The 72,089-nt window shown below is 38.7% G+C and overlaps 1 protein-coding gene and 1 long non-coding RNA gene across 4 annotated transcripts; one reads left to right on the forward strand and one right to left on the reverse strand.

Annotated features, from left to right (window-relative positions):
- Nucleotides 1-22,352: 22,352 nt before the first annotated feature.
- Nucleotides 22,353-23,681, reverse strand: LOC107793444 (zinc-finger homeodomain protein 9-like). The gene has a single exon (XM_016615796.2). It carries the CDS (start codon nucleotides 23,302-23,304, stop codon nucleotides 22,633-22,635), a length of 672 nt encoding a protein of 223 aa, XP_016471282.1. The 5' UTR covers nucleotides 23,305-23,681; the 3' UTR covers nucleotides 22,353-22,632.
- A 3,456-nt stretch (nucleotides 23,682-27,137) lies between these two features.
- LOC142167436 (uncharacterized) lies at nucleotides 27,138-29,435 on the forward strand. Of its 3 annotated transcripts, XR_012697576.1 has the most exons (4): nucleotides 27,138-27,350; nucleotides 28,188-28,450; nucleotides 28,529-28,677; nucleotides 28,743-29,435. It is a non-coding gene; the product is annotated as an uncharacterized LOC142167436 (long non-coding RNA). The 3 variants fall into 3 exon arrangements; XR_012697574.1 differs by having other exon boundaries at nucleotides 27,140-28,450; XR_012697575.1 differs by having other exon boundaries at nucleotides 27,140-28,450; nucleotides 28,752-29,435.
- The last annotated feature ends 42,654 nt before the right edge of the window (nucleotides 29,436-72,089 follow it).

Genomic DNA, 72,089 nt, shown 5'->3' on the forward strand with positions numbered 1-72,089 from the left:
TTTCATTTTTAAACGAATATAAGAGGTGCACAAACTGGAAATACTTCTCTTATGAAAACAGTCATGGACTAATTTTAACGTTTTCATAAAAATTTGTGAAGAAAATAGACTGACACTCCTTTGCATAATGTATCCAGTTAGAGATGGCATTTAGTGCCTATTCAATTTGGAAAAGGTGGTTGCTAAAAATTTTAAAGAGATCAAATAGATTGTTTGGTCAAATCTCTTTAAAATGGAAGTATTTTCCTTTTTTGTAGAATTAAAATTTTTGGCCAAAAAGTAAAAGTACTTACCAGCATTAACAGTTTTTCTGCCGTGGGGAAGAATATACAAGATTTTTCTTCTTCCAAAATATAGAAATAAAAGTAGAAACATTAAATTAAATTTTTAAGGCAAAAATATTTTTACCAAAAATCTTTATTTACCAAACTATTCATCATTCATTTAGCTCATATATCTGCCCTCAAACGTAGAACGACCATCTTCTATTTATTTATTTTTTAATTTGTTTTAGTTTCTGTTGCCTATTCTCCTTCTCTTGGAGTGATTTAAATTTATATTAAATTATATATTCGAATATATTTAAATCATCATGTAGTAAAAACTATTTATACCAAATATATATCCAATATTACTGCTACGGTAATTAACTATATTTATATTGATTAAAATCTTTAGTAGAACTTATAACATTTGTCTCAAGTGTCATTTTACCAACAAGCTTTCAAAATAAAATTTTGTAAAACAACATGAGTACAATTCATATGCAACGCAAGTTTTATCATATGATGATATTTTTATCCATTTGTCCCTACAAGCACGGACACACATTTATAAATAAACGTATTAATTCAAAGCACACATATATTAGAGAAAATCTCTCAAAAAGAGTAAGCCTTAACTTACCTTTTTTTCACTTCAATTCCCTTCTCGACGCTCCAATGACCTCAATACATTCAACGGATGCTCCAGTTGAAACTACATAGTGTATATATACATTCTCATCAATGAAGACTCATGAATACGTCAATCGAATCATCCAAGTGCTTTCTACTTAGGCCCAACCAAAATTTTTAATTCTTGTTAACATGACGGTTTGACTTTATCTTCCTAATTCTTGGTGTTTATCACATCATTGAGACTACTAAGATTATTAGATCGCTCAATTTCTATTTCCTAGTCACTGTTCATTATCCCTATCAACTTTTCAGTTTCATTCACAAGATCCATTTCTAGGGTTCATCCAACAACTCAACAAAACTATGATTTAATTTCTACTCCAAATATCATATTTTGTGATTTTTGAGTTCTTAAAATATTTGGCGAAAAATATAATGATTTGTAAGGCTAGACAATGTTAAAATCCATGTATATTGAATATAATTAACTCAAATGAACATCAATAACTTACCTTGGCGTGGAGTAGAATACTGAAGCTTCAAATTGCCATTTTTGAGCTCTCTAGCCCAACCTTTTTTTTCGAAAGATGAAGTCTATCCAAAATGCGCTCAACCTCGTGAAAGTGCAACCGCTATGGGGCGCTTCACGGTGCCATTGCCCAAATTAGGCTTCAAGTTTTAGTGCTTTGGGGGGCACATTGCAGCCACCTGGGAGACCAAACAGCGTGTGGTAAAAGTGTATTAGGTAAAATATATTATGGCACATGGCCACCTAAGAAGGGGACACGTGGAACCTAAGCCGGGAGGACAAAAAACCGGACGCAGCTATCCCGTGTGTCATCGAAAAAAATAATGTTCATGAAGGTATTGAATACTCTGCGCCTGGTAGCTATAAATAATAAGCTCAATGATCATTGTAAGGGAGACGAATTTTCTGGCTAACTTAAACTATATTCTATACAGAATTTTAATACAATTTTGCGTTCTCGTTCTTTGATCTCATTATTATTGTGTCCGGAAATCCTGTTCCCGGACTCGTCAGCTCTGTCATTTCATCTACATTTTAAGGCTGAGTATTTTATATTTCGTCAGTTATTTCGTTATTTTTTGGATCAAATCAATTCACTTGTCTAGAAATCACGAACAAATTCAATTGTACCGTTTTACGGGTAAACAGTTTGGTGCCCACCGTAGAGCCTAGACGACCGTGCAATTAAATTGATCCTTACCTTTTTTACTAACATGTTTTGATTAATTTGTCTTAGCAAAAAATGGCAGATAACACTGTTAACGGCACACGCAACCCTAAAATTCAAGGGGAACAACCTCATTTCGAGGATTCAATCAGTGACACTCGCAATGAGGGGAACGACGCCACACCGGTACATGACAGGCGGTACCCTCGACAGGTTCGGGAGGCAACTCCTGATGATGCTGATGAGGAGCATGTAGTGGATGCAGTAAGGGGTCCTACAAGAGCAACATGCAGTCATTCTAGGTTATCTCATGCGACATGACCAGGTTATGACGCAACTGAAGCATGCACTATCAGGTGCCTCAAATAATGCAAACAGGCGAGATCCAGTTCCTCCTGATGTTCTCGCAAGCCAGACGACGCAAAGAGTTGATAATAACACTCCTAGGGGCGAAACTGGCTCCGACGGGGCTGGGGGGAGTAGATCCGGCCTCAACAATGAGAACGATCCGTTCAAGGATGAACTTTTGCGGCTCATGAAGGAAGTAAACGATCCCATGGATCAAATCTCGGGCGCACCACTAGTATTTAAAGGTCCAAACTCGAAGAAGTATATTCAATTACCGTATAAACCGAGTGCAACCCCGAAATTAATCCCAAAGCAGTTCAAAATACCCGAAGAACCAAAGTATGACGGAACTTCAGATCCACAAGAGCACATTACCACCTACACAACAGCGGTGAAAGAAAATGATTTGGCTCCTCACGAAATTGAATCTGTGTTGCTAAAGAAATTTGGTGAGACTCTCACGAGGGGAGCTTTAACGTGGTATTCATTATTGCCTGAGCATTCCATAGATTCCTTTAAGATGCTCGCAGATTCTTTCATCAAGGCTCATGCCGGTACCATAAAGGTACAAGCCCGAAAGGTCGACATATGAAGGATCGCTCAGGGAGAATCCGAGTTATTATGAGAGTTCGTTACCCAGTTCCAGAAGGAAAGGATGTTATTACCGGCAGTCCCGGATGAATGGGCAGCTGAAGCGTTCACCAAAGGTTTAAATCAGAGAAGTTCTGACGTTTCCTGTAAGTTGAAGGAAAGTCTGCTCGAGTTTCAAGCGATGACTTGGGAGGATTTCCACAACCGGTACGAATCAAAAATAAGGATCGAAGACGATCAGGTTGGTTTTTCATCGTCGACCAAAGGACGGGAGAAGAATAAAGAAAAAATAAAAGATGATATTGACACGGATAGACAGACTTCAAAGGGACTGTTTTTGCCCTACGAGCGGAAAGAAGGTCGTGGCAGGAGCTTCCGGACAACAGACAAGTTCATCGTTGATAGAAGGACCGATTGTGGCCGGAACAACAGATCGTTGCAGGATAAAGAAATCCCGGGGTCACGAGATTCTTCTTACTCAAAGTTATCTGAGTGTAACTTCAACGTCAGTGTAGTGTAGTTGGTGTCAGTCATGAGAAATATCAAAGAGGCACGATTCCCGAGACCTATGAGATCTGATCCCAGCCAGAGGGATCCCAATTTATGGTGTGAATACCATGGCACTAACGGCCACCAGACTGGGGATTGTCGACACCTCCGGGAAGAAGTGGCAACACTATTAAAGAATGGTCGCCTCTGATAATTCTTCAGTGACCGAGCTAAAAACAATTATGGTCGGAACAGGGGCGACGCGGAACCCTCGAAAGTAGGAGAAGAACCCTCACGCCAAACGATCAACATGATCTTCGGAGGGAATGAGATTAATGGGGTCACCTTTTCGGCAGCAAAGAAGACAAAAGTATCGATAACTCATAGTAAAAGGCTCTGGGAAGACGATATCACATTTACGGATGAAGATGCAGACGGATTGCTGCTACCGCACAATGACGCACTGGAAAATTTCTTTAAATGTGTTAGATTTTAAAATTAAACGTGTTTTAGTGGATCCAGGAAGTTCAGCTAAGATCATACAACGGAGAGTACTGGAGCAAGCTAAACTCACCGGAAGCATTATCCCGGCAACGAAACTCCTCGTTGGATTCAACCTCGCAAGCGTGACAAGCTGGGGAGAAATTTTGCTGCTCACGAACGTTGAGGGAGTAATGAAGACATCTCTTCGAAGTGGTAGATGGAGACATGGGGTATAATATCATCTTGTGAAGACCATGGCTGCACGAGATGAAAGTTGTGCCTTCAAATATCACCAATTGTTAAAGTTTTCGACATCCGAGGTAGAAGAGGTAACCCGTTTACTTAATATTGGTTCAATTCGAGAAGTAAGATATCCGGACTGGCTAGCCAATGTAGTAATAGTTCCTAAGAAAAATAATAAATTTCGCATGTGCATAGCTTATAATGATCTTAATAAGGCGTGCCCAAAAGACTCATTCTCATTGCCAAATATCGATCGAATGATTAATGCCACGGCCGGGCACGAGTACAATCAAATCAAGATGAACCCAGAAGACCATGAAAAGACTTGATTTATAACGAATTTTGGTACATATTGTTACAATATGATGCCTTTCGGGTTAAAAAACGTCGGAGCCACTTATCAACGGCTCATGAATAAGATGTTCGAAAAACAAATTTGAAGGACTATGGAAGTATATATAGACGATATGCTCGTTAAGTCTTTGAATGCAGATGACCACCTGAAGCATTTGCAAGAAACATTCGACATCCTGAGGGAGAATAATATGAAGCTTAACTCCAAGAAGTGTGCTTTCGGGGTCAGCTCGGGTAAGTTCCTAGGATTCCTAGTCTAACAAAGGGGAATTAAGGTAAGTCCTGACAAAATCAAGTCCATAGAGGACATCCCGGACCAATTGTCTAACATAAAAGAAGTCCAGAGGCTCACAGGGAGATTGACAGCTTTGAGCAGGTTTATTTACCAATCATCGAAAAAATATCATCGCTTCTTCGCACTACTAAAAAAGAAAAACAATTTCGAATGGACACCGGAGTGTCAGCAAGCCTTGAAGGAGTTGAAGAAATACTTGTCAAGCCCTCCGTTGCTCTCAAAACCAAAAGAAGGTGAAACATTGCTAGTCTACCTCGCGGTATCAGAAGTTGCGGTAAGTGCAGTTTTAGTCCGAGAGGATAAAGGTACGAAATCTCCCATTTATTACGTTAGTAAAATTTTAACGGGAGCAGAAACTCGCTACCCACATCTGGAAAAGCTGGCCTTAGCTCTCATAGTCGCCGCTCGGAAGTTGAGGCCCTACTTCTAATACCACCCGATAGCTATGGTGACTACTTTCCCTTTGAGGAATATCCTCCATAAACCCGATCTCTCAGGTAGATTGTCCAAATGGACTGTCGAAATAAGCGAGTTCGATATAGAGTATAAACCGAGGATTGCAATTAAGTCGCAAGTCTTGGCTAACTTCGTGACCAATTTCAGTCCGGGACTATTTCCTCTGGTAGCCAAGGAGGCAATAATGGTGTCAGAATCGACATCGGGGGTTTGGATCTTATTTACGGACGGAGCTTCAAATATAAAAAGGTCCGAGATCGGAATAGTCTTGGTCACGCCTTTGGGGAAAACCTTAAGGCAAGCCATCAGAATGATTTCTTTAACTAACAATGAAGCGAAGTACGAAGCTTTGATTGCAGGGCTCTACTTGGCCCTGGGGCTTGACTCCGAAGTCATCGAAATCAAATGTGATTCGCAGTTGGTGGTAAATCAGGTCTACAGAATTTTTGACACCAAAGAGGAACGTATGCAACAATACGTGGTAAAGGTTCAAGCTTTATTGGCGCAATTCCGGGAGTGGTCAATTACTCATATCTCGAGGGAAGATAACGTGGAAGCATATGCATTGGCAAATTTGGGCTCATCGATAGAAATACAGGGAACGGAACTAGGGATGGTAGTACAACTGATGAACTCAGTCTTGGACACTGATGGTTACTATGGGGTGAATTCGACTAGTTTGGTCTGGGACAGGAGAAACGAAATAATCGATTATCTCGATCATGGAAAGTTACCTGAAGACCCCAAAGCATCAAGAGCGTTACGTGCCAAAGCTGCATAATATAGGTTCAAGAAAGGCCAATTGTACAAAAAATCCTTTTGAGGCTCGTTGGCCCGATGCTTAAGAGCATCAGAAGCTAACTATGTCATAAAAGAAGTCTATGAAGGGATAGGTGGCAACCACTCAGGTGCAGATTCTTTGGTGCTAAAATTAATTCGAGCAGGATATTACTGGCCCCGTATGGAAAACAATGCCAAAGATTTCGTACGAAAATGTGATAAGTGCCAACGCTACGCACCACTAGTACATAAACTGACAGAACCCCTACATTCGGTTCTGTCCTCATGGTCTTTTATGAAGTGGGGGATGGACATCGTCGGACCACTACCACCGGCTCCTGGAAAGGTAAGGTTTCTTTTAATTTTGACTGACTATTTTTCTAAATGGGTGGAATCAGGTCCTTATCAGAAGATTGGAGGACGCAAAGTAGTCAACTTCCTATGGGAAAATATAATTTGCAGGTTTAGAATACCAAAGGATATTACATGCGATAATGGGCCGCAGTTTATCGACGCAAAGTTACAAAGTTCCTTGAAGATTTGAAGATAAAGAGGATCGCCTCCTCACCTTATCATCCGAGCGCAAATGGTCAAGCGAAATCAACAAACAAAGTGATTATTCAAAATCTCAAGAAAAGATTTGAAGCAGCGACAGGCAAACTTTCCAGGAATTACCTTGGGTTCTATGGGCCTACCGAACAACGGCCAAGTCAAGCACAGGAGAAACCCCTTTTTTCCCTTGTGTACGACGCATAAGCTTTGATACCGGTGGAAGTAGGAAAAAAACCTTAAGGTATTTCCAGGCGAACGAAGAATCGAATAACAAAGCAATGTTAATCAACTGGGAGCTACTTGAGGAGTGCAGGGATGGCAGCTCAGAAGCAGAGAATGTAGCGATATTATAATCGAAGAGCCAACCTCCGATATGTCAGAGTAGGATACTTGGTCTTGAGGAAGGTAACTCAAAACACCTGGGAACTCAATGCGGCAAAGTTAGGCTCAACATGGGAAGGCCCTTACCGGGTTTCAGCTATCACTGGGAAAGGATCATACGAGTTGGAGAACCAGAACGGAGACAAGTTGCCCAACAACTGGAACGTGGCTCACCTCAAAAGATATTACTGCTGACGAACAACAGTCAAACGGAAAGTATGTGTTGCACTCTTTTTCCCTTCGTTCAGTTTTGGTCCCAATTGGGTTTTTCTGGCAAGGTTTTTATTGAGGCAGCGACGTAAAGCATACTACAAAGACAACAGTGATAAGACCTTTGATAAGCAAACAAACAAGTTTCCACTCGGGGACGATTAGATAATCTTTGCTTCGATAGCGAATTACCACCGGGAAGTTAAGTTTGCTGCCGAATAGAGGTTACCCGACCGTTCAGGAGCATAAACTACTAGATGACTGTTAGGTATTCTTTCACTCGATAGCATGGATTCCTAAAGGGAGGCAAAGTATGTTGCCGAGTGGAGGATTACCTAGAAATTTATTGGTGAAGTCTTCGAGGGTGCAAGACTTCCAGTGTTCCAATTCGCACTCTCCGCCTTCGAACAATGGGGGGAATAATATGAGGATACAGCAACAATGTCTTCCACGTCAATCGGGAACGAAAATCTAGAAACAAAATGCTTCATCGGGACCGGGGACTGCACAGCCAGCCCCGCAGAAATAAGTTGTACAAGATAGCCACATGTAATGGCAATTTCTTTTTGCATAGCAAGATGCTTATGTATTTTTTGAAATAAAAGGAATAAAATGAATTCTTTTTTCTTTTTTCTTGTCTGAACGATGAACTAACTTTATCATTTCAAAGTTGAACAAGTACTTCAAATGTTAGTGTCGTAATGAACAGGAGACGTCCTCTTCAAGAGCACCGTAAACACAAGAGGGCCCTCTCTTATAAAAACCCTCACGTTAAAGGGTTGGTTCCGGAAGAATTTATGCCCGGAGTAAAAAATGCTATCGGGAAAAAATACACCCGAAGCCGCATATGAAAAGGACGCAAAAAGCAAACTTGCGCAGATACTTATTGAAACCCTCACGTAAAAGGGATAATTCTCGGAAACAAAGTGCATCGAAGAAAATGTATCTGAGACCACATACAGAAAAATGTGAACAGAAAAACATGCGCAGAATCCTTAAAAGAATACAAGGGTTAAAAAACTTGCACGGATATTCAAGGAAAAGTAAGACTCAAACAAATATTTGAGCAAAAATATGTCTTAATTTACAAGAACGTGCCAAAAAAATACAAAATGGGAAAAGACAAGTAAACCTAAACTGCAGTACTTTCGGGCCCAGGAGAAAGAGAAGTGTCCGCGCCCCCGGGAGTGGTAGACGGTTCCACCGATGGCTCGAGATTTTCCCCAGTCTGATCTTCAACATCGTCGCCCTCCGATTCTTCTTCAATTATCAAAAATTCGGAATCGGAACCAGATGGGCCAGATACATCGGACTCGATGGAAGGCTAGCCTTAGCGGCTAACTCAAGCTCGCGTGCCTTAGCAATTTCGGCATCAATATCAATGATACCAACTTTGGCTTCTTCCAAGGTTTTTCTCCTCATGATGTACATGGCATAAGTTGTTTCAACAATGAGGAAAGCCTCTCGGTGCTTGAGTTCTTCTTTGAGTTGGGTTATCTCGGCAGAAAGATTTTCCCGAGCGGACCTAATAGATTTAAGGCTGACGTCAAGCTCGTGAACAATTGAACTAAAGAACCTATTATGCTCGATAGTTTTCCTGTACTTCTCTTCTAGCTGGGCGTGTTTCGCCCCCGTGGCAGCAAGCTCTTTGACTTTGGAGTTCAAGGCTGCTTCCAAGTTAGTTACCCTTTCAGCAGAAGCAGCAGCAGCCTCGCGCTCGATTGCAGCAAGAATGGTGTCCTGGACTTCAACCCATTTAGCATTGGCTTCATAAAATCTAGCCCTCAACGGGCCAACTTCTTGGCTGAGGGTTATCACTTCATGCTCGCTTTGCTACAAATGAGCTTCCAAAACGTCGGCCTTGGTGGCTCTGGTTTCTAGTTCTAAGAGACGGAGAATGGTTTGGTCTCATTCCACCAAAGGTTGATCTTGTTCAGAAGTAAGTCCTTCCTTCTCACGAATCAACCTTTGAAGGCCCTCAGAAGCAAAAAAGTTGTCCTGCAAAACAAGAAGAGGCAAAACTTAAAATACATTCATTCAAAAGTATGAGAAATAACATAGGAAGAAAGAAACGTACCGCTGCGATGTTATGCATAGCATTGTTCAACAAACACTCTCCCGAGATTGTCTAAATTATTTCCCAATCCTTCTCTGAAGCCAAAGGCTTCAGGTAGTTAGCAAGCTCCACCGGCCGGGAAAGAAGATTGCACCCGGTAGAGATCGAAAGAGTAATATTCCTCCTCATCTGAGGATCTTCAGAAGGGGCAGCATAATTTTACCCTAAATTCCCATGAACTCGGGATTGTGGAAGAGGAACACCTTCTTCATGGTCAGCTGCGGCCGCTGGAGATGATGTTGCTGGTGGAAGAATGGATGAAGATGGAAGTGATGTAGCAGTTGCTGGCGTTGGAGAAGGTGGTGATGAAGTTGATGGGGTAGAAGAATGAGAAACAGTTGTGTCAAAAGCAGCACTGGATGTTGGGTACTCACCAACCGAAGATGGCAAGGACCCGGTACTCTGCCTCGCAGTACCTGGCACAACAATTAGGGCCTGAGAACGGGAGTTGGCATTATCTTCCAAATCAAATTCTCCCCAAAGGGCTGAGACATCATCCTCGGTTGGTATGTGTGTCTTAACAGGTTGAGCATCCTGTTGAGATGATACAGATCATCGCCTTCTATGAAGTGAAGCTCCCTCATCACTAGCTTCTTCATCGTCATCAATCATGATAGTGTCTATGACTGTACCGGAAGGAGGACCAGGAGTCATCACCACCGGAGATAGCTCGGGGACAATAGTCTTCGCCCGCTTATTCTTCTCCCCGGCCACGTAGGAACATCTTCTCTTCGGTTGCTTATCTTCTGGCCGAGGACTCCATGAAGATTTGGTTGCACCCGAAACAGGCCTAGAGATACCTGTTCGAGTGAGAGCTTCCTGAAGTAGCCTCGCTTCATCAGCCAAAACATCCTCCTCGGGGATAGTAACAGAGCCCGAAGGTAGACCTAATTTTATAAACAAGTCAGAGGGGTTTAATCGATATGCAAAGCAGAGAAAGATGGAAGCGAGGTAAGTTCAAATTACCATGATTTTGGCCTTCCACCCATATTTCGGGGCCAGTTCTTTCCACAAGCAAGTTTCAGGCGTTGTGACGTCCAAAATTTTCTGAACCCACCGGTCTAAGTATTTCACCACTAGTGGGACCCATCGAGTTGTTGAAACATACGAAAAATGAAAACACGGCCATAGAAGAGTATTTAATGAAAGAAGGAATAGAGATCTTACGAGCGCAGTTCCAAGCGGCCGGAAAGGATGAAGCTGTTGTTGGAATAATACTGCTAGTGGCAACCGTGGTAAACTGTTCCGTCCACCCGCAGTCACTATCATCATCCATACTAGTCAACAAAGCATGGTGACCTCGTTTGCAGAGATTTATCATACCCCCCGGAAAATCTTGGGGGAGTAGAGATTTATCATGTGCGCTAATGTTAGCTCTTCTCCAGTTTCTTGGCACAAGCGTCGAAGGCAGGCAACCGTCCTCTACACAGAAGGAGTTACCGGTGCCAAGTACACCTGATAGCGGAGTCAAAATTCCACAATCATGGAATCAAGCTCTCCACTCAAAGAAAACACACCCAAAGTAAAGGGATACATGTAAAAGTATGTAAAACCTTCCTTGTGAAAGGTCACTCGCTCTGATAGATCGGGATCGATGATATCCAATTCATGGCAACAACAAGCTTCCTTCATAGCGGGAATACTGGAAGGATGAATGGAAGAAGAGTACCTGCTAACAGCCCATGTACGAGGGTTAGCAGAAGGGAATTTCTCTTCAAAATCCTTTATGGTATTGAGTCTTTTTGGTATGATGGAGTCTACGGTTGGAGCAACAAAGTAGTCGGTTTTATTTTTGCCTTTTGAAGAACCAATACATTTTGAGGAGGAAGCCATCGATAAAGAGAAAGGATTTTTTCTGTTTGAAGAAAATGAAGACTCAGTAGGCGAAATAAGATGAAGGAAGTTGAATACAAGGAGAAAGTTGATACGTATAAGTAATGTTTTGGCGGCTAAATCCTTGCCTAAGATTACCTCGATAACCGGCAAAAGGCATGCTAAATCATGGGAAGACACGTGTTCGGGGCATTAAATGTGGAGAGACAGGTGTCTAATCAACTGTCAGTGGCTTTCAAAAGGAATTATAGTAATTCCCACCAAAAGAGTGTTTCTACCAACTTCCCGGTAACACAAATTTATGTCACCGGAAAGCAGGGGGACTATCTGTATTAGGTAAAATATGTTATGGTACGTGGCCACCCAAGAAGGGGACACGTGGAACCTAAGCCGGGAGGATGAAAAATCGGACGCAGTTATCCCGTGTGTCACCGGAAAAGATAACATTCATGAAGACATTGAATACTCTACGCCCGGTAGCATTCAATGAGGAATATTCCACAGCATTAAGAGTGACGTCTTCATCAATGCTCCTCATAATTGACATTAAAGAAGGGCACGATCCTAGTACCTTCTTCATAGCTATAAATAATAAGCTCAATGATCACTGTAAGGGAGACGAATTTTCTATCTAACTCACACTACATTCTATATAGAATTTTAATACAATTTTGCTTTCTCGCTCTTTGATCTCATTATTATTGTGCCCGAAAATCCTATTCCTAGACTCGTCAACTCTATCATTTCATCTACATTTTAAGGCTGAGTATTTTATATTTCGTCAATTATCACTACTAGAAATTCGCTAAAACCGACAAAAAAACCGACCAACGTTGGTCGGTTATGGCAAATTATCGACCAAAACGCGACCATTACGATATGGACGGTGTTTTGATGGTCGGAATGGCTTACCGACCAAAGTTAGTCGGAAATTACCGACCAACTTTGGTCGGTATATTAAAACGACCATCTGACAAGTTTAATTACTTGCCGACCAACTTTGGTCGGAAACATATTTTATTAATTTAATTTTACCAACCAAAGTTGGTCGGTTTAACTAAATTATGTTTTTTTATTAATTATTAAAATTAAAAAAAACTGACCAACTTTGGTCGGTAATTGAAAATATATATTTTTTTAAAAATAATTAAAATTAAACATTACCGACCAACTATGGTCGGTAATCTCAACAATGAAAGCAAAATACCGACCAAAGTTGGTCGGTAATGTTGAATTCTGGGAATTCAATGTTCATTAACCGACCAACTTTGGTCGGTATTTTGGAATAATTTATTTTTTTATTAAAAACCGACCAACTTTGGTCGGTTTTTCTGGGTTTAATTTTGGCATAAAATGCCTGTTTTGGCAGCTACACCACCTGCCAGCATACCAATACAACAACAACACAACAACAACAACAACAACAACAACAACAACAACAACAACAACAACACAACAACAACAACACAACAACAACAACAACAACAACAACAACCAAAACATTCAATAAATACTTTAAAACTAACAAATTAAAGTTCAATTGAACATAAAAATCCAAAACCAAGTTAAAACTAATTACAACTAGTTCAAAATTGGTTCTATTTGTCTAGTTCAAAGTATATAAAAGTCAAGGGGTGTTTTCTACAACATCATCATCACCGTCTGATGAACTTTCATTTACAAGACGATATAGAGAACGGTCTTGTGGAGGACGGGAAGTACGATCACGGGGAGGACGGGAGGAACGATCACGAGCAGGACGGGAGGAACGATCACGTGGAGGTCGACCCTCTGGTGATGACTCACGAGATCGGGGCAACGGAAAAGCTCCACTAGATAGGAGAGTTCTGATCTGAGCTTGCATGCCAAGGAATTGAGCATCTCTAAGCCTTTCTCTTTCCTTGGCCGCTTCTAGCTCTGATGTGAGCTTTGTCACTGTCTCCCGCATAGCGGAGAGGCTCTCCCTATTAAGTTGCTCGCCTTGCGAGGAAGTCCCTATTCCTCGCATTCCACACTTATAGCGATGGAAGTTTTTAGTAGGAAGCCCGTATACCTTCCCCCATTTTGGACCGCCAACAGACTCCAACCATATTCTTTCAGCATCCTCGTCCGAAGGTTGGGTTGGCTCACCCGATTCACCAGCTGGATGACTACAGATGAATTCCTCCACGTTACTTTGGTAGCGACCCTATATTATTTTAAATTAAATCAGTATTTCAAAATTTTTATAAAAGTAAATTATAATACTTAAAGAAAATTGAAAGCTTACATATGCAGTCGAGGCCCGGTCCTCGACCCACCTATCTTGATCCCCCTCTTTCTTCTTCTTCACAATATGTGTCTCCTTGAATAGCTCATCATGACTCATTGGACGCCCATACTTCTTTTCCTGAAAATAAATTAATTTAGTTAATAAACAGAATAGATATACTTAGAAAAGTAAAATAATTTAAGCAATTACGTACCAATCTTCTTTTTATTGTCCCTAGGCTGATCGCACCTCCAGTGTGCAAGGAGCCTCCCTTCTCGGATGCGCGAGCTTTCTTTCCTTTTTCGCTCCTCTCTAAGAACTCTGTGGTAAGCCATTGTCTTTGAAAATCATTCCACAAATTCTCAAGTAACCAGCCAGGCCTCTTGTTCTTCTTTCTAGCATCCGAGAAAGCATCCGCCAATCTCTTGCGAGCTTTATGATGAAAATTTATAACCACTTCCGCGCTATAGCGGTCTTCCCATACACACTTGCTCTGTATTTCAAAAGTTAAATATTAGATGAAAAAATCATAAATATAAATTATTAAACTGTTTAAAAGAACATTTATACCTTAAATTGATTGAAAATTTGCTCCTTCAGTGAGAATGGGCAATCAGTCCAAGTCGCATAAGGGCCATCATAAAGCTTTCTGATGGCATTGGTGATTATCCTCGTAGTCTTATTACCCGGCCTGAACCTGCAATTTAACAATAAAAACACATTAATATCTTAGTAAAAATGTTACAAATCAATAGACGCAAAAATAATGAATAACACTTACCCATCACCCTCAGGGACTATGATGATCCTGCCATATCGATCATAATGCACTACCTCGTCATCACCATCCAAAGCATGTGTATCAGAGGCATGTGAAGACAGTGTAGGCGGGTCAGAGCTAATGCCTCGCAGGCGAAGGCCTGCAATAGATGGAGTCGATGATGAAGATGGTTGCGATCCCTATGACTGCGACATAGCTGGATGCGACCCAAGTGGATGTGATACCGATGGCTATGACCCGAGTGGCTGTGACATGGGTGGGTGTGATCCATGTGGCTGTGATATGTAGGGATGTGATCCATGTGGATGTGATGCAGATGGCTGTGAGGCAGCTGGACTGTATGTCGGACGTATAGTCCTATGGCCCTGTGATGGAAGACTGGGTGTCTGAATGAAGGTGTACGGCTCGTGATGCTGTGGCAGCTCAGTATAGCCGTGTGGTGGAGGATAAGACATAGGCATCTCTGAAAAGGGTGGACAAGAGGGAGTATTATTTTCTACCCTCCTCTTTCCCTTCCTACCCTTTTCTCGACCCCGAGAACTAGTAGGGTCATTGTTACCTTGACCCTTGCCTGCCATCTGCATAATATAATACACATTTATATTGAAACATATAAGAAACTAGCTATAAAATGAGAGTGCTTTAAAAAACCAACTTTTTAATCCTCATTGACGTATTGTTCCTCGTCCGAGAATTCTTCGTCCTCACTTGTTTGAGCTTCATCAGTTGATTCTTTGTCCTCATTTTCTATAATTGTTACTTTATTTATATCAACTTCTTCCAATATGCGTTCAGGATGTTCCAAATCATTTTCTAACTGATCGTCCACTATTTGGTGAACATTGGAGATATCGTTTTGATATGCAACATCTAACACATTCTCGACTTCCGCCCTACCTACAGGCTTAGTTTTTATTATAATCCACCAATCGGACTTATTCCGCCGCAATGGATAAGAAGCATAATACACTTGCCTAACATTATGTACAATTATGAAAGGATCATAGCGATCATACTCCCTCGTATGATTAACCTCAATTATGTTGTATTGGTTGTGTACTCTTGTACCTCTTGTTGGATTTGGGTCAAACCACTTGCATCTAAAGAGTATCAATTTCTTATATGGCCAACCTGTATATTCTAGTTGTAATATTTCTTTGACCACACCATAATAATCAATATCTCCAACTTGGTTGCCATCACCACCTTGAACCCACACCCCGCTGTTGTTGCTATTTTTATTTTTAGAGCAATCCTTTGTATGAAACTTATAACCATTCACTACGTACTTAGACATTGTTGTGACCTGAAGCCCAGGTCCCCAAGATATATCTTTCAAAAATTGATTTACACCATTATTTGGATTATTTACCTACATAGAGTTAAAAAAATTCATAAGTTAGCACAACTTATGAATCAATTTTTATACATTCACTATATATATATATATATATATATATATATATATATATACACACACACACACTTACAAACTATTTGAACCACGTATCAAATCTCGTATATACAGCATTAGCCAAATTGACCCACGAAGTGACTGTGACATATCAAATATTTTTAGTAGTTGCATCAATATGTAGTCACAGTAAATTTTACATTTTGATAACTAATAAATCAATACTTACTTGAGAAATGGTACAACTTCGGGATAATTTAGCAATACATGAAGTGTAGCTGACTTGTACTCCATATCACTCAAACTTCTCTTTCTAACATCCTTAGAACATCGGCCCGGTTGATTGAATATGGACATTGGTGGATATAATAGATCATTCACACATTCGACCGTGTGCCTATTGGGCCTATTCCTAGAACATGGCACGTTACTCTCAAAATAATAAGAACAAAAATATGCAGTTTCCTTTGCAAGATAGGCTTCGCATATAGATCCTTCAATCTTATTCCTCTGCTTAACAAATTATTTGCATTTGCCAATTGTCCTACATAATCTCATGTTAGCCAAGAACATTCAAATAAAATAGAATATTACATCAAACTTATACTATTACCTCTCAGAGGGATACATCCATCTGCATTGAACAGGCCCTCCAAGTCGTGCCTCGTGTACAAGGTGTATTGGAAGATGTTCCATCACATCAAAGAAACCACATGGGAATATTTTTTCCATCTTACTAGAAATTACACGGATGTTCTGGTCCATCCGAAGTAGGTTTTCTTCCCTTAATGTGGTAGAACACAAGTATTTGAAAAACAAACTAATCTCTGTGATGGGTTTTCAGATTCTTTCAGGCAAACCACAAAATGCAATAGGCACTAAGGTCTCCATGAAAACATGGCTGTCATGACTTTTAAAATGGCTCAACTTCCCTACCTCCATATCTACTTTTTTTTCCAAGATTCGACGCATAACCCTCAGGCATCTTCAATTTCGTAACCCAATCACAAATTTATCGTCTTTCCTCCAAAGTGAATGTGTAACTTGCTTTGGGCTTGAACACCTTACCATTGTTTGCTGTCTGCAAGTATAATTCAGGCCGCCTGCAATATTCTTGTAAGTCCATTCTAGCCTTCGGGTTATCTTTTGTCTTACCTTTAACATCCATCACTGTGTTGAACAAATTATCAAAATAATTCTTCTCAATATGCATGACATCAAGGTTGTGTCGGAGAAGATTATCCTTCCAATAAGGCAACTCCCAAAATATACTCTGTTTCGTCCAATTATGATTAACATCATATCCGGGGAATCTATAAGGTGGAGCCTCAGTAACTTTACTGAAGTTCTGGACCCTCTCCCAAATTTCCTCACCTGAAAGTATCGGAGGTGGAGAATAATATTCCACTTTATTCTTTTTGAATGCATTTTTCATCCTTCTAAACTTATGATCATCAGGCAAGAATTGACGGTGACAATCAAACCATGATTGCTTTCGGCCATGTATCAAAGTGAACGCTTTACTATTTTCCATGCAGTAAGGACAAGCTAGCTTCCCAGAAGTCATCCACCTAGACAACATTCCATACGCAGGAAAATCATTAATAGTCCACATTAAATTAGCACGCAAATTAAAATTCTGCTTGGTTGATATGTCATATGTTTCAACACCATCATACCACAATTGTTTTAGCTCATCAATCAAAGGTTGCAAATATACATCAATCAAACTTTTCGAATTACGTGGACCGGGGATAATACAATTTAAGAATATATATGGACTAGTCATACACAACTCAGGTGGTAGATTATAAGGTGTAAAAAAGACAGGCCAACATGAATATGGTGTCGCAGATATAGAAAAAGGCATGAAGCCATCCGCACACAGACCTAACCGAATGTTCCTTGGTTCACTAGCAAAATCTGGATATGTCCTATCAAAGTGCTTCCAAGCTTCTTCATCTGAAGGATGACACATAACACCAGGTGGTCTTCTATTTTCAAAGTGCCATCTTATATGAGGAGCAGAACTCATCGACGCATATAACCTCTTTAACCTAGGTATAAGAGGTAAATAATGCATCGCCTTGACAGCGACCATATTCCCGCTGGAAAGCCTCTTGAAACGAGGCTTTTCGCAAAATTTACAACTGTCTAAAGTTGCATCATCTTTATAATATAACATGCAACCATCTTCACAACAATCAATTCTCATTGACGAAAGTCCTAACTTAGAAACCAATCTCTTCGCCTTATAGAAATCACCAGGTAAGTTGATATTAGGGTCAGCTAGTTCGCTCATAAGGTCAATGAAAGAGTCCATGGCTGCTTGAGAAATATTCCAATTAGATTTGATACTTAGTAATCTAACTGCAACAGACAGCTCAGAGTGCGGACTTCCTTCACGTAATGGACGACTAGCTTCCTCTAACTGTTCATAAAAACATTTTGCGTCATCATTAGGAGTTTGTTCAACATTTTCATTGGGCTCACCCCCAAAAGCATCCGCAACCATATCCTGAATTCTAGAATCAAGATTTGTATTCTCCACCGACCTACTACTTTCACCAACAACCATGTTATGAAATATCCCACGGCTACCATCGATCTCTCCATGATTAGTCCACACAAAGTAATTCTCTATAAACCCCTTCCTATAAAGATGAAGCTTAACTTCCTCCGATTTTTTAAACTTCATACAATCGCACCTCACACAAGGGCACCTAATTACTCCTTCACTTTGGTATGGTGGAAGTGACATTGCATGTCTAATAAAGTCATCAACCCCTTCTACAAAATCCTCCCGCAATCCCCGTCGATTAGGATAATTTCTATTGTACATCCAAGTACGATGTTCCATCTATAGAAATAAAACAAGAACAAATTAATTTATTCTATAATTATAAATTAATTATATCTTTTTTAGTTAATTCAAGATAATTATTTTTTCCTAATTACACCAATTTATATCCTAAAATTTCAATTCATATCCAAAAGGTCTAATTCATATCTTAAAAGTTCAATTCATATCCTAAAAGTTCAATTCACAAGAACAAATCCTAAAAACTAAAATTTCAATTCATATCCTATGAGTTTAAACATAAACTAACTAAACTAAATAAATTCAACCCATACCCTAAAAGTTTGATTCACAAGAACAAATTAATTTATTCTATAATTATTAATTAATTATATCTTTTTTAGTTAATTCAAGATAATTATTTTTTTCTAATTACACCAATTTATATCCTAAGAGTTCAATTCATATCCAAAAGGTCCAATTCATATATTAAAAGTTCAATTCATATCCTAAAAGTTCAATTCACAAGAACAAATCCTAAAAAATAAAATTTCAATTCATATCCTACGAGTTTAAACATAAACTAACTAAACTAAGGAAATTCAACCCATACCCTAAAAGTTCGATTCACAAGAATAAATTAATTTATTCTACAATTATAAATTAATTATATCTTTTTTAGTTAATTCAAGATAATTATTTTTTCCTAATTACACCAATTTATATCCTAAAATTTTAATTCATATCCAAAAGGTCCAATTCATATCTTAAAAGTTCAATTCATATCCTAAAAGTTCAATTCACAAGAACAAATCCTAAAAACTAAAATTTCAATTCATATCCTACGAGTTTAAACATAAACTAACTAAACTAAAGAAATTCAACCCATACCCTAAAAGTTCGATTCACAAGAATAAATTAATTTATTCTATAATTATAAATTAATTATATCTTTTTTAGTTAATTCAAGATAATTATTTTTTCCTAATTACACCAATTTATATCCTAAGAGTTCAATTCATATCCAAAAGGTCCAATTCATATCTTAAAAGTTCAATTCATATCCTAAAAGTTCAATTCACAAGAACAAATCCTAAAAAATAAAATTTCAATTCATATCCTACGAGTTTAAACATAAACTAACTAAACTAAAGAAATTCAACCCATACCCTAAAAGTTCGATTCACAAGAACAAATTAATTTATTCTACAATTATAAATTAATTATATCTTTTTTAGTTAATTCAAGATAATTATTTTTTCCTAATTACACCAATTTATATCCTAAAAGTTCAATTCATATCCAAAAGGTCCAATTCATATCTTAAAAGTTCAATTCATATCCTAAAAGTTCAATTCACAAGAACAAATCCTAAAAACTAAAATTTCAATTCATATCCTACGAGTTTAAACATAAACTAACTAAACTAAAGAAATTCAACCCATACCCTAAACTAAACTAATTCATAACTAATTGACTAATTAACAAAACTAATTAGTTAATAAAACTAATTAATAAAACTAATTAAAAAAGGACCTAAACCCTAATCCTCAATAAAATGCAATGTTCAAATAATTGAAACACTAATCAATTGAAACTAATTCATAACTAATTAACAAAACCTAGAAATAATAAATAAATGGGTTGTAATTCAAACCTAGAATTTTTAGGAGATGGAGAAGGAGAGGGGCGGCAGTGGCAGCGGCGACGGCGACGGCGAGGGCTGGGCGGTGGTGACGCGGGGTGGGGAATGGAATTTATATGAGGGAAATAGAGAAGGAGAGGGAAGAGAGGGGAAAAAATTTCAGAGAAATGGGGGTTTTCCCCTTTTTTCAATTCTCTGATTTGAGAATTACCGACCAAAGTTGGTCGGTAATTTTGGTCGGTACATTAAGTGTTGACCGTTTGACCAAAAACCGACCAACTTTGGTCGGTTTTTTTTTAAAAAAAAAATTAAATTCTTTTTTTTTTTGTATTTTTTTTCTTAAAATATTATAAACTATAAAAAATATATTATAAACTACAAGCATTTATTTTATTTAACTATGCAATTATTATAAATAATTATAAACTATAAGCATAATCTTTATAAATAATTATATTAACTATTTAATATTAATAAATTATAATAGCATCTATCTAAGTAAATTTTTTAAGTTATAATTAAGTATGTGAGTAATTTCTCACACACACACATACACTATATTGTAATTGATGCTAATAACTTCTTTTTTCATTCGTTCATCACTAATAATGCATGACATGGATTAATCGATATATAGGTCGAGACATTTTGATGAATCATCGATTAATATTCATCGATACATCTAAGTAAGTTATAAGTCGATGAATCAATTTACAAATAGATATATTTGATGATAAAGTATATATACTAATTAGTATCTTCCCAAGTCTATCACTAAAAGAACCCGACCCTTTGGTCCTAGCGCTTCGTGTTCTTATATATATATATACACACACACAAACACACTTCACTGTAATACTTTAACTATATATATAGCTTCTTATAGTATATGTTAGTGTGTATATATATAGCTTGTTAAAGTTTGACCATGTTTGACCTATTAATTTAACTCGTTTACTTAATACTAATAGCTTCTTTCGTTTATTTAATTTGTGATGTTTACTTAATACTAATATATATATATATATATATGTCAAAGATGTTTAGTATTAATTCTTTTATTTTTCATTCATTCATCACTAATAATGCATGGCATAGCTAGATTAATCGATATAAGTCGAGACGTTTTGTTTTTACTATTAGTCGATATAGGTCAAACGTTTTATTTTTAATATTCATCGATGCATCTAAGTAAGTTATAAGTCAATGAATCAATTTACAAATAGCATGTTATATATAGTATATGTTAGTGTATTCATTATTTGTATTACAAAAGTGTTAACGAATTACATTTATATTATTTAGATAGTAAATATAAAAGTAATTCGAAAGTTTGATCAATATTGACGTAATAACCGACCAACTTTGGTCGGTTATTTTGCAGAAAATAACAATTACCGACCAAAGTTGGTCGGTAAATGCTTCCCCTACATTAACCGACCAACGTTGGTCGGTAATTTTAAATATAAATTCTTAAATATTATAAAATATTTTAAATAATAAAATAATTATTAAAATTTAAAAAATTGGATCCAGATTACCGACCAACATTGGTCGGTAATCCAAAATTTTCTTGTCTGACCAGCTGGGTCAATTCGTTGATCAATTTATCGACCAACGTTGGTCGGTATTTAGTTTAAGAAAAATATAAATTTTTTTTTCCCAGTTTCCGTCCAACTCGGACGGTTTTTGGTCGCTTTTTTTGACCGACCAACGTTGGTCGGAAATAGTTGGTCGGTTTTTAGCAGATTTTTAGTAGTGTATTTCGTTATTTTTTGGATCAAATTAATTCATTTGTCTAGAAATTACGAACAAATTCAATTGTACTGTTTTACGGGTAAACAAAAAGATTATAACTTATCGTAGGAAAGTCCAAATGACGAACGATATAAAGTGTCAGAAATTAGACTCGAAGAGCTTTGATTTGAACCTTATCCAAAATGTAACTCATTATATATTACGAGTTATGCTCGTTTGAAGTTATGCCTTGTGTTGTGTTAGTCCGTTTACATCTTTAGGCCATTGCATAGTTTCTAAATTACCTAGCCCTAACACTCTCATTAAACTCTAAATTACTTTCAATGCACCTTATATACCTATTATCACATCCAAGTAATATTGTTCATATAATTAACCTGGTCCTTCACACATAAATTAATATAGTTAGCATGCGTCAAACTTCTTAATGGCCTTTAAACATTTAAAAGGTGTTAGTCAACAATGACAAACTTGAACTTAATACAAAATTTTGATATTTATTACTTGGCTTCATGGGCACGGACATTTAAAAGTTGCAAGCGTTGAAAACACAAAAACGAATTAAGAAACTAACTTTTTCTTACAAAATAAATCAAGCTGAAGAAGAAGACCCATTAGTGGAAATATGAAGGAAACTAATCTTCTCATTGAAATGACGACTGCCATTCTTATTGCCTTCATGATTGCTGCTGGCGCCATTACTTGATGTTGAAGCCATTATTTTCAATGCTATCTGGTCCAGTACTATCGTCAAGGTTTACTGTTTGTTGTTGTAGGGTACGGTCTGGTACTGTTGTTGGCATTTTGGAAATCCTTTTTTTCCCAAAGTGCTCTTGTTATTGTGCATCCAAACTCTGAAAACTCCTTTACCAACCCCTATTTCATTGCAAAACTCCTCGACCATAGCTTCATCACACTTCTGCAATTTCCAACCCAACTTTTCAGAGAAAGAATACATCCTATTTTTCTGTTCCTGGCTGAATTTTGTCCTAAACCGTCTTCTTCTTCTTGGCTTCTCTGGCTTTAGTGCTGTGGGCGTGGCAGGCGTCGCCACTTGCGCATGATGGTGACGGAAGTCCATAAAATCATCATCACGTTCTCGGCGGTGGAAGTTGCGGTGGCAGCCACAGACATCGCATTTTAGCGAAGTGGGATCAGCGGCAATGGCATCTGGCGTTGGGATGAATTCACCACAACCGTCCACGGTGTATCCACCTATGCTGGCTGCGTGGTTCTTCAAGCATTCCTTGTAAGTCACCGCCGCAGACGGTGGTTGGTGATTGTGCACTTGGTGGTGCTTCTTGGATGTCACGTTGGTGAAGGACAAAGGCTTAAGGGGTACTTGAGGATAGGGTGGGAAATCCTTTTCAGAATCAGGAGTTTTTGTGGGGATATGGTTACGGGTAGGGATGCTGTAGGTTGAGTCCATATTGATGCCTTATGGTTGAAAATAAAGATATCTAGGGGCAGAACTAAGTTTAAGTTGAGATAATTTCTTGATTTCTTGAAGCATATGATAATGTATAAAGCAAAGCGGTGTAGAGTTAGTGTTTTGGTTATTTTTGCTGATCTAGCTCTAGAGTCAAATTGAGCTAGTTGTACATGCTGCTTACTTGGTTGAATAAAAAAATTCTTTTCGACCCAAAAAAAAAAGGCAAAGCGGTCAATATTGCATTATATGTCTATGCTGCTTATATTGGAATCTATGAAGGTAATGCAAATAGATTTGCTTGACCGGGGCTTGGGTACTTCCTCTATTTTGGTTGGTTTTTTGTAAGGTATGGTCACTGAATAATAGGACTTCGACAGAAAGACCTAGGCAAAAAGATCAACTGCTATGTTTATAAGAAATTCAGGAGGCCAAGTTTGGGATAGGAGGGGTTAAAAATTTTGAATGGGATTTAAAGTTATATTTACTAAAAAGTGAAAATCTAAACTTTTTGAGTTAATATTCTAAAATCACCCTAAATTATTACATTTTTATCGGTTTCCTATTTAAACTATTTGGTGTTCTCAATATCCCTTTGAACTATATCTCCCTAGTCATTAAAAAAACTCAAATATGCCAAGTTTATGATACGTGGCTAAATAATTAAGCCTAATCTAATTGTTAGCTCAATTAAAGATTTGAACTAATTAATAATAATTAAAAAAAAGGTAAAAACCTTTGTTCTTCCATATCTCAAATCAAACAATTGATAAGAAATAATCTAAGCATAACTATTATTAAAATTATTAATACATCTTATTTAGTATTATTCTTAAACACCCTATCAAACTAGGACTTAATTAACTGTGGGGAACATCAATTAATAGAGGTAGAAATGAGTTGTTCATCAAGACTGCTAATTAATTCAAAGCAGGACATGGTCAAAGTTCAAACTTATCAGCATTGATGACTATTATATGAATTGGTTAGACGCACGTGTCTTAAGCTGAGGAAGAGGTATTAGTTGACCCCCACTACCAAAGCAGTAAAAGTTGTCACTCTTGCTTGAGTATTGGTCTATTAAGACAAGGGGAAGGGAATTAATTGGTGCCCGAGAAGATACTCATGTGTAGGCGTAAACTCACAGGAGGAATTTAACAACAGGGCCAAAAGCTATCAAAGTTGTTTACTCTAAAAAAAAAATAAAAAAAATAAAAATAAATAACAATTGAATTTATAAGTGATTTTAAGAATATGTGGACTAATTCAATACAAGTGATTAATAACGTCATATGAACAGACTAAAGATAGAATGAATAGCCAAACTAGTAGTAGTATCGAATCTGGGCTCGGTTGTGAGCCCAACAATTAGCCTGCCTTCGGTTCGGAACCAAACACTTATGAAGAACTATGAACAAAATTAAGAACTTTGAATAACCTTTAGAAGCAGAGAAAACAAATGTATATTATCTTGATATGTGTGTTACAATGTGTCTATTGAATAATCAACTTTTCCTTTATATAGTAAGGAAGTTTTACCCTAAGTACAATTCTAAAAAAGGTAAAAATCTTCATTTTCGCTAATCACTGATCTGTTATCGATACAAGCCTAGATTTACGTCGTGATATCCGGTTGAACGCGGATATCACGGCCCTTTGTTAATCGTGCGCGGTCGTTTGGTAATGCTTTCCAAGGTCTTGGAACTCGAACCGGATCCGGGGGGCGTGGTCTCGATGGCTCCGAGGGTAGGTGTTTTGTTCGGGCCTTGATACGAGAGGCTCCTGGCTTCGATTCTGATTCCTTGTAGTTACGTCCTTGCTTCATTTGCCTCACCGAAAAATCGGGGTGCTCTTTAGCCTCGGTTTTACCCGTATACAGATAGTCCCCTCGTTTATCAGAGAATAGGTTTGCCGAAACAATGAGAAACGATAGATGTTCTTCGGTTCCTTCCTCCGTACGTTACGACGAAGAGGTCGAAACATCCCATCAGTCGCGTCGTTCTGACTTCAAACACGTGTCAATCATCAGATGGTTGCCTCCAAATGCGAAGCGTCGCCTACTTCCCCTATAAAAGCTTCTATCGCTTGTTCTTTCTCCACTTTCCGATTAACCTTCTACCTTCGAATTCTCTAGCTATCACCAACTTCCTTCAAACCTTCGTATCTTTATCTTTGATCTTCAAATCCTCATAGTTGTTCTTAGGTTTTTACCCATATTTTCTTCGAATTTTCTTACTCTGTTCTTCAGCCTTCCAACTTGTTCCTTTAAACCTCTATACTTTTTCTTTAAATCTTCAAACCTTCTCAGATAGTAATGGCAAAAACTTTCAAGTCAGTCCCTCAGCAGGCTGCCTCTTCATCATCCCAACCGGCCGTCGGTACTGAGTATTGATTTGATTTTGGTTTGAGCTTTTGTTAGCATTATTTGAGTTACTTTACATTTATGTACTATAAAACTTATTGGAGCATTCAAAAGTTCTAACTCCTATCTTGAAATAACACCTTAAAAGACAAAATTATGGAAAAGTTTAAGAAATATTTATAAATTACATTACAATTAGTATTTATATGTATTAAATATATCAAAATTTTGTATACATATAATGTTGGGTTGGTTTAGTTTCGGTTTGACTTTTTTTAGTTAAAACCAAACCAAACCAAACCAATTATGGTCGGGTATTTTTTCCCAATACCAAACCAAATCAAACCGAATCATAGTCGGACTTTTTTCTCGACTTGACTCGAATTATCAGTTTGATGCGGTTTGTTGATTTTCTTTGTACACTCCTAGTAGCGATATACTCCTCTGTTTCAATTTATGTGAACCTATTTCCTTTTTAGTGGGAGCCAAAAAGAATGACCTCTTTTCCTATTTGGAAATAATTTACCTTTATGCAATAATTTATAGCCACACAAAATATATGTGCCTCATTTTATACCACAAGTTCAAAAGTCTTCTCTCTTTTCTTAAACTCCATGCCCAGTCAAATGAGTTCACATAAATTGAAACGGATGTAGTATATAATATGGGTCAAACAATAATCTCTAGATAATTAATCGAAGATGGCACTCTACATTCAAAGACGAACATAAATAGTGGTCGCAATAAAGGGCACTTGTGCAAATGCCGCACATATTGTTATCTCTCCATTATTAAGCAAATGTTTCAGGTTTGACTTTGGAAATATTTTTCCTTACCAAACATCTCTATCTTCAAATACCAAATTGTTAGGTAGAATAACACAAATAGGATATTTTTGTGCTACTATTTAATTTTTTAAAAATCGGTAACAAAAAAAATTATAAAAAAGTTATATCCCAGTATTTTAAATCATGCCGGACAAAATTTTCCTTAAGAGCCAGAATTTTAAAGGACGAAGCAATTATGGTGCTCGTCAGGATTTTGCCACAGAATTCTGATAGATTATCAGAATGTTTTGAGCATTGTGGATGGAATTCTGGTGACACTCATAATTTTGTGGCTGAATCCTGACGATAACCCATAATTGTGACGTGTTTTAAAATTCAGCCCAGCGTATTTCAAAATTCTAGAAATCAAGACAAATCTGTTTAGCGTGCTTTAAAAATCTGATTCGAGATTATTTTTCCAAAATATATTTTAATGTGATCAAAATATAAACAATGGGTTTAAAAATATCCATCCAAAGTTAATTTCATAGATGATTAAATAAACAATGCTGATCCAGAAACTTTTAGCGCGAATTAGGACTGTAACTTGCAATTAATCGTTAGCCCAATATCAGCAAAATCCATTAATTCCAGCCCAAAGCCTCACAAGCTAAAACTGAAAACACCAGCCCACATTCAGCTGGAAATGTAAAACTGAAGCCCATGTTATGCCAAGTCAGACCTTTAACCTAGTACCCCTCGATAAATACTCGTTTTCCCTTGCCCCTTTAGAGAAGTAGGGTTTTCTCAATAGCCTGTTCTGCGCCTCCGCGGACTTCAAAGAGACAAAACAATTGTTGGTTGTTGAAGGATAGTTGTACCCACATGTTATCTTAATTGTTAGTGTGCCATATTAGGTAAGATATTTCGGTCCAAAATATATATTCTGAGTATGATATAGAATTATAGAGTATATGTTTTGGTTTTCTTTTACCTGAACCTGGCATACCAACAATTGAGATAACAATTAGGTTTGACGAACTTTTAACTAATTACTGTACATCAAACCCATTGTATCTTCCTGCGCACTTGGATTGCTAGTTCATTCTTACACAAAAGTATTGTTGTACGTTGATGTTTTCTGAGTGTTGGCATGCATAAATTGGGTTAAGTCATATCTGATGAAAATGTATTTTCTGAGATGAGATACAATGATGGAATATATTATAGGTGTTTTAACTAGTCCGGACATGTCAACTATTGAGATGACATCTAGGTTTAGTGATACATTAATTAGTTGAAGTATGAGCACTGTGGCAGTATGGGCGCTACATGGCCTAACATGCATGCGCTATACATGAAATAATTGTACCCGGGACTGGTTTTGTTTTTTATTTAAAAGTTTCAGAATTTGGTAAAAATCAATTCAGGATCCTTCTTCTGAAATATCTGTTCGTTAAGTTATTTTACATTTTGTCATAATGTTCGAATAGCGAAAAATTAGGGTTTCATTATATTAGGGGGTGAGGTTGTGGTGAAGAATAACTCAGTACGCTATAGTTCTCCATAATGTCATGTTAAATTGACACTTATAATGGAGTACGATAAATTGGTATCGTTGTTATGTAAAAAAATGAGTGTGAGCAAACGTTCGGTTAATATTAAAGTAACCGGAAAATATCCCTATTTTGTTACTCCGCAAGGGGTTGCTTGTTGTGCTGAGTTTAACATCGAGAACGATGAAACTCTGGCAGATTTTTTGAGGACTCCAGATGAACACCATGAACTTCTTATGATAAAAATATTGAAAATGTACATCAAGGCTGAAGACGTTCGCAATAATGAGGTTTCGCAAAATAGGGATATCCCTCAATCATTGGGTGATTTTTTTTGGAGCAATTTTATCCGAACAAGTTCCGGGTGAAAGAGTTTGACTAAATCTAAACTTATCTCCACGGGCGAATGAGGAGGGATGACATAATTTATCCCCAAGTTTACATAATCCACAAGCTGAGTGGTAAACTTCAATTTTCCTTTGTGTTACAGAGTTTATTTTTTTGTATTGAATTTGTATTAAAACTCATATATTCCACAGGGGGTACCAGCCAGATATGAATTTTATAAGATATGAACCAACAGACAGTTGGAATATGCCTAGTTTTGGTGTGTTGGATCATGGTGGTCCATTCGGGAGTCATCAGCAACAAGATAATGTGCATCGTGGGATATCAACACATTTTATTTGTAAGTTAAGTGATAAAGTTTTTATGTAAAGTTTGGATGAATTTGAGAAACTCATTATTTTATAGGTTATGCAGTGAAAACGAGCAACTTGAAGGTCCTGTCCGTACTCAATTGCCCGAAGACGACATATTTAATCGGGATTTGGCAGATGCGCAGAGTCAGGAAGATGATAGTGATTATGACAAAAATGTTGATGAGTCTGGAGATGGCACACCCTTCACTGATGAGGACGAGAATGATGAACCCGATTTGATGAGGGAGCATGCTTCACCTCCCGTTAGACCAAGAGTGTACAAGTCCCATGTGCCGTTTCATTCAAGGGTGATTCCCTGCCTTGATCAGTTTCTAAGTATGTCGGATGTGGGTGCCCTCACAATGGATCTTGACGAAATTCGGACGGCAATGTGGGATGAATCTAGAGCAACGATGCTGTCAAAGGGTATGCTTTTTGCTGATAAAGCATGCCTAAGCAGGGCGGTGCAAATGTACAACATAAAAGAGTGTCGTGAGATCGTGGTTCATGAGTCATCTTCGGAAGTATACAAGGTTATTTGTCGTAGATGGTTTCAAGGTTGTAATTAGATGTTGTGTGCGAAAAAGTTGAAAACAAATATGTGGATTGTGGGGAAATACATTGGCACCCACAATTGTGAAATGGAAACATTCAGTGGGAATCATTTGAACTTGAATGTTGACTTGATTTCTCTTGTCTTGATTCCATACATTGAAGTGTCTATAAGGTACAAGATCAAAGAGTGTATAACATTTGTCCACGAGGTATATGGATTTACCATTACAAAAAAAAGGCATTTCTCGAGCGTAAACGTGGGTTTGAAATTGTTTATGGTAACTGAGATAAGTCATTTTGCCGATTTACCCAGGTACATGGCTGTATTGCAACACTTTAACCCCGGGACTGTTGTTGAATGGAAGCTTGAGCGGAGTCCAGGAATACTAGAATACATATTCAGATATGTGTTCTGGGCATTTAAACCAGCCATTGATGGTTTTGTCCATTGTCGACCGGTAATATCCATAGACGACACTCATGTCTATAGAGAGTATGATATTAAGTTGTTGATCGCCGTTGCAGTAGATGCTAATGAAAGTATATTTCCCTTAGCATTTGCTATTTGTGCCAATGAAAGCCAAGAGATGTGGACATTGCTTTTGAACCACTTGAAGGACCACGTTGTCAAACATCGTTCAAGTATTTGTCTAACATTTGATCGGCATAGCGGTATTTTAAATTCTGTACAAAATTTGCGTGAATGGCAGGAACCGTATGCCTACCACCATTACTGTGTTAGGCACTTGAAGGCCAACTTCCAGAGGGCTTATCTGAATATGTCACGACCCAAAATCCATGATAGGTCGTGATGGCGCCTAACGCCGTGGTCAGGCAAGCCAACAGTGATTGATCAAATTAATTACTCATTTTATAACATTGAAATCATAATTTTTATTAATTGAATAGTGTGAAATAGAATTTACAGGGTAAATGATAATATTTGCATGAACTACAATAATGAACAACCCGTAGGAACCCCCAAAATCTGGTGTCACAAGTGCATAAGCATCAACTAGGAAATATAATAAAATACAACATCTATCTGGAATACAATTTAGATAGAAGAATATAAATAACTCTGATGGAGACTCTGCAGGCTGCGGATCGTAATATGAAATACAGCTCACAGTAAAGTCCCCGCAATAGCCGCGGCTCTACGCCTAAAAGACCACTAAACATATATGTACCTGCACAAAAAGTGCAGCAAGTGTAGCATGAGTACATTAATCAACGCGTACCCAGTAAGTATCTAGCCTAACCCTAAAGAAGTAGTGACAAGGGGTCGACATCAACACTTACTAGTGGTCCAATAAGACAGATGCAGTAGAAGTAAACAGGTGTGGGTCAGAGTAAATAAGCGAAATAACAAGTATAATACGTGGTACAATCCTCCTCTCAGCAATAACTCAAACTCTCAGCTAGTAGTTACCTCCTAAATCGGAGTATATATATAATGGACCTTACCAGATAGGTCGTCACAATTCAATTAGGAAAAAAAAGCTCATAGATATGCTAGCTTCTTGCCAATTATTACGCACGATTTCATAAGAGTATTTTATAGAAATGCCAAGGCGTACGGCCCTATCCATCATAACATTGCCGAACCATAGATACATCTATTTTTATTGTCGAGGTGAACGGCCCGCTCCTATGAAAGTGTGGTACATAATCCTGCCGAGGCGTACGACCCGATCCATCATAATGTGCGCACTGCCGAGGGTCAAACGACACGAACCATAGATATATCTATCCTGCCGAGGTGAACGGCTCGATCCCATTAGAATAAGAAGCTTTGACGGGTCCTCGACCGCACTCACGAACAGACGTGTGAGTTACAAATTTTTGGGAAACCTTTCGATGAGAACGCATAGCGTGGGAGAAATTCGTAAGAGGAGTATAATTATTTTGCGGCAAATCGTGAAGCTTGTCGAATCTCTACAATAGCAAGTCTATCACTCTATACAAGTCTAGTCTCAAGTCGCAACGTAAAATAAAGGAATTTAATAGGCAGGAGACAACTCAAATAGTACAACTATATCATGGTGTGAGTCTAAGTCTACCCGGACAATAACATGGATTTAGCAACGTACGGACTCTCGTCACCTTGTGCGTACGTAGCCCCCGTAACAGGTAGCATATATCAAATACATCACCTAGGGATAGTTTCCCCTCACAGAGTTAGACAGAAGATTTACCTCGCTCCGAAGCTCCATAACCGACTCCAAATCCTCTCTAATACCTCAAACCAATGCCCGTCGATCCAAAATTAATCAAACAATGTGCAAACTAATCAAAATATACTCTTATACCCATAATTAATCAATTTAAACAATTCCCAACTCCGGCTCGAAAAGTCGATAAAGTCAACCCTTGGGCCCACGTGCCTGGACTATGAAAATTTTCGAAACTAAACATTACCCATAACACCACGAACTAAAATATATAACCTATTCCAAATTCCATGTCGAATTTCCTGGTCAAAATTCAAAAATACCAAATTCTAGGTTTTTCTACCAAAATCCCAAATTTCTACAAATTTCCATGTTTAGATCCATATACAAACCGTATATTTAACGTGTAATAGGTGAGAGTCACTTACCTTGTGTTTCTTGATGAAAATCTCCCCTTGAAACTCTCCAAAAATCGCCACAACCAAGTGAAAAATGAAAGAAAATGGGCCATATCCCAATTTTTTAAAAAGCTCACTGCCCAACGACATTTCGCATATGCGGAACATAAGCCGCTTCTGCGGCTCAGAGTCCGATTTTGCGGCTCCCTTCAGGCCCCTCAACCTCCGCATATGTGGCCCCTCCAGCGCTTCTGCGATGCTTCATCCGCAGGTGCAGTTCCGCTTCTGCAAAATTCGACTGCATCTGCGGTCCCAGCCTCCCCCAGCAAGGTTCGCACCTGCGCTCCAGTGGTCGTATCTGCGATCACGCAGGTGCGGGAATTTCTTCGCACCTGCGACCTCAGCTAGTTCAACTCCCAGCTGCTTCTGCAGCGCGACCCTCGCTTCTGCGACCCAGCTTCCGCAGAAGCGATCGCACCGGCAACTAGAAAATTCCAACATTCCCTTAGTCCAAAAATTGATCCATTAACCATACGGTATCCACCCGAGGCCCTAGGGACCTTTACCAATTATACAACGCGTCCCAAAATACATTACGAACTTAGTCGAGGCCTCAAATCACGACAAACAACATCAAAACTACGGATCGACGATCAAAACCTTTCTTAAAACTTCCAAACCTTTAAACTTCGATGAACGCGTCCGATTCATATCAAAACATTCCGGAATGATGCCAAACTTTGTGCACAAATCACAAATCACGATACGAACCTATTCCAAGGCTCGGAGTCCCAAACGGATATCGATAACACAAATCCCACTCCAAACCAAACTTAGGAAATTCTTAAACTTTTAAAAAGTTAACTTTCCATAATAAACGCCGAAATGCTCCCGGGTGATCTGATACTCAACCTGAACATATGCCCAAGTCTGAAATCATCATACGAACCTATTGGAACCTTCAAATCCGATTCCGAGGTCATTTACTCAAAAGTCAAGTCTTAGCCAATTCTTCCAACTTAAAGCTTCCAAAATTAGAATTTACTTTCAAAAATCGATCCCGAACTTCTCGAAATTCAATTCTGACCACACGTAAAAGTCATAATACCTGAAGTGAAGCTACTCAAGGCCTCAAATCGCCGAACGACGCGCTAGAGCTCAAAACGACCGGTCGGGTCGTTACATTCTTCCCCACTTAAACATACGTTCACCCTCGAACGTACTAAGGACTGCTCTTGAGTTGTCCAAAATCACTGTTTAGCACCTCGTGCACCTACCCGTGCCACCACAATCCAGTTGGACACATTAGCTCGAGTCAGACTAAAGATCCTCCCGTTCATTTAGTCAATGAGCCTTAGAACCAAATTCCAACCTCCGAATTTCTCCACAAGACCTGATTCTAACATACGAACACTGTACCAATCACCACATACTGTACCAAAACATGATCATGCACCTATGCCGAAATCACACCATGCACCACATAAGTCGGTTGCCCATAATAATATCCCCCGACCACAATAGCTCGCAATACATCTCATGACGCATATAAATCATGTTCCAACTCTCGCAATACTGCCACGATGAAAGAGACATGTAGAAACTCATAACCACCTGCCGAATCAATAATTCATGAAGTCTCCCTCCTAACAAGAACCATTACTTCATTCTGAACTGAATAACGATACTTCATTCTGAACTGAATAACGATATGTTCTCTTTAATGTACCTTATATAAATCTGATTGCACTAATTTCAGGTCCAATAATCTCGTCTCACCCAGCACAAGCTGCTCAGGCAATAAGCCATCTCAGACACTGCCAAAAATCTTATATGACGCATACAACGCGCCAACAAGCTACAACTCGAATGTGATACATAAGGAAGAACGAACTCTAGAGAAGGACTACCCAGCCCGCATAACGAATTAAACGGCCGAATAATGCTGTGAACCTACCTCAAGGATGAAAATAAGGGACACAAAATAAGTGTAAGGAACTATGCTCAACATCTCGTTGTTGTGGCGTGCAACCCAATCTGACATGACACTGTTGCGGCGTTCAACCCGATCCACATAACATGCCCGTGGCGGCGTGCCACCCGATCCAGACAATATACCCGTGGCGGCGTGCCACCCGATCCGCACCTAACATAAAGAAGAAAAACACACATATTAAGCCATAGCGCTTACTCTTACGAAATGCCCGAATATCGACCACAAGCACGCCAAGTGCATAATGCGAATCCTGGGGAGACGGATAGCGCCATACACTATGAAACCCAAGCACAACTAAGGTGCAATGATGACTTGCATCTCGAGAGCCACTTGCTCACATAACACTAGAAGCTACACGGGACCTCAACACGTGTGCGAATAATCAAGACGCCTCACAACCCATATGGCACAATAGAGATTTACATGGAATAGCTGATGATGTAATAACATCCGATGCCCGACGACTCCTCCGTAAGCAATGCTATGATGAACGAACACATCCGACCTAACGTAGAGCACACACTCACACTAGACCCACCAACGGACCTCACACTGATTCTGGTCATACCATATTGGTCCAATAACCTTCCAAAGATACACAATGGCCCTATTCACGACACCTAAGAACAATCGTCAAATCCGAAACAACTCACGCGGTCCACAACCCAAGGTACAGGACGCCTCTCAGGCATAAACTCTCGCATTTGCGATATTACCATAACCTCTGTACTTGGTCTTAATCTTTAACAATCAAGTGACTAATATGCCACACTTATACAAATCTCCCCATGGGGTACTCTCCCACAACCTTCCTCTCAGGTAGCAAAGTCTGCACATCCATACCATCAACCGTACTAATTTCGTAAGGCAAATCACAATCCGCAAATCAATACATAAGGCCTCTTCCACAGAACACCATTCTCAAGCGACACTAAGATAACGCCAGCTTACTCTAAACATCTGAATTCTTCCCTGCTCATCCGAACTCGTGACATTCTTATCAACACTGAACCATAACCTTGATCCTCAACTTCCAATTCCCATGCCGCTCACTGCACTTATCATGCCACTATGCGAGAATACACGAATTCATCATAACTCCTGAACTACCAGTAGAATAAACACTTCTTTGGATAGAAACCTTTCACTTTGCTCATTTTAGAAGAGCCAATGCAACACACAACTGAACTCCCAAACTGCAGAAAATACAAACCTCAAGTCGTGATCTAAACCGCTATGACTCTTTCGGAATCCATTTACACAACAAGGCCATTCGAATCCAATACTTCCCAAATCAATCAAGTTATGATGGCTTCCAAGCCCGTATGTACAACTACCAACCACTTGTATGACTTCACACGCCGAAGGAACTAATCATTGCCACAATCATCCTGATTCAACCATTACAAACCAACCCAACTTCTTTCAATTTACTCTGTACTTGCCGAAAAAATAATAATAACTCCAACGCTCTACTAGTGCACTAACACCCTCTCAAAGAAGCAACCAGCCGAATTCTTTTCCTTGTACATCACATCCATAAAGCCTAAACTCTGAGTCTTCCCAGACCTGCACGTGAATCGATAAAGAGGAGTATAGCACATATTCATCAAGTTCCTTGCTTGAATTACCCCTGATGTTTTCTTTTCTTAGTCATAAATAATCCACCAATGCATCGATAACTAGAAACCACACAAGCAGACAACCACGAGATCCAATCATAGACGGTAGGCCCTCCCACTTAGCTTTAAGCTACCATCACATAATGTAGATCCCACAACGACTCCTCCTTCTCAATTACCATGATCTCGCACCGTTAACCCACCAAATTCTTGAAGTCTTTTGTTAAGCTTTTCATGAAACATTCCGAATTATCGTCCACGATCGCCTACTCGACCGTTTACCTGTTCACAGGAGATAACCCATATGTGGTATCCCTTACCGACATCTTTCAATGACGCTGCACTGGGTACAACTACCATGTAATCAATAAATTCTCCTGAGCCTATGCTCACCCCCCGGCTATATAAGTTTGTTCCTTCCCCATTGACATCATCTGAAAGTTCAAAAATACCTTCCAAACTCAAAGCCATGTTGCATTCGAAACGATAATCAAATCTTCACACCTCTATTTATTTCAAGCAAACTCCTTTCTCCCATATTCAATCTTTCTCCGTACAGTAACCACCATTCCAATTATAATCCGTAGACCTAGTCACTTTCCACTACGATTCCCAAATCGCTCTAAACTTTCTCAAAGCACGTGGCTATCCTACCACAGAATCTATACGCTACTCTGCCACTCCCACTTCAGTCAAACCATCTTCTTTAAGCAACTTCTCGACCTCCGCTTTCTTCTAGTAATTCAACCACCGCGAGGCACTTCCCTCCATGTCCTTCCTCATACTTTGCAGTCCAAATGTTGCATCAAATCAAAATCCATCTCTGTAGCACCTGAACCAATAAATTGTTACCGACTCTAAGCCTCTTCAAAGATCATCTTTCTCGAGCCATCAACATTAGAAATACCACTTCGATTATGAACTGTTGCACACCGCTATCTCTGACAACCGCCCCTCAGGCACCATTTCACAACACCCTGCCCCGAAGGCAAAACCAAAGGAGACCATAACACCGGCGAACCGTAATGCGTTCAAACAAGGATGACGACACCGCATCACAATGAAAATTCCAACACGCTCAAAAATACCAAGTCTCGTTACTCCATCGACCAAAACCTGAACATCCATAGTCCGATTGCCTTTCCTTTGCTGGAATTAAATGCTGAACCTCTAAATCATACACTGAGAAATCTTCCTTTCGAGTCATTCACTGCCTCGACACATAACCAAGTATCTTACCATTACATCAACATTGTGCGATAACAACACATAAACATCGTAGCAATCCGTGCACAGTCTCGAAACCATAGAAAATACAGATACTGAGCTAGAACAAAAGAACACCCTTCCGTAAGGCGACGATAATAGCTTGCTCAAACATGCAGGAATAAACATCATGCACCACATCTGTAGTACCACTACAACTCCTCGACGCCCAATTAATAACAAGTGCTTCGCGTCGCATAAGATTGAGTAGGAAGGAAATAAAGGCATAAGCCTCAATGGAATCAAACCGCACGATGAGGAAATCAAGAAGGGAAGTGCTCCTAACAGCCCCGTAGCCTCTCGAAAATAAGTACAGACGTCTCCGTACTGATCCTCAAGACTCTACTAGATTTGCTCATGACTCGTGAGACCTAAGTGAACCTAACGCTCTAATACCAAGCTGTCACGACCCAAAATCCATGATAGGTCATGATGGCGCCTAACACCACCGTCAGGCAAGCCAACATTGATTGATCAAATTAATTACTCATTTTATTACATTGAAATCATAATTTTTATTAATTGAAAAGTGTGAAATAGAATTTACAGGGTAAATGATAATATTTACGCGAACTACAATAATGAACAACCCCTAGGAACCCCCAAAACCCGGTGTCACAAGTGCATGAGCATTAACTAGAAAATATAATAAAATACAGCATCTGTCTGGAATACAATTTAGATAGGAGAATATAAATAACTTTGATGGAGACTCTGCAGGCTGCGGATCGTAATATAAAATGCAGCTCACGGTAAAGTCCCTGCAATAGTTGTGCCTGTGCGCCCAAAAGACCACTAGATATATATGTACCTACACAAAAAGTGCAGAAAATGTAGCATGAGTACGTAAATCAATGCATACCCAGTTAATATCTAGCCTAACCCTAGAGAAGTAATGACGAGGGGTCGACATCAACACTTACTAGTGGTCCAATAAGACAGATGCAGTAGAAGTAAACAAGTGTGAGTCAGAGTAAATAAGCGAAATAACAAGTTTGTGGTACAAACCTTCTCTCAGCAATAACTCAAACTATCAGCTAGTAGTTACTCCCCAATCGAAGTAAATATATAATGGACCTTACCAGATAGGTCATCACAGTTCAATTAAGAAAAAAAGCTCACAGATATGCCGGCTTATATAAATACCGAGGCATACAACCCGATCCATCATAACATTCCCGAACCATAGATACATCTATTTTTATTGCCCAGGCGAATGGCCCGCTTCTATAAGAGTGTGGTACATAATCCTGCCGAGGCGTACGACCAGATCCATCATAATATGCACACTGCCGAGGGTCGAATGACATGAACCATAGATGTATCTATCCTGTCGAGGCGAACGGTCCGATCCCATTAGAATAAGAAGCATTGACGGGTCCTCGACCCCACTCACGAACAGACGTGTGAGTTACAAAATTTTGGGAAACCTTTCGATGAGAACGCACAACGAGAGAGAAATTCGTAAGAGGAGTACAATTATTTCTTGGAAAATTGTGAAGCTCGTCGAATCTCTATAATAGCAATACTATCACTCTACAGAAGTATAGTCTCAAGTCGCAACGTAAAATAAAGGAATTTAATAGGCAGGAGACAACACAAATAGTACATCTATAGCATGATGTGAACCTAAGTCTACTCGGACAATAACATGGATGTAGCTACGTACGGACTCTCGTCACCTTGTGCGTATGTAGCCCCGCTACAAGTAGCAGATATCAAATACATCACCTAAGGGTATTTTTCCTCTCACAGAGTTAGACAGGAGATTTACCTCGCTCCGACGTTCCATAACTGGCTCCAAAGCCTCTCTAACACCTCAAACCGATGTCGTCGATCCAAAACTAGTCAAAAAATGTGCAAACCAATCAAAATATACTCTAATACCCATAATTAATCAATTTAAACAATTCTCAACTCCGCTCGAAAAGTCGATAACGTCATCCCTCGGGCCCGCATGCCCGGATTCCGAAAATTTCCGAAGCTAAACTTTACCCATAATACCACGAACTAAAATATATAACTTATTCCAAATTCCATGTCCAATTTCGTGGTCAAAATCCAAAAATTCAAATTCTAGGTTTTTCTACCAAAATCCCAAGTTTCTACAAATTTTCATGTTTAAATCCATATACAAACCATGTATTTACCTTGTGTTGTTTGATGAAAATATCCCCTTGAAGCTCTCCAAAATCGCCCCAACCAAGTGAAAAATGAAAGAAAATGGGCCAAATCCCGTTTTTATAAAAACTTCACTGCCCAACGATATTTCGCATATGCGAAACATAAGCCGCTTCTGCGGCTCCCTTCAGGCCCCTCAAGCTCCGCATCTGTGGCCCCTCTAGCACTTCTGTGCCTTCGCGTCTGCGATGCTTCATTTGCAGGTGCGGTTTTGCTTCTGCGGAATTCGACCGCATCGGTAGTCCCAGCCTCCCCTAACAAGGTCCGCACCTGCGCTCCAGTGGTCGCATCTGCGATCACGCAGGTGCAGGAATTTCTTCACACCTGCGACCTCATCCAGTTTAACTCCTAGCCGCTTTTGCGGTGCGACCCTCGCTTCTGCGACCCAGCTTCCGCAGAAGCGATCGCACCAGCAACCAGAAAATCTCAGCATTCCCTTAGTCCAAAAATTAATCCGTTAACCATCCGGTACAACGCGTCCAAAAATACATTATGAACTTAGTCGAGGCCTCAAATCATGCCAAACGACATCAAAACTACGGATTGACGATCAAAACCCTTCTTAAAACTTCCAAACCTTTAAACTTCGACAACGCGTCTGATTTATATCAAAACATTCCGGAATGACGCCAAACTTTGCGCACATGACACAAATCATGATACGAACCTATTCCAAGGCTCGGAATCCTAAACGGACATCAATAACACCAAATCCCACTCCAAACCAAACATAGGAAATTCTTAAACTTTAAAAATGTTAACTTTCCATAATAAACGCTGAAATTCTCCCGGGTGATCCGATACTTAACCCGAACATACGCCTAAGTCTGAAATAATCATAAAAACCTATTGGAACCTTCAAATCCCGATTCCAAGGTCATTTACTCAAAAGTCAATTCTTAGCCAATTCTTCCAACTTAAAGCTTCCGAAATTAGAATTTTCTTTCCAAATCAATCATGAACTCTCGAAATTTAATTTTGGCCACACATTCAATTTATAATACCTGAAGTGAAGCCACTCAAGGCCTCAAACTGTCGAACGACGCGCTAGATGTCAAAACGCTCGGTTCGGGTCGTTATAGAACAAGGACATAAATGATTTAATGTGGATGGCTGCAACATATCACCAAGAGTGTAAATTTTGGAGGCAAATGGAATTAATTGGGCAGCAATACCCAGAAGCCTATCATTGGTTGATGCGACATGAGCTTGACAAGTGGACTTTGCATAAGGATGGTGGTAGAAGATGGGGAATTTTGACTACAAATGTATCAGAGTCTTTCAACGGGTTATTGAAGTCTGCACATGGATTGCATGTCACTGGCATGGTGCGGATGTCTTTCAAGCAGATGGCGGAGAGTTTTGTTGAAAGATCTAGAGGTGTATCGTCGTTGATAGTAGGTGTTGAATTTATGCCCCAACCAATGAAACGATTTGAGAAATATATGAAGCGAGCACAGTGGCATTCATTTTTTTAGTATTGCAATGAGCAAAATATTTTTGAATTTTGCACTGGTCTGCATCACAACCGCGGGAATAATACGCACACAGTCAATGAAGCCAGAAGATTATGCTCATGTGAAAAATGGTCAATCTATCACTTGCCATGCTCACATGCCATGCAGTACTTTCAACATACAGGTTTCGTGATAACGAGGTACGTTGATAAAGAATATATTATTGCTGCATACTTAAACACATATAGTGGACAGTTGCAGCCAGTGGGTGCTGAGCATTATTGGCCGCCAGAACTTTTTAAAATGGTGTGTAATAAGGATTATGTGCGTCAATGAAAAGTGCAAAAACGAACATGGATACGGAACCAAATGGATGTTGGTGATACTGTTTATGCGCGTAAATATGGCATATATTCCTAAACAGGACACGACCATCGTAAATGTCCTTCAACTGATTTGGGAAGCAGTGGTAATTTAGATCCACGTGGCAGTTCATCCAATGTGCCCCATTATCAAGGATAAACGTATTGTTTTTTGTAGTATTTTTGTTGTACTAAATGTCTGTATATTTTCAGTTTGTAAAATTTATGAAATAAAATTATGTTTCCAATAGGGTTAAATCTAATTGATATTTAGCATTAAAGATTCAATACAACAATTTAACATACACCCCAATAAATAAATAACAATTTTCATTCACTATTATCGTCACTGTTTGGCACTATTTCATTGTCAATGTCTTCATCTTCTTCGTCAACATCTTGTACGCACCCTTCCGGACTGAGGGCATCGTAATCTAGGCCCCAGTTGACACACATTTCTCGTATTTCATCGCTATCATCAATAATACCACTTGCTTTATTTCTACAATAATATGGGACTCCTACGTCCAACGTCTGTGGTAGAAACTTAGGCAGTCCCTCCCACTCGACAACTATTGTGAAAACAGGATAATCATTGTCTCTATGCAATATTTTTTTCTAATAAATTCCAATATTGATCCACCGTTCCTTCCAGGTAGTTAAGTTCATCCATTGCATGATGAACCGCTAGTGACTTTTCCATCTCTACAATCTCCTTCATCAAATGTTGAATCACTTCTGGTTTATCTTTGTGTGTGTTTGTTTGGAAGGTTGCAGACAGTGCTTGTGGTACAACAAGCCCATGCCAGTGACATTGTACTTCATAATCACATCGTTTTGAGTAAATGGGAACCCATTGTAGTTTTTTGCCCCAAATTCACATACCTTCAGGCTTTGTAGAATGCGCTTTGCCCTCAATAATGTGCCCTATAACTTTGAGATCAATGTGTATATTGATAGGCTTAGTTTCCAAGGGACGGAGAACACTTACCACTTGTCATCAACCAAATCTGTATAGCAACCTAGCATATTATTTTCAAGGTAGGAATCGATTGTGTTATGACGTGTTCCATGTGGATGTTTTGAACTACCTTAACCTTTTTGCCTCTTCTTAAACCACTTATTAAATGTTAGTGGCATCTCTGAAATGGATGCTGTAATAGTTCTTCAAATGGTCTTTGAATACTGATCTCTTTGTTCAACTTAAGAAGAACTAAACTACACGAACTTGTATATTAAATATAGCGCCTCACCAATATGCGCTATATGTATTGTCATGTCGATCTGAAAAACCTGTCGACTTAAAAAAGTCGTTGGCTTGAAAAAGCTATACCCACTTGTGCCATAAAGAATCATTATCATGTGAAACATAGTGCTTCACCAATATGTGCTATGTGTATTGTCATGTCGACCTGAAAAAGTTGTCGGCTTGAAAAAACTGGACCCACTTGTACCCTAATGAGTCATAATCACATGCAACATAGTGCCTCACCAATATGCGCTATATGTATTGTCATGTCGATCTGAAAAAGCTATCGACCTAAGAAGGCTATCGACCCGAAAAAACTGGACCCACGTGTACCCTAAAGAATCATTATCACGTGAAACATAGCGCCTCACCAGTATGCGTTATGTAACCTAAAATCACTCTTAGCTACCTATAAAAACCTCGCGCATTTTAGTTATTAGTTGCGTTGTAACGAAATGAATAGAAAAATTGTCCATTAATTTTTCATTTTCGAGCATTAAGTGGTTGAAGCATAGAATAATGGGTGATAGTGACTAAACAAACACATGGATACATTTAGTGTAGTATTTTATTTTTATGTTGTACGTGTCATGTATTATCTTTAATTGGTAACGAATTTAAATTTATGTTAAGATGTCGCTTTTTTTTTTGTGTTCTAGTGTTAAAGTAATAAACACAGGTGCTTCTCTGTTGAAAAATGCAGCACTAATTAGGCCTGGACAGCAGCAGAGTATTACAATCACACCAACTGCTACCTTTGTGGAGGATCAATATGCAGCAATACCATCAGTTATTGAACAACAGCAGCAAATTGCAAACTTGTCAGATGCTGTAATATCAACTTCAAACGCTGAACAACAGCAACAGGAATTAGCAGTAGCACTGTCTAGTGCTGGACAGCAGCAACAAAATGCAACCATGTCAGCTGCTTTAATATTGCCTTCAAAGTCTGGAAAACAGCATCAGGAGTTAAATGCACCACTGATCACTTTGGAGGACAAAAAATTACTAGATGCGATAGTAAGTTCCAAACCTGTAAACTCGCTAAACCTTTCTACTTTTAGCACTGGTCGTGTGGGTAAGAACAGGAACAAGATACAAGTCATAGAACTACAACAAAATAAGTCAACTTTGGCAAATACGCATGATGGGAATGTCTTGATAAAACAAGGTCTTGATTAAAGCTTGCCACTTCCAGTGAACGTGGGAAGGGATGTTTATGAGGATGGAGAGGAAGATGCAATATTGCAAAAATTCCGGGCAGAGGCAGCCAAAAAGGTGATTTATCACCTATGCACAGTGGATGAAGTAAGAAGACCCATACAAGGAAGAAGAGTTGGGACGACAAGTTAAATGAGAAAGTAAACGTTAGGTGACTTCCAATGAGAGTTGCAAAACAAAAACAAGCTGCCCCAACTACATCTACGAGATCCAATCGTTCAAAAAAGAAGGGATGAATTTAAAAGACATTTTTAAGAGGTGTGGAGAAGATGAAAAGGATTTACAACTTGAAGAAGTTACAAGTTTGGGCAAGAAAGGACAAGACTTTAATTCATACTACATTTTATTCTATCACTTTATTAGTATAGTCATTTGTAATATCATCACAGAGTATGTTATAAACTCTGTGATGATCATAGAATATTTGGTGCTTTCTAGTTCTTACTTTTTACATGCACGCTAGTAGGTGAGGCTATTTTATGCCTCGATAGGATTAGTAAGGTAAGGTTTAGCCCAGTTTGTGTTGCTTTAGTCCTATGCCTTTGGAAAGATATCCAAACGGCTATGAGATTATATGCCCTTATGAGACTTTGTCGGCAGCTACACCACGATCCTCTACATGAGGCTGCCATCATAAGGCAATGAGAGGCGCAGAGGAGTGACTATGTAGCCAAGGCATATAGGCAACACTACTGGTGCTATTGTCCCCCTTATTTTGTACTCTTCCTATGTGGTTTCTTTCTTTCTTTTGTTTTATTATTATTAATAAAATAGCTACTAGGCATGCCTAGTAGTATAATTTGCCAAAACAAAAAACCGAGAAATAAAAACACATGTGCAAATTATGTAAAACATAAATAATGTTGCTATTATATATTTAATGTCAATGATACAACTAATAATACATACCAATGAGTCCCACATCATGTATGCTTTAAAGCATTGACTGGCCTGAGGCGCATCCCATCCCGCCCGGCTATGCTATCGGGATCATCCTCATCACGTTGCCTCTTTATCGGAGGATGCGCTGCAACATGATCGTCAGTAAGGCTGGAAGACTCAGTAGAAGCGGTCGTTGGGCCAGCAGTAACCTACAGAATAATAAGATATTTTAGTATATGAAATAGAAAATACTAACTTACGTGTTAGCAAAAGGTTTTTAATGGTCATACCATGGTCTCATTAGTCTCTGGCGAGTCAGTATCGCACTGAGCGGAGTCCGTGACGGGCGATGACAAAATCTTTAAAAAAATAAAAACACTTTAGATATTACTGACTAATCAATGGCATAAAAACAAATTAAAATAATAGTAATACAAACAAACCTGCGCCTGAGTAGCGCCACAATGCTCTGTTGGAACATTGAGGTGTACTGGAGTAGATAAAGTATGTGAAAGATCCTCAACATCTCTCGATGATGAGACATAACTCAGTCGTCGCCCACTATGCACCTCTCGTAATGGCCGATCAGCAGCAACCATCGATGGCTCTAGGGGATCAGGAAAATACTGATCCCATTCCTGCCGCATAATGGTTGTGCCCGCAATCAACAATGGAGAAGACGGGGTCACCTGCGAAGTCCCTGTCGATAGATGAAGGCTGAATGACGGCATATCATGAGGAGAATCGTGTGGCTTAAGGTGTTCACCTGGCTGATCATCTCTAATATCCTCCACAGGTGCCTCAACTCTCCCTTGCTGGGGACCCCGTCCTTGCTGACCACCACGACTTCGTGGGCCAGCTTTTCCTCTCTGGCCATGTCTGCCATGTTGATGACGTCCAAATCCGCTACTAAAAAGTAAATGGACACGGTCGCATGCAATATAATTTATCCAACTATGAGTCGAGGTCGAATCCCACAGAGAACAATATGTAGGCGATTAGGCGTGTAAGAGAATTATCACTTATTATGCTAAGCCAAACACTAAAAAGGGTTTTGAGAAAATATTTATGTCTAAATGCAAAAAATATAAACTAATCTAGAAAGCAAGCAAATTGATCAATGGCTACAAGCATGGATGCATTGGGAATTACACTCAAGTAACGATCCAATGTATTTCATGATTTAAGCGAGTTTACGTTAATTAGCCTCGGGTAATAATTCTATATTAGCTTCTTCCGAAGACTAATAAGACTTCCTAATTGAATTATCCCTAAAACAATTAAGAGATTAAGCACACCCAATGCGACTACAAGTAGTTCAATCATATCCCTAGGTAGAATCAATAAAATAAGGGTTAACGCCTCAAGTTCTTATTAATTAATCTTTCTCAATCCCCAATTATCTTTTCCAAAATTAATTCAAAGTAAATTGGCGCATCCTAGGGTTAGCTAATCCCTTTGGAAAGATTAAAGAACAAGAATAATTAAAGAAACAATAACTCACTTCATAATAAATAAAAATCGTTCAATACATAAGCACAACAAGATATTTAATCCACACTTTAAATATGAATATTCCGATAAACATGATTCAAGTGTTGGAAAAAATACTACACACTTAGATATACAATATAAAGCAAAGAAATGAAGAAATGAATATAAATGGGTAAGAAATTCTTAACCAAAAGTTTCAAATATTCAAGTCCCAAGTGTGCGTGCAAGAACCCTAGCTCCAAAACTTATGTTCTCTAGTAAAGAGATTGAAAATAAGCCAAAGATGTATTTCCAATGAGCTAGGTCGTGTATTTGTGGGTTTGGAATAAAGAAAAATATGAAATGCCAAAGTTGTCCATAGTTGAAGCCCGTTGACCGCACCTGCGGAAGAATCTTCGCAGGTGCAGTTCCGCAGATGAGGATAACCGTTCGCAAAAGCGATTGTTTGGTGGAAAATACTACTTTGCAGAAGAGAAAATGTCGCTGCAGAAGTGGCTTCATGAATGCGGACCATAACCGCAGAAGCGGTTTCGCAGAAGCGGATTCATGGTCTCAGGTGCGCTTCAAGTGCAATTTCTTCTATTCCGCAGATGCAGCCCTCTATTCGCAGATGCGGGCCCGCAAAAGCGGGCACCTTTCCGCAAATGTGATTTCACTGAAGGCATTTTGCACTTATGTCCCTCTTTTTTGCACGATTCCACTTCATTTAATTTCAATTCTCTTCGAGACTTCATTTACCTGAAAATCTAGCAATGCACAACATAAATCACCTCATTTTATAATTAAAGGACACAAAAACTAAAGAAAATAGACTTGAATAATTGGTAAAATTACCACTCATCAATACCCCTAACTTAAAGCTTTTGCTTGTCCTCAAGCAAATCAAAATCAAATACTCAATGAGGCTCTAACATTTAAAGCTCAATTAGCATCGCTATCATCTTCAAATCACATTCTCTAATTAAGCACAACACTTATGGTTTTGGTTGGTACTAATAATTAGGCTCAAGCATGTAAACTTCAACCAAACAACTCCCTCATTTAAAACAATCTCAAGAATGCAATGGAGTTTCAAAATATTCAAGTGATAACAACCAAGCCTCAATAAGTGACTCAAAATCATTAGTCTACTACAAATGCTCAATTTACTCAATTCGGAATATATCAATGTCACCAGCCCATCATAATCCATGTGCCCTCACAAGAAAGAAAGTCCCAAAATTACCATATTTACAATAACAACACAAGGGAAAAATGCACAAAGACACTCACTCTCAACAAAGAATTTCAAGTGGTACAAAATATTATGCTATAAGCTTGCCCTTATTTTAATTCACCACTTATTCAAGAACATTCGGTTAGAGATCCCATAAGGACTTTCTAAGCTTATAATGTAGGCTTAGGGAAGGGTAGGATAAGTATTTGGGATACAAGTGATTACACCCTCCTTGAACACTACTCACATTTGTCTTTATTTTTGCACTTTGCTTCTTTTTAAACCACATAGCCCTTATTGACATCTGGTTACCAATATAGAACCACCTTAAAGTACCTCTCTAATTTTTTCAAGACTCTATTTTTTTATACAACTATTTTATTTTGGAGCGTGAGTATCTTCATATAAATAACTTTGAGGTATATGTTTCTACACACAATGTACATCTTCATCATTTCCAAATTAACACCAACACCCCCAACTTAGGCTTTTAGCCTCATTCTTAACATTCAAGGAGAGACGAGTTCAAAAGAGAGAATTATTTCACAAAAAAGTAAAGGTTTGTAATGAGGTAGCCAAAGAAAAGGTTAAAGGCTCAAATGGAGTTAACTAGTGATAGTATTTATGCAATGGTAGGCTAGAAAGGCTAAAGAGGCTTTTTCAAAGATCACCAAAAATGCCTATGGCCATCCCTCCAACCAAACATAATTAACATTAGCATTGAAAGACCAACCGGGCAAGTTCTAGATGATAAAAGTAAACACAAAAATTATTTTCAATAAAAACTAACACATATGGCACATGAACTAATCAAGACGGATCAATTTCACTTCTTAATAAGAATAATTAGAGCAATATCATGCCAACTATTGGGCAACGATTCACAAAATGAGCCAAAAAGTTATCAAAATAATTATTCTTCCTCATGCAACTTAGTATTCCTTTACAACCAAAATTCGGAGGGGTAATCTTAATTCACACTTCACATACAAGAGACTAATTTTATTAGCACCAAACAATCCAAAAGTATTCACATAACAAAACAAGATTAATTCCCTTAAGAAAGTTGTCACGACATCCATCATAGGGAAACGTCACCCGGTTCAACACAAAAATATTTCTCGGGAAAGAACTGTAGCATAAAGAAAATCCAAGGAAATTTATTGAAGAGTATATTACTACTAAAGAGATAAAAATAATATAAACTAAAAACTACTAAAGAAAATAAATAAGTAAAAATAAAAACAAAATAGAATAATAAAAGTGACTAATACTAAAGGAACAAAAATAACATAAATTAAAAACTACTAAAGAAAATAAATAAATAAATAAAATAGAATAACAAATGCGACTATTACTAAAGGAACAAAAATAACATAAATTAAAAACTACTAAAAAAAATAAAAAAATAAAATAGAATAACAAAAGCGACTAATCTACTATTATATCATCAATCACAAACTACGCCCGGTAGAAGCACATGATAAACAATACTAGAAAAATCCTGGCAAGGGCACACAATATCCATACAAAAGCATAAGCTCGGCAAGGGCACAAGTTAAGCATCAATGTACAAATAAATTATATTCCCTAAAGCCACCCCTACTAAAAACACTACAGTGTCCTCACTGCACAATATCAAGATAAAATAAGAGTAGTTTGAGGGTCTCCCCGAGGTCTGCATCAGACTAGCAGACTGCGGGAAAAATCTAATCACTGCCGTGTGGAGATCTCGACCTCATCATCATCGGTAGCATCAGTAATAACATCAGCAACACTCGACAGGAAGGAATACCCTTAACTATCATCTTTGTCTTCGACCGGTATCTTCCTGTTCGGCTGCCCCCATTTGAAGACATCCTTGATGCCTCTCCATATCTTTATCATGAACTTGCTCTTCTTCTTATTTTTCTCTTTCTCCTTGTGGAAATCTGCCTGAAGATCTACATGTGCCTTGGCCATGTTTCCATAGGCTGCCTCGAGCCTGCTAACAGAAGCTGCCAACTTATCCTGCAACTCTGCTTGCTTCTTCTGGTTCTCCAAGTAGGTCTTCATTTCTTCCCTAGTAAAATACTCGAGCGTAGGCTGGGAGTGTGAGGGCCCACTAGGGAGTTGTTAAACTAAGTCACGGATGAAGACAAGCTGTGAGTTCAACATCCCAAATGGTCCCTCAGGCAGGGCTGCCTGTGAGGAGGACTCTGGTCCGGCAACAGTGGTGACTTTCCTATTCTTACTCTTTACTGCACTACCCTCGCCCGTTACTCTCAACGGATGAAAGGGTTTATCGGCTGGTAACCAACGATCGGTGCTACGCACCTCAACATCTGCCTGCCGGCACAACTCTGTAATCAGTGAAGGGAACATCAAGCCTGAGCTGTCGTCTTGCAAATACTCTTTCAGCTCCTGAAGGATATAATGGTCGACATTCACATGAATGCCATCAATTATGCATGCAATCATTAGGGCCCTGCCATATGAAACATCCGAAACATTTTCACACGTTGATACTCTATTGTAGATGATGTAGAGCCACATTTTGGCCTCACCTGTGAAGTCGATGGACTTTAAACCCTTTCTCTTATTTGCCCACTTTTCTCTTATGCCTGCGGGATAAAGTTTAGAAATTAGTCAATCTCCATTTGAGCAATGATCTTTTTCTCGTACCGGCTCAAGTGGATGGTCAGGAAGCCCTAGAATACCATTGATCTGTTCAGTTCCAAACCTCACTGCTTTGCCTCTTATGGTGAGTTGTGGGTCATCAAAGTTTGTACGCTTAAGGTTTGCATAAAACTCACGAACCCACTCCTCATTGGCTTTACACGGGGTAGGCATGAAACAAGACCAATTGGTGGTTTGTAGATGGCCATAAAAATCTGGAAGTAACTCGGCCAATTTATCCTCGGAGATTCCCTTTTCAAGCACGACCATCTTTGTAAGAAGGTTGTCATAATATCGGCGTGACAATCACCAGACATGAATCGTTCAGTGTCGAATTATTCTGCCTCAGCTTCTTCCTCAATTTCATGATGAAACGCCGCATTTTCATTTGTGTTTTGTTCCAGTTTTGAAGCCTAAAGTACCTAAAAAATCAAAACCTGTAACGACCCGGACGATAATTTTGAGTATTACAATCCCGTTCCCTCATTTACTATTCTATTTTTGCTTTATAGCTGTATTATGACCTATCAGATTAGTTAGTTCGGGTCCAGAAGGATTTCGAAATGAATTGTGATACTTAGTCTCATAATGGAAAAACATAAGTTGGAAAAGTCGACCGGATGTTGACTTATGTGTAAATCACCTCGAAATTTGAATTTTGATGATTCCAATAGCTCCGTATGGTGATTTTGGGCTTAGGAGCGTGTCCGAAAAATTATTTGGAGGTCTATAGTGGAATTATACTTGAAATGGCGAAAGTTGAATTTTTGGAAATTTTGACTGGGGGGTTGACTTTTTGATATCTGGGTTGAAATCCGATTCTGAAAATTGGAATAGGTCTGTAATGAGAAATGTGACTTGTGTGCATAATTTGAAGTCATTCCGGATTGATTTGATGTATTTCGTCACAAGATATAGAATTTGAAAGTTCAAAGTTCATAGATTTTTGATTTGAGGTGTGATTCATCGTTTTGATGTTGTTTGATGTGATTTGAGGCTTCGAGTAGGTCCGTGGTATGTTTTAGGACTTGTTGGTGTATTTAGTTGAGGTCCCAGGGGCCTCGGGTGAATTTCAGATGGTTAACGAATCAAATTCGGACTTAAGGAAAATGCTGGAACTGCTGCCTCTGATGTGATCGCACCTGCGAGGGTCTTGACCTCAGGTGCGGTGGGGTTGGCGCACATGCAAGATTGGGGCTGGCCTGGGGTCTTCATAGGTGCGGCAATTTTTGCGCAAAAATGCGAGCGCAGATGCGGTCCTAAGCATCGTAGAAGCGGAGGCTCGCTGGTTAAGTGAGGTCCGCAGAAGCGCAATTCCTTCCACAAAAGCGGATGCGCAGGTGCGAGCCCAGGCACCGCAGGTGCGGAAATGCCTGGGCAATGTTAATAACGAGGTTTTCCGTGATTTTTCTCATTTTGGAGCTCGGTTAGGGCAATTTTAGAGAGGAAGTTTTCCACATAACTTGGGGTATGTATTCTTGACTCCCTTGTGATTATATTCCATGAATCTATCTTCATTTTTAGCAATTGGTCGATGAATTTAAAGAGGAAATTGGGGGTGTTGGCCTAAAATTTATAATACGAATTATTGGAGTTTTGGACATCGATTTGGAGTCGGATTTGAGTGAAATTTATATGGATGAACTTGTAATTGGATGGGTTGTCGGATTTTATGAGTTTTGGTAGATTCTGAGACGTGGGCCCCACGGGCAATTTTTGGGGTGTAATTTCGGATTTTGTGGGAAAATATTAGTATTTTGTTATGGAATTAATTCCTATAAATTATGTGGACTGAATCAAATTAATTGTGACTAGATTCGAGCCGTTCAGAAGCTGTTACGTGCAGAATGAAATTTTTAGAGCATTGTTTAGCTTGCTCGACATTGGATTCGTCTTGTTTGAGGTAAGTAACTCTTCTAATCTTGGAGTTGAGGGTATGAACCCTAAGTATACGTGTTATGTGTTAAGTGTTGAGGTGATGCACATGCTAGGTGACGGGCATGTGGGCGTGCACCATGTGAGCTGTGACTCCGTCATTTCTGTGGTACTGTGTAGTTACCTGAACTTGTCTGAAATCATGAAATCTCTACGTACTAGAGTTATCAAAATTTGATTCATGCTATAAACAATATTTAGGCTACTTGCTTATCCTGTTGGGACCCACCGAGGTCATTTCTACTGTTGAGTTATCTGCTTTCATTGCATTACATACTCAGTCATACGCATTCACATGCATATCATATCTCAGTGTCTGTTGTTATTTATTGATACATCATATCATCATTTTCGGGCTAATTTCATGACATTGTGAGCCTGTGAGAGAGATACTGGAGAGATTTGTGACTGAGTGAGGCTGAGGGCCTGATTGATTGTGATATTGATACTATGGCATGTGAGTTGTCCGTGCGGTTTATAGCGCTTGGGCTGATGGAGCCCCTCCGGAGTCTGCACAGCCCCCTAGTGAGCGCGTTTGTTATTATTGAGGGATGGATCTTCCCTGGAAATGGATCTTGTCCGAAGCATTATATACCTGGAAATGGATCTTCTCCACGGGCTGGATTGGCCTTACTTGGTACTGAGTGACTGATGATTAGTTGATGTGTATATTCTGGGATGGATCTTCCCTGGGCCGGATTGGCCATATACAGTACCGAGTGATTAAGCATGATGAGTGAAATGTGTGAGAAAGTGAGATTGAGTACTCTGAGAGTGTCAATACATGAGTTCATCTTTGAGATACATTGCATTGACATGCACACATGACATACATGCATAGAGATGTATTTTCATCATGTTGTACCGTATCACGTCATTCATGACTTCTCACACATGTTGACATATGGGCATAGTGATGCATTGGTTTTACACTGGCTATCTGGAAAGAAAATGAAACATCTTATTTATTGAAAGAATTTTTGGAAAACAATTACTGTTTTCAAACTTACTCCTATTTTTGGCAACTTCGGTAAACGATTTGTCTTTTCACTGATACACTGGAAAGGCAGAAGTATTTGCAGAAATCATGATTTAGCTGAGCATTTATTCTTTGAGTTACTTCTTTTATTACTTGCTTTATGTTGTTATGAATTGTTGTTGGTTATTGGAGCTGGACCCTGATCTTGGTACAAGCTCGTTACTACTTTCAACCTAAGATTAGGTTTGTTACTTTTTGAGTACATGGGATCGGTTGTACTCATACTACACTTCTGCACCTTGCGTGCAGATGTTGGCTGCTGATGTTGCTGTGTTCGTTGGGAGCTGGATCTGAAGATGTTCCTACATTCCGGTTGTAGCTGCCTCTTGTTCTTGGTAGCCTTAGATTCATAAAATTCTGTTTATGTAATTTTCAAACAAATGATGTATTTACTTCATACCAGCTTTGTAAACTCTATTCTTAGAAGCTCATGATTTGTACTACCAGTTCTTGGGGAAATATATTAGTTTTATCTATTTTCTTCTGATTAATTGCCTTATTAATTTCATTAGAATTGTATAGTTTGTAATTGGCTTACCTAGCGGATTGGGTTAGGTGCCATCATGACTAGTTAGATTTTGGGTCATGACAAGGTGGTATCAGAGCCCTAGGTTCATAGGTTCTACAAGTCATGAGAAAATTCTAGTAGAGTCTTGCGGATCGATATGATGACGTCCATACTTATCTTCGAGAGGCTACAAGGCATTTAGGATATATACTTCCCATATTTCTTTTCTTATCGTGCGAAATTGATTCAGCTTGAAACATAACTCTTTGAATTCCTTCCACACATTCGTGTGCGTGTGTGAGCGCTCGGTATCAGTATCGCATCGTCGGCTTGCGATTTTATGAACGAAGTGCGAGATGTGTATTCTGTGTTTTGGTGATGGGCCAGTCTGGAGGACTTGAGACCTTGGTTAGACCGTAGCTTAAGGTCGGTAGCTTCAGTTATAACTTGTATATTTGGACTCATATGTCCGGTAATGTCCCTACGAGTGGAATTTGTGGCTTGATCAGCGGTTGAACGGTTTTGTGATGAGTATGATGTAACTGTGGGATGTGTTAAGACAATTTGAATGTGATGTTTTTTGTTTTGATGTGACGTACAGTCTCGAGTATGAACGTTTTTAAGGATCTTTCACGTTGTTAAATTTTGGGACAAATTAAATTCTCATGTTTGGTTAATGAGTTGGACTCAGATAGACTAAGTGATTGCATAGTAATTGTGACTGCGAAAGGGTATAACAAGATACCAATTTGAGGCTAAGTAGGTGGGTTATCCCCTGCGGAGTAATCTACATATGTGTGTTCCTTATAATATGAGCGGAGAGTTTCTTTTCTGCCAGCGGGGCATATGTATTGAGATTTGAATTTGAATCTGGTTGAGAAAGTTGACCTGAGTGTTAAGAGAATGAATGCGAGATTAGCGGACGATTGAGGTATTATTTTTATGATTGGCATTGTATGAGATTGAGAAGAAATTTTCGTTGAACTGACTGCAGTATTATGGCAGTAATAAAGTATGGGTATTGTGAGTTATTGTGTGTTTTAATCTATGGCTTTGGGCCAAGTGGGGAATCCTGCTATTGACAATTCAATTCATGGTTATATGTTAAATTTTAGTTTTGGTCTGAGGCATACTCGTGGATTAGTTATGACTTGTAGAGGTTGAGATCGAGGATGACCCAAGTACTGAAATTCCTAAATACGGGTTGTATTGCGCTTTATGAGTATATGAAAATCATGGGATGAGTGAGTTGTTATATGTGAATAATGTAGTGCGCACAGAGTATGAATTTAATTGATGGTGTTAAGGCAGGGTTATCTCTTTGAGTGTTGTTGTGCTAATGGGGCGCATGACTTTCAGCCCGTTTGGGCGGTGCAATTTAGATTTGAGCAAAGTGGTTGACTCTCGAGAAGGTGCCAATGGATTTAAAAAAAATGTATAAGTGGCAACTGAAAACTTTTCGGATTCATATATCGATAGAATCGGTTATTTACATTGAATGGTGTCGAGAATTGCAAAAATTTTGTATGACTATGGATTCTACATTCCAGTATAAGAAAGGGAAGAGGAACATTTTTAAATTTCACATAAGGTCTTTCAGAGCGGACGTCTCAGTTGTGGTATTTATGGGGTGCTTACGAAGAATACACTGGCTTATGCGCCTTAGAGCGGTGTGGTTTTATGTTAGGGCATCGTATAAAGAGTTGTGGTTAAAGATCGTGGCATTTTAGCAAGGAGAAGTATCAATCTGAAGACAAATTCGGAAGGGACTCAAAGAAATAGGACGACTTGGTAGTAGGTTTGATTAGTATGGTAAGGGATATGATCAGTTCTTTGGGTGCTTATGATGTGGAGGTTTTCTACAGGTACTTTGTGGCAATACTCTTGGGTTGGGCGACCTACATGTCTTGGCTGAGTTAGAGATATTCAGTTCTGATTGCTTGATTATGTGCAAATAGATTCCAAAGTATTCTTGATGGTTTCTACCATGCTTTGAACCGGATATTTTCTACCGATATGGGGAATGTGTTGTGTATTGTGATTTCCTCCTGGAAGGAAGCAAAAGTAAGTATTCTAATTGATCGGGTATGTAATTTGATGGCGACTCATAGTGTTAACAAGGTTCTTGTGTTTTCATGCAATGGCCTAATAGAGGCGGCGCGTGGAGTGAGACTAAGATTTGTATGTGCAAGTATACGATTCAGTTTCAAAAGGAAGGTAATGAGTTTATGGAGAACAAATAATTTCTAATATTGGCCCTTGTGGTATTACCCGAGCAGAGTGTACATTCAAAAACAATAAAAGGGGCATACTGTGTTTTGGACCTACAGATATTTTGTTGGTATTGCGGTATTCGCATGATTGATAGACTGCCGATATTCAATTTTTTTTATGTTGCACGGAAGAATTATGAAAGTATTCCTCGTGGGATGAATGTGTATGAGAGATGTGTTAGACATTCGGGTGGTGGAGTTGGGAACAAATATGATGTTTCATGTGTTCTATGAATTTGGGAGACTGGGAGTTCTCAGGAGCAGATTATTTCATGGTTGTGGACTGTGAAGTCATGGCTGAAGCTAGCCAGATGATAGTATGTATTATGATTCAGTCGTTGTGGATTTTTGGAGGGTTATTTATCTATTTGTGGGTGACTCGAGTTGATTTGGGGGTCCATTGGTAGGCCCAATTAGGATGTGTATTCTACACCGAGTCGGATTGGTTGGCTCCATACTGCTATTGTTGAGGGATGTGTCATTCGGTTGATGTTGAACTTATTCGTGTTCTGAAATGATCTGTGAGTTACTCTTCTATGCTACGAGCAGTTGTGATTCATTGGTTATATGTACATATGGTGCGGTTCTATTGGGGGCCTTATGGAAAAATTTGAGCTAGATGAGTATTTGGGTATTGTATGATTGATTGCGTATTGGTTATATTCTTTCAGGTTTTGTGTGGCATTGTGTCATTTGCTTCTCCGTGGTTATTGATTTTGAGCAAGGTGGCTCGAGGTATATATTGTGGACCAACGTTTGGATGGGGTCACGCATTGCAGCGGAGTTATGTTATGGTATGAACCTTGTGTTAGAATCGTGTGATGGTTCTATGGTGTGTGATGGATTTTCAGCATTTCGTTGTGGCAGTACTTGTTAATCTTGCAGGGTAGTTCTCTCATTTGAGTCATTTTCCATGACTGAGTACATTTGAATTGTTGCGTATTGGTGCACGGATGGCATGGTTTGTGACTCTGAGTTATATTGATGTGACGTGTCTATGGGAGAGTTGTATTTAATAATGTAATGTCATTGGACCTAGAATGGGTACTATTAGATTTGATTATGGTATACCAGAAGGATAATATTGGAAGTCGGCTCAGAAAGCGATTATGGTTCTGGTTGGGGCAAGAGAGCTCCATGACTTGTTGATCTAGTAAGTGGTCATGAAACTTCGCGTGTTCTTTTATTATCAACAATGTACGAAGGTTTTGGGATGAGGTTTGGTTCGATATGGGTTTAATACTAGTATTTGGTTGGTTTTGGAGTAGTCACTGTGATCAGGAATGGTGCTACGGGCATGCGAGTTATGTAATACGTTGGGTGATTATATCCGTTGTTATAGTTATAGCTCGATGCAGCTTGTTCAGACTTATACAATGTGTAACTGTGAGATTCGGGTCTTGTAAGAAATTTTGAATGCGGGGAATTAAATTCCAAGGTTTATGGGCTTGTGTTAAATTAATGATTTTCAGATGTATTGTGTTGTCAAGCCTATATGGAATAGGGTGACGTGGGATCACCCCCAGGTACGTGCGTGGTAAGATGGAATAGTGATTTGATGGCTTGGAAACAACTCTTGGCACGTTCGAGGATGAACGTATGTTTAAGTGGAGGAGAATGTAACGACCCGACCAGTCATTTTGAGTATTACAACCCTGTTCTCCCATTTACTGCTCTATTTGTGCTTTATAGCTGTATTATGACCTATCGGATTAGTTAGTTCGGGTCCGGAATGATTTCGAAATGAATTGAGACACTTAGTCTCATAATAGAAAAACTTAAGTTGGAAAAGTCGACCGGATATTGACTTATGTGTAAACAACCTTGGATTTGAATTCAGATGATTTCAATAGCTCTGTATGGTTATTTTGGACTTAGGAGCATGTCCGAAAAATTATTTGGAGGTCCGTAGTGGAATTAGGCTTGAAATGGCGAAAGTTGAATATTTAGAAAGTTTGACTGGGGGGTTGACTTTTTGATATCGGGGTCGGAATTTGATTCTGGAAATTGGAATAGGTCCGTAATGTGAAATGTGACTTGTGTTCAAAATTTGAAGTCATTGCGGATTGATTTGATGTGTTTCGACACAAGATATAGAATTTGAAAGTTCAAAGTTCATAGATTTTTGATTTGAGGTGCGATTCATTTTTTTGATGTTGTTTGATGTGATTTGAGGCCTCGAGTAGGTCCGTGGTATGTTTTAGGACTTGTTGGTGTATTTGGTTGAGATCCCGGGGGCCTCGGGTGAGTTTCGGATGGTTAACGGATCAAATTCGGACTTAAGGAAAATGCTGGAACTGCTGCCTCTGATGTGATCGCACCTGCGAGGGTCTTGGTCGCAGGTGCGGCAGGGTTGGCGCAGATGTGGGATTGGGGCTGGCCTGGGGTCTTCGTAGGTGCGGCGATTTTTGCGCAAAAGCACAACCGCAAATGCGGTCCTAAGCATCGCAGAAGCGGAGGCTCGCTGGGTAAGTGAGGTCCGCAGAAGCGTAATTCCTTCCGCAAATGCGGATGCGCAGGTGCGAGCCCAGGCACCGTAGGTGCGAAAATGCCTGGGCAGTATTAAAAAGGAGGGTTTACGAGATTATTCTCATTTTGGTCATTTTGGAGCTCGGTTTGGGCGATTTTGGAGAGGATTTTTTCCACACAAATTGGGGTAAGTGTTTTTGACTACCTTGTGATTATATTCTATGAATCTATCTTCATTTTTAGCAATTGGTCGATGCATTTAAAGAGGAAATTGGGGGTGTTGGCCTAAAGTTCATAATATGATTTTTTGGAGTTTTGAACATTGATTTGGAGTCGGATTTGAGTGAAATTTATATGGTTGAACATGTAATTGGATGGGTTGTCGGGTTTTGTGAGTTTTGTTATATTCCCAGACGTGGGCCCCACTGGTGATTTTTGGGTGTAATTTCGGATTTTGTGGGAAAATATTAGTATTTTGTTATGGAATTAATTCCTATAAATTGTGTGGACTGAATCAAATTAATTGTGACTAGATTCTAACCGTTCAGAAGCTGTTACGCGTAGAATGGAATTTCTAGAGCATTGTTTAGCTTGCTCGACATTGGATTCATCTTGTTTGAGGTAAGTAACTCTTCTAATCATGGAGCTGAGGGTATGAACCCTGAGTATACGTGTTATGTATTTGGTGTTGAGGTGACACACATGCTAGGTGAAAGGCGTGTGAGCGTGCACCGTGTGAGCTGTGACTCCGTCATTTTTGTGGTACTGTGTAGTTACCTGAACTTGTCTGAAATCATGAAATCTCTACGTACTAGAGTTATCAAAATGTGATTCATGTTATAAACTATGTTTAGGCTACATGCTTATCCTGTTGGGACCCACCGAGGTCATTTCTGTTGTTGAGTTATCTGCTTTCATTGCATTACATACTCAGTCATACACATTCACATGCATATCATATCTTAGTCTCTGTTGTTATTTATTGATACAACATATCATCATTTTCGGGCTAGTTTCATGAAATTGTGAGCCCGTGAGAGAGAGACTGGAGAGATTGATGAGTGAGTGAGGCCGAAGGCCTGATTGATTCTGATATTGATACTATGGCATGTGAGTTGTCTGTGCGGTTTATAGAGCTTGGGCTGAAGGAGCCCCTCCGGAGTCTGCACACACCCCCGGTGAGCGTGGTTGTTATTATTGAGGGATGGACTTCCCTAGACATGGATCTTGTCCGAAGCATTATATACCTGGAGATGGATCTTCTCCACGGGCTGGATTGGCCCTACTTGGTACTGAGTGACTGATGATCAGTTGATGTGTATATTTTTGGGATGTATCTTCCCTGGGCCGGATTGGCCATATACAGTACCGAGTGATTAAGCATGATGAGTGGAATGTGTGAGAAAGTGAGATTGAATACTCTGAGAGTGTGAATACATGAGTTCATCTCTAAGATACATTGCATTGACATGCACACATGACATACATGCATAGAGATGCATTTTTATCATGCTGTACCGTATCACGTCATTCATGACTTCTCACATATGTTGACATATTGGCATAGTGATGCATTGGTTTTACACTGGCTATCTGGAAAGAAAATGAAACATCTTATTTATTGAAAGAATTTTTGGAAAACAATTACTGTTTTCAAACTTACTCCTATTTTTGGCAACTTCGGTAAACGATTTGTCTTTTCACTGATACACTGGAAAGGCAGAATTATTTGCAGAAATTATGATTTAGCTGAGCATTTATTCTTTGAGTTACTTCTTTTATTACTTGCTCTATGTTCTTATGAACTATTGTTGGTTATTGTAGTTGGACCATGACCTTGGTACATGCTCGTCACTACTTTCAACCTAAGGTTAGGTTTGTTACTTATTGAGTACATGGGGTCGGTTGTACTCATACTACACTTCTGCACCTTGCGTGCAGATGTTGGCTACTGATGCTGCTGTGTTCATTGGGAGCTGGATATGAAGATGTACCTTCGTTCCGGTTGTAGCTTCCTCTTGTTCATGGTAGCCTTAGATTCATAAAACTCTACTTATGTAATTTTCAAACAGATGATGTATTTACTTCATACCATCTTTGTAAACTCTATTCTTAGAAGCTCATGATTTGTACTACTAGTTCTTGGGGAAATGTATTAGTTTTATCTATTTTCTTCTAATTAACTGCCTTATTAATTTAATTGGAACTGGATAGTTGGTAATTGGCTTACCTAGCGGGTTGGGTTTGGTGTCATCATGACTAGTTGGATTTTGGGTCGCAACAAAATCAAGTTAGTCGGGAATTATAATCATGTTAAGCAATTCAAAATAATGCAATTAGGACAAAGAATCAAGACAAACAGTCCCAGTAACTCAAAACTGCATAGCCACTAGTTTGCACTAATTTCCCAGTTACCGCACCTGCGGAAAAAGCCTCGCAGGTTCGGTTCCGCTTTTACGAACTTGCACAACTGACCAGAAAATCGCACATGTGGAAAAGGCATCACAGGTGCGAGGACGCTTCTGCGGCGACATATCCGCTTCTGCGGTGTTCATCAAGGATTTCAAAAAACAAAACGCAAAGACTGCCTAATTATTTTACTTCCAAACATGATTTTGGCACACAATTTATACTCAAGATTTCTAAATTAGTGCATTAGATGATTATACGACTTGATTAATCGTGATTTTATGGTTCCTAGCAACAAAATACCTTTCGGACAATTTGTCGAACATTTAGTGGGCACTGAGAATGTTATACTTCTTCAATTTAATTTGGTACTCAGACTTCCTAAATTATTATTATTTTCATTATCCACAACACACACAAACACACTCTCAAGCAATGTCCTCACCCTTAATATTAACACTAGTTAAAAGAAAATGGGGTTGTGGGAATTCTGCCATGGAGAATAGATGAAGAAAAAAAGAAAATAAAAGCAGAAGAAAGGAGTAGAAGAGAGGGCTGAAGATGTTACATGTTGGAAACCCCATATTGGCGATTTCCGCCGCACAAGGCTTTCCAAAGCCGGAATGGGCACAACTCCACCATTCGGAGGTGGAATTCCACCGGACCTGTCCCAAAAGAACCCCACTATCAATGCACACAATACCTAATTGGTTTCATCATCAATTTCATTATCACCTGTTATAGATCTTCATAACAATACACGGACTGCTGTAGCGCAACAACACATGGTTTCTTCAAAAATTCCACTGGTCAATTGTAAGTCAAATATTGAGATTCCAAGCCGTGAGGAATGTTTTCCAGCTCAAGTTATAACTCTCCAAAAAAATTCAGAGTATTCCACCGTCCTAATCATCTTCCAAGAAGTGCTGCAAATTTTCGGCGAGAACCAATTGTTCGGCGAGGGTGCTACGATGATTCAATTGTCTCAAGATCAATACAAATTGACTCCTCCACAACATTTCAAAATCAACACTTTATTGCGCCAAACTCCACAACATTTCAAAATGGTGATTATGTTGAGTTGAGATCACAAGCTAGTCGACAAAATGTCAAGGCCAATTCAACAGCCCTTTAGGGTGTCCAAGCTAATCCTCATGCTGCTCAGGGTCATCAGGACATTACTCATCATGTTACTTTCCAAGAATTAGCTCAAACCTGTGGTGATCAAATCTTTCCCAAGAATGCGTTTTCACAGGTGGTCGACATTCAGGCCTCTCATCCCTCCCACATACAAACTCAAAGCACCACTTTACCAATGGCATCCACATACCCAAAGATTTTAACCAATTTTGATAAACCAAAGCAAGCACCCATAGACCTTTAAGCCATCTACAACTTCTAGCCAAAATGCCCAGTTCCACATCAATAAATTAGCTCCTCCACTAAATTCACAGGACATTAACAATCATCGGGCTATTCAAGCTGCCATGGCTTTTCTGGGTGGCCAACAACCCTTTACGGCTGGTCATCCTCCTCCAACCATCTCACTAATTACTACGACCACAAATAACAACTCCAAGCCACTAGATTACTCCAATATTCTGAAACCAACTGTGATAAATAATCCAGTGATCGTGAACTCCAATTTGAGACCTACTGTTTAGCCAATTCCCGTTAGACGAGCAACTTTTCTGAATGGGCAGCCTCTTATGAAGTTCATAGATGCAGAAGTTGAACGAATAAATGTCATAGAAGGACTCCAGTATGCTGTAGCAGGCAAGTTCTCATATGGATGGCCTGAGCTACAAGAGTTACGCAAAATTCTCCTAGCTCTATGTTGAATCAAAGAAGAATGCAATATAGGATTACTTAGAGATAGACATGTATTGATTCGTTTGACATTATGGGAGAATTATATTCATTTTACATCGAAGAATGCATATTATATTAGAGCAAAAGATGGCTACGAGTACCAGCTGTGCCTCTTATATATGATGCAAAATTTAAAGCAGGAGAAGAAACTCCAATGGCTTTGGCGTGGATATATTTTCCCAATTTATTGCCTACGTATTTTGTCAAAGAATACTTATTCTCGTTAGCATTAGCAGTAGGAAAGCCTTTGCACCTTGATATGGCGACCATCAATAAGACACGACCTAGTCGTGCAAGAGTTAAAGTGCTTGTTGATCTTCTAGCAGACTTGCCCAAGAATGTGAGAATGGATATCGACAATGAAGCATCTGGAGAAACAAGGACGGAGTGGGTGAAGATACAATATGATCTTTTACCTAAGTATTGCAAACAATTCAGATTGCAGGGCCATGATGAGTTCGAATGCTGGAAATTACATCCAGAACTTATGGTACGTAAAAAGGACAAACAAACAGTTGATGGCAATGGTGAAACCAAGGAGAAAACGAAGGGTCCTTTAATGATCCTTACAAGTGGAAAAGTAGTTGGTCCAATAAAGGAACAATGGAAGGAGGTAAGGGACAATTGGGTGAAGAACAAAGGAAAACAAGGTGATGGGCAGGAAAAAACTAGTAAAAAAATTATACTAGTTGAAGGTGTATCTCAACAGGCCAATAAATTTGCAGTGTTAGAGGGACATGATGTGGACAAGGAAGTTAACAACTACCTTGTATTGGTGAAGAAAGCAGTTGATCAAAGAACTTTTCCTAATGTATCTGCAGATGTGTTTAAGCCTACTTCAGCTGGGACAGGTATGATGGAAAAAAGAAAATATTAGAGTCCTTTTGATAATGGGAATGGAAATTTTGATGGAATGCAAAAGGAATCAACAACTCATTGGGTGAATAGAACTTTTATTCCTACAAATGTAACTCAAGGAAAGGAAGGCAATGCTAACATAATAAATAAAGAATAAAAGGGAGATATCTGCATCAATTTGTTCCAACTCTATCAGTCCTACCAATAAGTACCTACACAGACCTTACATACTGCAAATATACCATCACGTCGTCTTTGGAGTGATCAAATGGAATATAAATCTGAAAAAGAAGAGGAACTTCACTCTGGTGAAGAGCAGATGTGTGTAGAAGATAATAAACAGTCATGTGGTGAAGAACTACATGAGCAGGCACAATTTATAGAAGAAGAGGAACATAATGATGGTATAATTCCTGATAAGAAACAACCAGTGATGAAGAAAGGTAATTCAAGCGATGAAGTTGTAATCACTCTGAGAATTGCTAAACTTAACCCAAAACCCCCAGATAAAGCTACTCCTACAACACCTATAATCATACAGGACAAGAACCCCATCCTTAACCATTGCTTACCTGAAATAACTATAGCTACAATTATCCCTAATAGGCAAGCCAATAATCTGATTCCCTCATCTGATTCCCTCATCTGATCCAGTGCTATCTGCAGCTCTAGTTAACCAACAACATAACACTTTATTAGTTCATAAACCAGTGAAGAACCAACTAGAAAAATCAGCAAAATTTGGGTGAAGAAGAGAACAATAGGGAGAGGAATGGAAAAGACATGGATGAGGAATCAACTGCATAGAACTTCATGAATATAGCAAAGTAAGGTGACCTATCTCCAAGACAAATTGACAAGGCCAAATCTACAGGCAGAGGAAAGAAGAAGCAGCAGAAATAAAATTCCAATGTCCCAGGTACTGGAGTTCAAACAAGGAGGACAGTTTCTAAATCCAACGCTTAGTTATGAATGCTATCATCTGGAATGTGAGATCTATTAATACAATGAGAGATTTTGAGAGGCTTATTATAATGCATATACAACATCAATTCAAATTTATAGGAATTATGGAACCAATACAACAATCAAAAAAGATTGATAGATATAGAAGATGAATTGGTTTGACACAAGCAATTGTGAATATATCAAACAAAATCTGGGCATTTGTGGATGAGAGTTTGGAGATGACTGTTATAGTTGACATGGTACAACAACTGACTTTGAAGCTCATTGACCCCAAAAATAAAATGGAGTTCTTTCTTACACTAGTGTATGCAAATGCGACGCCATAGAAAGGATTGAGCTATGGGATTCACTATATAATCTTGCTAGCGATATGACTACTCCATGGCTTGTTGGTGGAGATTTTAATGTTATTTGGGATGAAGAAGAAAAATTTGGTGGATTACCAGTCTCGTTGAATGAGGTTGATGACTTCATGCACTGTGTAAATACATGTAACGTATTTGATATGGGGTTCAAAGGTAGCATCTACATCTGGTGGAATGGTAGAGTAGATGAAGATTGTATTTTTAAGAGATTAAATCGATGCTTGTCCAACTTAGAATTTCAGCAATTGATGCTAGGGATGGAGATTACACATTTATCCAAGATTGGATCAGATCATAGCCCTATTCTATTAACCTATAACCCAGATGTAACACCTATAAAGAAGTCTTTTAGATTTCTAAATTTCTGGGTGAAGCACGATTCCTTTACAGACGTGGTAAAAGAATGCTGGAATTTTGATTTCTAAGCAAGTCCTTTCATGATCTTCAACTACAAGCTCAAGAAGTTGAAGCAAGCTCTCTCTGCTTGGAGTAAAGCCACATATGGATATATATTTCGGAAGAAAGCAAGCTTAGAAGAAGTGGTATAGGCACACGAGGTACAGTTTGAACATAATCCCATGCATAGCAATAGGGAGAGATTACAAAAAGTTCAGGCTGAGTTGTTTAAAATTTTGGCACTTGAAGAACAATTTTGGAAATAGAAAGCGGGCATGCAATGGTTTCAAGATGGTGACAGAAATACGAAGTCTTTTCATGCACAAGTCAATAAAAGAAGGAAAAGATTACAACTAAAAAGAATTCAAGATAGTAATGGAATCTGGCTTGAAGACAATGGGTCCATGGCAGAGGAGGCAATAAGGTTTTTCAATGAGCAGTTTCAAGAGGAAAGGGTGCCTACTGATTTTGGCATCTTAGATCACATACCTACTCTTTTAGATGAAGGACATAATCAAGAGTTGATCAAACAACCATCGAAAGAAGAGGTTAGGCAAGCCGTGTTTGGACTCAATGGAGAAAGTGCAGGTGGTCCAGATGGCTTTAACGTGTGCTTCTTTCAAACATGCTGGGAAATCATTGAAGATGACATTTACGACATAGTGAGGGCTTTCTTTAATGGGCATCAGTTACCAAGATTTATCACTCATGCAAATATAGTTTTGTTTCCAAAGAATAAGGAAGTGAATACTTTTGGGGATATGAAGCCAATTAGCCTTAGCAATTTCATCTATAAGGTGTTCTCCAGAGTTATACATGAAAGGTTAGTAGATCATCTTCCTAAATTAATTTTTGATGAACAAGCTGGATTTGTTAGGGGAAGAAGTATCGTAGAGAATGTGCTACTAACTCAGGAGATCATTATTGGCATAAGATTGCGAACAAAAGCAGGCCCAAATATAGTGATAAAGCTTGATATGACAAAAGTCTATGATAGACTTTCTTGGCTTTTTTTGACCAAAGTGTTGCGAAAAATGGGATTTTGTGAGAGATTTATTGTATTGGTATTTGAAATTGTGTCAAACAATTGATACTCTGTGCTTCTCAATGGACAACCCTATGGTTTTTTCAAATCATCAAGAGGAGTTAAACAAGGCGATCCACTTTTCGCAGCACTTTTTATATTGGCAGCGGAGGCTTTATCGAGAGGTTTGAATGCATTGCATATGAATTTGTATTTTTGTGGATTTGGATTACCAAAATAGAGCCTGATACTATAATTTTCTCGTCTTCTGAATCTATTTAGCTTCAACTTGTCATGGAAGTTTTGAGCTCATATGAGAATGCATCGGGGCAATTGATAAACAAAACAAAATCAGCATTCTACATACATCACTCAACGAGGGAGGAGGTCAGTGCTAAGGTGCAAACAATCATTGGAATTGGTAGGCAACAATTTTCCTTTACATATTTAGGTTATCCTATTTTCTACTCTAGGAGTAGAATGGAATTTTATCAAGGACTCATCAGCAAAGTACTTGATAAGTTACAAGGATGGAAAGGTAAACTTTTGTCTATTGGTGGTAGGGCAGTGTTGATTTCACATATTCTTCAAAGTATGCCTATTCATCTACTTTCAGCCATTAATCCTCCTTCTTTTGTGATTGACAAGTTACATAAAATGCTTGCTCAATTCTTTTGGAGCAATTCGGTTGGAGGAAAGAGTAGGCATTGAGCTTCATGGAAAACTCTATGTATGCCTAAAGAAGAGGGAGGAATTGGGTTTAGGTCTATGCACGATGTATCCAAAGCTTTATTTTGTAAGCTTTGGTGGAATATTAGGACAAAACCTACTTTATGGAGTTCGTTTATGAGTCAAAAATACTGTAAAAAATTGAATGTTGTATTGGTACCTTGGAGGGGCAGGTCACAAGTATGAAAAAAATATTGCAATGTAGGGACCTAATCGAACATCAAATATTATGGAAGCCAAGAATGGGATCATCTAATTTTTGGTATGATAACTGGACGGGAATAGGGGCTTTGTATTTCAATGTACCTCCACATTTTCCTATTGATGAATCTGTCAATAATGTGAGGGAAGTGGTTGATGAAGGGCTGTGGGAAGAAGATAGATTAAGGATGCTACTGCCTAACTATTTAGCAGACCATATTGTGGAACATATTCAACCTCCAGTTAAACCTGATATACTTAACAAACATCACTGGATGATGGACACAAGGGGGACTTCACGGTCAGTTCGGCATGGGACTATTTGAGAAAGAGGAATGATCCTAATACTGCCAACAAGAATATGTGGGTAAAGGGGTTAACTTTCAAGATTTCTTTCTTTATGTGGAAGATGTGGAGAAGAAAACTGCCTCTAGATGACATAATAAGGAGAATGGGCTACTTTGCAATATCGAGATATTGGTGCTATGTTAATCCTCAAGAAGAAACCATGACTCATGTGCTCTTTACATCTGCTGCTGCGAAAAGAACTTGGTCTTATTTTTACTTTCATGTTGGCTTCTCACTAGAAGGATTTACTTTGCAACAGGCAGTGGTTCGAAGCTGGACAGCACATGTAATTCTGCGACATAAATCAGTGTTTCAAGCTCTACCATCTATTATAGTTTGGGAATTATGGAAAAGGAGAAACAACTACAAGTATGGGGATGTGGTAACGATTAGCAGGGTGATATACCATGTTAGCTCCACACTTCAAGCTCTTGTTAAGGTGAGGAAGCCAGGGATTCAAAATATTCCACACAAATGGCCTGACTTATTAGACATGATGGAGCAGTATACTCCAAGGTTGAAATTATCAAGGTATTATGGGAGTTTCCTAGTGAATGATGGATAAAATCGAATACATATGGTGCTACGAGAGGAAACCCGGGAAGGAGTTCAATAGATTACTGTCTAAGGAATGCAGTAGGGGATATCATTTATGCACATGGGCAGGAGATTCATGAAACCACAAACACATATGCAGAGGCAGTAGCTATTCTTCATGCACTCAGGTATTGTAAAACTCAACAACAATCTTCTATTTGGGTGCAAACAGATTCATTGCTATTGAAAAAAGTCATTGAAGGAAGGTGGAGTACCCCATGGGAAATTCAAGAGCATGTGTAGGAAATAAGGAAGTTGTTGTAGGAATGTAAGGCTTTTATAACTCACATTTTTCGTGAAGGCAACAAACTGGTTGTTCACTTAGCCAATTATGCTCTTGACGTAGGTCCTATTTAATGTGACTCTTTTGGTAATCTTGATAACACAAGTAGAAGGATTGTGAACGATGATAAACTTCAATGCCCATACTTAAGGATAAGAGTGGTAATGGATTGAAAGGGGAGGACAAGAGGAGCACAATGGAAGGGGAGATAACAGTATATAGCTACCTTGTTCAAATCCTTAAGGAGGAGAACATGGTGAGAATGTTTTATACTAACATTGAGTTCTTTTTTGCATGGAAGGTTATTGTATCCATACCTTACCTTTTGATACAAATTCATTGGATGGTATTAGCACTTGATGCTCATTCCCATGAAAAAATATCGATGGTAGGCATAAGCAGAAACGCTAACATTCTAAGGACCAAACATAGTACCGGAAATCAAAATGATCAAACATACTACAAAATGAATATGTTTGGGATCAATGTAATCACAATTGCACATTACTGGATATCGAAGAATAAAATATGGCTCTGACTTTATGAGGATATTATGAAAGATAAGGGATGAGTAGGAGATCTACATGGATGCAACTCTACCCAGGAAATCTATCTCACTGATGCAACACTGCCCAAACAAATTCTAGGCAGTGTACTAACACGATGGACAGTGCAGATGAGGATCATGTTTCGTCGAGCAAAATTAAACACAGAATACACATTGAGGAGCAAAACCACAAGACAGCACATTACTACTAAGGATGTTGGTGGATTGAATGCAACTAGAAAATCAGATGAGCAAGGAAATGTCATTACAGCTGCTCTGAATATGACTGATGCACGGGTTAATGCAATGGAAAAACATGGGCATCTGCAGAAGATGATGGATGATAATGAATTAGATGAAAATATTATAGCAACCAACGCTAAGATTAATGCAACAGTAGCAGGGGACTGGATTGGAGGACGCAGTGATTTGCAACAGAAGAAAAACAAAACCAAAAACAATGACAAGTTGGCTGAATAATTTGAGAAATGATACTTTGGCATAGCATGTTTTGAACAATGCAAGAAGTCGCAACACAAGAAGAAAACACAACAAGATACAGCTAGAAGACTGCAATGGAGGAATCTTGATTTTCAATTATTTGACTCATTATACACATATCAACATTGGCTAGACGAAATAGCCTGGATATGCTACACAAGAAGAATACCTGTGGGCTTCATTTGTTAATGCTTTGAATGGCTAGTTATAACGACTCGTGATTTTATCTTTTATAGAATACATTATGTACTATCATGGTTGGGTGATACACTCATCTATGATAATAGGGATTATGTTATAAAATATAACTCAAAGTAACAATATGGAACAAGAAAAAATAAGCTAAGAGATATAGAGAGAAAGAGAGGAGAGATTCTTATTTCTTCTTCAATTGTGTGTATTTTCCTATCTATTACAAGGCCTTTATATAGGCATGAAAAGTGAAGAAAATATGTCATTGAATATGTCATTAAACATAGAAAATATATCATTGAATATGTCATTAAGCATTTGAGATGAAGATCATGGAGGAAGAATAGACATCCACTATAATTTGATATTTTTTATAACATTCCCCCTTGGATGTCCATAGATAATGTGTCTCGTTAAAACTTTATTAGAAAAAAAAATTTTAGTGAAAGAAAAAGAGTGCACATGTTTAGGAATATGCTTTTTGGTTGCCTCGTTAAAAACCTTGCAAGGAAAATCCAGTGGGACAAAACCTTGTAATGGAAAAAGGGTACACCGCGTATTAACTCTCCCTGATGAGAGCATCAATTCACATCCTTGAGCCTTCGCATCCCAATCTTGTACACTACTTTCTTGAAGGTTGACGTTGGTAGAGATTTGGTGAACAAATCAGCCATATTATCACTTGAACGGATCTGTTGCACACTGATATCACTATTCTTTTGAATATTATGTGTGAAAAATAAATTTGGTAAAATGTGTTTTGTTCTATCTCCTTTTATGAATCCTCCATTCAATTGAGCTATGCATGCTACATTGTCTTCATACAAAATTATAGGTAGTTTGTCACACTTCAAAACATATTTGTCTCGAATTAGGTGTATTACAGACCTCAACCATACACATTCTTGACTTGCTTCATGAATAACAATTATCTCAGCATGATTAGATGAAGTAGCCACGATTGATTGCTTAGTCGATCGTCAAGATATTGTAGTACCTCCACATGTAAACACATAGCCAGTTTGAGATCGAGCCTTGTGTGGGTCAGATAAATACCCAGCATTCCAATGTCTCCTTATAGGAGCAGAGCTATATCTTGCTAAGACATTAACTGAAAAAGTTATGTCAGGCCATGTAGTGTTAGAAAGATACATTAGTGCACTAATTGCACTAAGATATGGTACTTCAGGACCAAGAAGCTCTTCATATCTTTTTTTGAGGTCGGAACGGGTCCTTATTCACATCAACTGATCGAACAACCATCTGAGTACTTAATGGATGTGCTCCATCCATGTAAAACCGTTTCAATACCTTTTCTATGTAGGCAGATTGATGAACAAAAATCATGTTTGCCAAATGTTCAATTTGCAAACCGAGATATAATTTTGTCTTTCCGAGATCTTTCATCTCGAATTCCTTCTTTAAATAATCAATTGTCTTTTGGAGTTCTGTAGGAGTTCCAATAAGGTTTATGTCATCAACATATATGGCAAGTACAACAAACTCTAATGTTGTTTTCTTTATAAAAACACATGGACAAATGGAATCATTTATATAACCTTCCTTTAATAAATATTCATTAAGGCGGTTATACCACATTCTTCCTGATTGCTTTAGACCATACAAAGATCTTTGCAATTTGATTGAAAACATATTTCTGGACTTTCAATTATGTACGTCAGGCATTTTAAATCCCTCGAGAATTTTCATGTATATCTCATTATCAAGTGAGCCGAATAGGTAGGCTGTAACCACATCCATTAAATGCATGTCAAGCTTTTCATGGTCAGCAAGACTAATGAGATAACGGAATATTATAGCATCCATAACAGGAGAATACGTCTCTTCATAATCGACACCAGGCCTTTATGAAAATCCTTGTGCAACAAGGCGTGCCTTATATCTTTGTACCTCATTTTTCTCACTTCTTTTACATACAAAGACCCATTTATAGCCAACAGGTTTAACACCATTAGGTGTTTGTACAATAGACCCAAAAACTTCACGTTTCGCAAGTGAATCCAACTCGGATTAGATTGCTTCTTGCCATTTTGGCCAATCACGTCTTTGTCGACATTCTCCAACAGATTGAGATTCAAGATCCTCATTATCTTGCATAATGCCAGATGCAACTTTGTATGCAAAGACATAATCCACCACTATATTCAATCGATTCAAATTTATCTCAATATCGATTGGATTTATTGATAGTTCCTTATTTACTTGAGTCTCAGGCTCATCGATATCCTCATGAATTTCAGGATTGGTTAAATCATGGGTTTCTTTATGAGACTCTTTCGTAGTGTCATCTTAATCATTTATTTTCTTTTTTCTAGGATTTCGATCCTTAGAACCCAATGGTCTTCCACGCTTTAGGCGTGCTTTTGACTCATTAGTTATTACACTAGAAGATTTTCCAACAGGGACATCAATACGGATTGGAACATTCTCTACAGGAATATGTGATTTCGTTATCCTTTTCAGATCCGTAAATGCATCTGGCATTTGATTTTCTATTTCCTGCAAATGGATAATCTTTTGTACCTCTTTTTCACAAATAGAGGCACGTGGATCAAGATGAGATAATGATGGATTTTTCCACGAAATTTTCCGTTTTATTTCACCAATTTCTCCCCTTAATTTTGGGAAAAATGCCTCATCGAATCGACAATCTGCAAATCAAGCAATGAACAAATATCCCGTTAATATTTCGGGGTAGCGAATAATGGAGGGCAATTCAAACCCAACATATATTCCTAATCTTCTTTGGGGACCCATCTTGGTGCGATATGGCGGTGCTACATGCACATATACAGCGCATCCAAAAATTCTTAGATAGGATATATTAGGTTCATGACCCAAAACTAATTGCAACGGGGAATATTTATGATAATTTATCGGTCTGAGACGAATTAGCATTGCTGCATGCAAAATGGCATGACCCCAAACAGGAGTGGGTAATTTTGTTTTCATGAGTAACGGTCTTGCTATCAATTGCAGATATTTAATCAAAGACTCTGCAAGGCCATTTTGAGTGTGAACATGAGCTACATGATGTTTCACTTTTATCTCAATTGATAAGCAATAATCATTAAATGCTTGGGATGAAAACTCAGCAGCATTATCAAGTCGAATAGACTTAATTGGATTATC

The sequence above is a fragment of the Nicotiana tabacum genome, chromosome 12, assembly GCF_000715075.1.
Source record: "Nicotiana tabacum cultivar K326 chromosome 12, ASM71507v2, whole genome shotgun sequence".
In the NCBI taxonomy this organism is placed as follows: Eukaryota; Viridiplantae; Streptophyta; class Magnoliopsida; order Solanales; family Solanaceae; genus Nicotiana; species Nicotiana tabacum.

Excerpts from the sequence above, each read along its gene's own strand:
- LOC107793444 (XM_016615796.2), bottom strand. The coding sequence starts at position 23,304 with ATGGACTCAACCTACAGCATCCCTACCCGTAACCATATCCCCACAAAA.